The following is a 71,854-nucleotide window of genomic DNA, read 5'->3' as shown; positions in this document are numbered from 1 at the left end:
ATCCATTGAGGAGCTGCCTCGCACAGGGGGTGTGCTCTCCCCGAGTCCTAGGGACTGTGAGCAAACCGAGTCTTGAATCCAACCGGGTTGGATCTTCTGAGGTGCAGCCTCAGAGGGAAGGATTAGGAGCCGCTAGACTTTTTTTCCTTTTCTTTTTCTCCCCTCTCAGTGGCACGGAGTCCGAATTAATTGGATTTCATTCACTGGGGAGGAACAAAACTGGGTACCTTCATTCAGAGAGCTTCGCTGACTCCAAGAGTGATCCCTGCAGCCCGGTGCAGAGGGACCACCGGCTTGGCTTCCGTGCCGCCTTCCCTAACCGCTAGCCTCGGCTTGGGAAAGGCGAGGCAGAATCGAACCCCGCTCCGAGAGCGGCAGCTTCGTGCAGCGTGCTCGGCCTATGCCTGCCTCGAGGGGCGTCTGCTAGGCACCCCGCCTTCTCCTGCAGCTCGACCCCCATGATAGATACGCTCAGACCCGTGCCCTTCGCGTCGGAAATGGCGATCAGCAAGACGGTGGCGTGGCTCAACGAGCAGCTGGAGCTGGGCAACGAGCGGCTGCTGCTGATGGACTGCCGACCGCAGGAGCTGTACGAGTCGTCGCACATCGAGTCGGCCATCAACGTGGCCATCCCGGGCATCATGCTGCGGCGTCTGCAGAAGGGCAACCTGCCGGTGCGCGCGCTCTTCACGCGCTGCGAGGACCGGGACCGCTTCACCAGGCGCTGCGGCACCGACACCGTCGTGCTCTACGACGAGAACAGCAGCGACTGGAATGAGAACACCGGTGGGGAGTCGGTCCTCGGGCTGCTGCTCAAGAAACTCAAAGACGAGGGCTGCCGGGCGTTCTACCTGGAAGGTACGTTGTGCACCCCGGGTGCAGGGCTCGCGGGTGCAGGGCTGAGGGCTGGGGAAGCCGCCGGCGAGGTAGCGACCGCGGCGTGCGTTCTGCTTAGGGGAGCTAGGTCCGCGTGGTAGCTTTTCCTCCCTGGCCACCCCCCCACCTCCCCAAAGGGTTCTATCCAGGCAACCTCTACCTTCCTCTCGCTTTCTTTTGGTTTGATTTCAAATTAAGATTCGGAAGCCTGGAGAGGTGGGCAGTGGGTCAAAATATTAAGAGGAGTTGTCAATTTTTTTGCATTTCCGGATCCAGATGAATAAGAGTTCCCTAGGGGTTGGGGAGGGGGGAAGTAGCGGGTTGTGTTCCTAAAGGTGCATACTTAAGTGTGTTTCTCTTAGGACTGCAGGGGGTTCATTGGGTGCCTCGGTAATGTTTTCCTGCACCCAGCCGCGGGGGTTCTCACAAGCTGAAAATTACTACGGCGTCTCTGGTTACAAGATTGCTTTTCTTGTCCTGGCAGGTGGTTTCAGTAAGTTCCAGGCCGAGTTCTCCCTGCACTGCGAGACCAATCTAGACGGCTCGTGCAGCAGCAGCTCCCCGCCCTTGCCAGTGCTGGGGCTCGGGGGCCTGCGGATCAGCTCCGACTCCTCCTCGGACATTGAGTCTGACCTTGACCGAGACCCCAATAGTGCAACGGACTCGGATGGCAGCCCGCTCTCCAACAGCCAGCCTTCCTTCCCGGTGGAGATTCTGCCCTTCCTTTACCTGGGCTGTGCCAAGGACTCTACCAATTTGGACGTGTTGGAGGAGTTTGGCATCAAGTACATCTTGAATGTCACCCCCAATTTGCCCAACCTCTTTGAGAACGCAGGGGAGTTCAAATACAAGCAAATCCCTATTTCGGATCACTGGAGCCAAAACCTGTCCCAGTTTTTCCCCGAGGCCATTTCTTTCATAGGTGAGACTAATTTACAGTCATTCATAGAGTGGAAGATGTTAATCTGTTTTTCTGCAAGCTATTTTGCTGGCCTGCAGGTCTTTACTGTTCCTAGAGTGTTCTTAATTCTGGTTTACCTTCCTGTAAAGGATCACAGGGCCCTTTGACATAGCAGGTCATGGGGACTATTTGGAACATTTCCTTGAACCACTTAATTCTACTTTTAAAAGGCTGTTCCCAATCGGCGTGTTTTTGCGTGTGTCTCTAGTCAGAGTAGGAGAGTGAAGAGAGCTAAGTAGAGCCACTCACTTAATAGACCCGAATCCTAGAATTGCTTTATCATTTTAAAAAGACCCAGGAGTTATTTTAGGACACCCAAGTTAGTTGTTGGAAAGCAGTTCGAATACTAAATGTTACCCAGTTGAGTGATACTGCAGTGTGCTGGTAACAGTGAGACTCTGGGTAACCTGATCTCAGCAGGAAGAGCTGTGGGCTCGGAGCCTAAGAGAAGCGAATCTCCAGGCATTGTGGTGCATTTCCTATTACAAAGGAACTCATTTTCAGGCCTTGTAGACATCCTGTTCCTCCTAATGGCTGTCCCCTGTGACTTCCTTCTCTTTTAAAATGCCTGAATACCTCCATTGTTAGCTGCACAACAGTTGGAGAATAATTTAATAGACCCTTGCAGTCTGCTTGTCTGTATGAGAGACATTCAGGACCATATTGCAGGATTTCTGGTATTCACATGCTGAGGCAAAGAATGTACACATTAAGGAATTTTTTTATCGTTGGTAGAAACGTAATACAAAAGCTCTCTTTACAGGAACTATCTGAAATATGTCATTGTGTTTGGTGTACATGTTTATCTCAGTTATACATTTTTCTCCTGCCTTCAGGGCTCAACTGCCACACACGATAGTTTTGAATGTTCCTTCTTAATTCAGATTTTAGGCTGAACATTTGCAGAGAGGGTGGTTTTTCGGTCTAGTAAAATCTTGCCTTTCTTTTTGTGTTCACAGATGAAGCCCGAGGCAAAAACTGTGGTGTCTTGGTGCATTGCTTGGCAGGCATCAGCCGCTCCGTCACTGTGACTGTTGCGTACCTCATGCAGAAGCTCAACCTGTCCATGAACGATGCTTACGACATTGTCAAGATGAAGAAATCCAACATCTCCCCGAACTTCAACTTCATGGGCCAGCTGCTTGACTTTGAAAGGACACTGGGACTCAGCAGCCCTTGTGACAACCGTGTTCCAGCACAGCAACTCTACTTCACCACTCCCGCCAACCAGAATGTCTACCAGGTGGACTCCCTGCAGTCTACGTGAAAGGCACCCTACTTGGCCTAGCTGGGAGTGTCCCGTTCCTTCAGCAGTTTCTCTTGGGCAGCAGCAAGCAGGCTGCTTTCTTTGTGTGTGGCCTCAGGTGTCAAAAATGTCACCAGCTGTCTGTATTGGACAAGGTTGCCAAGTGCAAAATTGGTTATTACAGAGGGAGAGATTTGCTCCATTCATTCTTTCTGGAAGGACAGGACATGCTGTCTAGATCATGGCAATAGGTTTGCTCCCGTACCCCAGCCTACCCAAGCAGGGACTGGATGTCCCTCCAGATGAAGAGGGTAGGGCCAAGAAGTAGGGTAGGGGCATGTGTTCTCTAGGGCCTCCAATGGCTGTTTCCTGTTGCATCTGGAACTAACTGTATATTGTCTTCAGTGAAGACTGATTCAACTTTGCATATAGTGGAGCCAAAGAGATTTTAGCTCTGTATTTGTGGTATCGGTTTGGGAAGGCAAAAACAGAACTGATACTCTTTTAATTGATTATTGTAAATATTTGATCTTTAAATCACTTGACCAGTGTTTGTTTGGCTTGTATTTGTTTTTATCTTTGAAGGGTTTAAAAGAAGAAGTCCAAAGGGAGAGGAAGAGCAGTAAGCCACTTCTTAAAACAAAATAAGGAAAATTTTGCTCTTTTCTAATCCAAAAGGTATATTTGCAGCATGCTTGACCTAATTGTACCAACTCTGATGACATTTTCGCAGATATTATCATCACTAAGACTTTGTTAAGGTGCGATCTTAAGTATCTTTCATATATCTTCCTTCTGATTTTTCCCCCCCTTAATGTACTTTGACTCTGCCTTACCTTTGTAAATATTTGGCTTACATTATCTCAAAGGGGGGTATCTTGGGAAGACACCAAAATTGTGGGTTCACTTTTTTTTTTTAACTTCAGCTGTGCTCAACAGTATATTATTACCTCTGTACAAAATTCTTCAGGGAGTGTCACCTCAAATGCAATACTTAAGGTTGGTTTCTTTCCTTTAAAAAAAAATGATATGAAACTGGAAGTGTGTGTCTGTGTGTGTGTGAGCATGGGTACCCATTTGATAGGTGGGATGCATCAGGCTGTGGAGAAGGGAGGATTAACTTGCTCCATGATGTTCGTGGTGTAAAGTTTTGAGCTGGAATTTATTATAAGAATGTAAAACCTTAAATTATTAATAAATAACTATTTTGGCTATTGAATGTGTTTTTATTTTTAAATGTCTCCTTAGTGTGTGAAGTAACACATTTAAGTAGTGGGGACTGGTAAAGCTTGTAGTGATGGCCAAGGCAAGGTTATTACTGTTTTTCAGACAGAAATTAATTTTGCTTCTTATCAAGAAGACTTAATAGGGTATACATCATACATACAGATAATGTGTTATGAGTAGTTCAGGCTTAATATTTTCCTCCCCTGGAAAAATGAAGCCCACAGTATATCCCTTCTATGGTTTGGCTGTCTATAAATTGCCAAAAGAAGGCTGTGCCAGGATAATGACAGCCACATGGTAACCTCTGCCCTGCAGGATCCTCTACTCCATAATCCTTTGGCATGCTAGGAAGGAAGTAGAGATAATCATTTTTTCCAGGCTGTCTGGTTCTACTGGAAGTTATCTTAGCACAAGCTAGAATGCCCCCCCCCCCTTCTGTGCACACGACATTCTGATGGCATGTTGGCTTTCTTACGGACTTGCAAGTGGTCGCTTAGGATGAAATCTTGCTCTCCCGATTCAAGTCTGCTTGTGTGCTTAGCTGTTTCAGAATGTAGGCCAGAACCCCCACTGAACCTGTTATAGACTTGAAATTTCCTTCTGAGCCAAAGGCTGGGCATTCTGTCATTTTAAAATTTTATTTATTTATTTATTTGGAGACTTTTTTTTTTTGAGCACAGAAGTGCATAAACCAAAGGTAGAAAGAAGGCATGCCTGTTAGAGTCAAAAGTGCTAGATTTGGGGATCTCACACCTGAGGTCTACCATTTTGAGATGGGAAACTGAGCTGTGGACACCAGCAACACCACGGGAGACGATTGCCATGCTCTTCGGCATTCTAACATGTCATTGGCAAGTGGCTTTCATTCTGCGAGCAATTGTGCCCACCTGCCTGGGAGTGATTTTTTTTTTTTTTTTTAAGCGACTTAAGTCCAAAAACCAAACTGCAGAAAAAAAATAACCGAGTCAGGCTCCTATTTGGGTGTCCCCAAGTCAGCAGGAACCCAGAAAGCAGAAACGGAAGGCAGGCAGTGCAGCTTGGCTCCCGTTAATCCAGTTCTGAAGAGTTTCCGTTCCTGGCATTCCCTAAACTCCCCGTTCAAAGTAGGGATTTGCTAGCAGCGTTTCCGGTCCAGCTGCAGCTCAAGTAGCTGAGCGCTTTCATTCCTCCTTTCCTCTGATTTCTTTTCTCTCCTCTCTCTCTTGTTTCTTTCTTTTTCCGTGGAGGGGTGAAGGGGTGGGGTGGGGGCGGGGGTGGCGCTGTGGGTAATTTTAGCGCGTTTCCCCTTGGTGGACCGACATCTCCATCCCTCCCCCGAACTTGCACACCGAGTTCCTACGGCCGGGCTTCCAGCCGACAGCTGGCCTTCCCCAGTACTTCCTCTTATTTCACTGAGGGTTTGTTTGTCAGTCCACTTCTGAAATTAATAATGTTTTCTGGCCGAGTGCCACAAGCCATTACCACAAAGGGGAAGTAACACGTATGAATAGCAGGAAGCCATGCAGGGTCACAGTGTGAGCTGAACCTGTGCAAGGGAGCATAATTGAGCCTGGCCCATTCAGCAAGTGTCTGAGAGTGATTTCAGGAGAGGGAGCTTGCAGCGTTTAAGCAGCTCAAGCTGTGAAAAAAAAAAAAAAAAAGAAGTGTCCAATAAATTGGGAGCAAATGGTCTTTGTCACCAGGCTGAGCGAAGGAGACAGAGCACGAAGAGTTTAGGGTCCCCATAAAGTTGCAGCGTTTGGGGTTTCTCCCCTCCTCCTGGCGTATTGTTTCGTAAGGCTGGTGAACGCAGGAGTGCCTGCTTCCTCTATTCCCACAAAAGGGTTCACGTTAAAAGGGTGATTTTTACGGTTCACGTAGGGCAGGAGATCCAAGGAGCTGCATGCTTTTCTTCCCTTGCTCCTCTGAAAGGGGGGAGGTTGTAACTTGACAGCGTGGGCCCTCACCTCACTCCGCCGGTAGCCTCCCTTTCTTCCTGCTACCCTGTCGGCTTTCTTTGTGCTTGCAAGGAAGGAGCAAGAAGGCTATCATTTTCCTTCTCCGAGTTGGGCTGGTTTCCTGAATGGAGCCCTCCCCGTTACCAGGGGCAACCTTCGCCCGCAGCTGCGGCTCTGCGGGATCCTTCACTTTCTGTCCCCCATTTGTGCCATCCTCCGGTCTGGGAGAAAGTACTACCTTCCCGGCCTTGTGGCGGGAGGAGGGGGCTCTTGGAGGAGAGGAGGTTGTCTGCAGATTTTGTGGGTGCTGCAGAAAGCTCAGGGCAGCGTGCAGCAGTTAGTGGGGTGGACAGGCTTTAGGGTTAAAAGTGGAATGAAGAAGGATTGTCTGGGGATAAAAAAAAAATACCACCAGTCTTCAGAGGGATGAAAACGGAGATCTGCATGCACCTGAAATTGGAAGGCGAAAATTGTAACTCTTTTTTTTGTTTGTTTGTTTTTTTGTTTTTTTTTGGTTTTTTGAGACAGGGTTTCTCTGTGTAGCTTTGCACCTTTCCTGGAACTCGCTTTGTAGACCAGGCTGGCCTCGAACTCACAGAGATCCGCCTGCCTCTGTCTCCTAAATGCTGGGATTAAAGGCGTGCACCACCACTGTCCTGCAAGATGTAACTCCTGTTTTCTCACTAATGAAGGAAGTAATCCTGGGCAAGGCTTTCAGCCTCACTGAGTTTTTTGTTTGTCTGTTTGCTTGCTTGCTTGCTTGCTTGCTTGTTTGTTTTTTCTTGTCTGTTAAATGAGTGAATGCTTATCTATCATTCAAGGCTCTTCTCGTACTTCCAACCTTCTGATCACGGGTGGGTGAGACTTGCAAAAGGATAAAATGAGAAGAGGGGTTGAAACTGTCTATGATAGGTACCACATACTGTACATGGCGAGTAATACCACATTTACTCTTCAGAATGGTTCTGTGAGGTAGGCTTTATTATTGTTATCTTCCAAAGGGGAAACTGAGGAAGTGGGAGCTGGGGAACATTTAAATCCACCCATATGGGGCATCTAGTGCTGTGTTGGGGAATCTGTGTGTGTTTGTGTGTGTGTGTCTGTCTGTCTGTGTCTCTCTGTCTCTGTCTTTCTCTCTCTCCTGTGTGTGTCCACTGACTATTGTTACCTTTCAGAACTGACCTCTGAGGCTCTGTCTACTTTAAACTGCTTGTCCTCAGTATTTGCCCCTCTCTTTACAACATCCTGTGATGCTGGATAGGAAGTGGCGCCTCCATTTTTACAGCCGAGGAAGTGGAGGAGGAATCAGAGGTTACACGGCCTGGATGCCCACAGCCAAAGCATGAAAGGCCAAGCTGCCTGCCTGCCGTGTGCTGCCAGAGAAGTGTCAGTTCATCTGGAAGCTTCTTCCCTTCCTCTCCAGAGAGAAGTTGCCCAACCCCGGGGCCCGATTAGCACATAAATTACAAAACCCGTGTTCCTAAGGATCTCTTGCTAGCACTGCTGACCTGGCCCTGACCCTTGCTCACACGCCTCTGCCAGGGGAGGGAGATTTCTGGATTTCTGAATGCAGCTCCCCACCTGGCTCTGAGTCCTCTGGAAGAAATTTGTGAGAGGGAGTCAGGGTGAGCGCAGGGGCAAGAGAAAGAGTGGAGATCTGCAGAACAAGAGCCAGAGAATGAAGAACGGGAGAGAGAGTGGAGCGGAGTAGAAGGATACAGGAAGGTCCCATGGTGGCTGGCTGGAGGACAAAATCCTTGAAAAGCCCTTAGAAAACCAGTCCACAGACTGTAAACTGCTTCACAAGGATTACTTTGGTAGTAAATTTATATGCAGTTCCTCACAGGCAGTTTCTCAAATACCCTTCAAGACTTTCAAACATTCTTATCCAATCCCTGCGTCCTCGGCGCTCACTTGGCAACTGGCTCTGAGTGGGTCCAGTTTGGGGAGATGAATCTTTAAAATGTCCTTCCAAGTCCAAAGAGAATGGAAGGGCACAGAACAAAGTTCAAACCATTCACAAATATTTATTCAGCCCTTGATGTGAGTTGGTTTGATGAAACAAGGTGAAAATAAAGGGCACCCAAAGACTGTGACTGGAACCCTCCAAGGCCAAAGGCAAGGCCGTGCTCCCAGGTATCACCGTGTCGGTCTCCGACTGCCCCAAATCATAGGGCCCTCTGAAGACAAGCGGATTCCTTGTACGTCCTGCTTTGTTTCAACCATGCAAACAACATTTTATAGCCTGTATTTTAATGTTTACAAAGGAAAGGATGAATAGAATAGCCTACGCATCCGCAGTCTGACCCAGCAACTTACCCGGACAGAGTAGGGAAGGTCTATGACGGAGGAGCTTCGAATCACTGTGTTTTCAGAAGATGAACTCTCAAAGGCACAGGGAAAATGACGCACTATACCTTCGTTGATAATGACATCCTGAAAGACACCAAGAAAATTAACATCAGCAACACAAACTCTACTGTTCCTTTTCTGTTAGAATTGTCCCTTTCTGGCTTTTGGAGAAAATCTAATTTTTTATTATAGTTTTTAAAAATTAAGAGATATTCAGCTTTTTTTTTTGGAGGGGGAGAGGGGGTTCTGAGACAGGGTTTCTCTGTGTAGTCTTGGCTGTTCTGGAACTCGCTCTGTAGACCAGGCTGGCCTTGAACTCAGAGATCTACCTGCCTCTGCCTCCCGAGTGCTGGGATTAAAGGGGTGCACTGCCTGGCAAAAAAATACATTCTTAAAAAATTTTAGTTGTACTGGTAGTCTTTGGCATATTAGGCAAGCACTCTACTACCTAGGTAACATTCTGAATTCATATTGACTGCTTTGTGTGTGCGATATTTGTATGTACATGTAGTTGTTCACAGAGGACAGAAAACAACCTTGGGTGTTATTCCTCAGGTCCCATCCACCTTTCTCCTTTTTTCTTTCCTTTCTTCCTTCCTTACTGTCTGTCTTTCCTTCTTTCTTCCTTCCTTCCTTCCTTCCTTCCTTCCTTCCTTCCTTCCTTCCTTTCTTTCTTTCTTTCTTTCTTTCTTTCTTTCTTTCTTTCTTTCTTTCTTTCTTTTTTAGACAAGGTCTCTCAATGGCCTGGAGCTTGTGAATTTGGCTAGGGTGGCTGGCTAGCAATTTCTTGGAATCCTCCCATCTCTACCTCTCCAGCACTGGGATAATCACACCACCACACCTGGTTTGTGAGTTCTGGGGATCAAGGTCAGCTCCTCCTGCTTGTAAGACAAGAGCTTTACCGACAAAGCTATTTCACCAGCCCCACATTGATGACTTTTTAGTAGTTTCAGTTTAATTACTACTATATACACTAAAGGAAGAAAAAAAAGAAGGAAAGAAGAAGGTGTGGAAGGAGATCTTTGAAAATAGACAGCCCCCCCCCCCCGATAATTATAGCAAGAATGACCCTTATGTTTCTGTTAGTTATTGGTACATGACAAAACACCCCAATGATAATTTATTTTGTTTATAAGTCTGCACTTGGGTGGGGCTCGGGAAGGAAGGGTGGTCTTCGCTCTTGGCAGGTTGGTTCGCTGGACGTTCACTGAAATTCTCTGAAGCTCACCTTCCGTCCCAGAGAACCCAGTTCTAAGACATCTCACTCAGTTATCTGGCAGTTGATGCTGGAAGCTGCTCAGGGGCTGAAGCCTGCAACTTTGGTTCTTTTCCACATGACCTAGATTTCCTCACAGTAGGGTGGCTAGGTTCCATGGATAAAATCCCAGTGAGAGCACAAGGTGGAAGCCACGGGAATGTTTACCGCCTCAGGAGTCACGAAGGGGCCATTGGCACCTGCCTTTGGATGGAGGAGGACCAAGTTTGTGGGAGAACAGGTGCAATGGGGCTGGGTGGCTGTCATTCTTGGTAAACACAACCTGTTTCACGTCTTACATGAAACAGGTTTGAATGCAGGGCTGTGAGAAGTAATCGTGAGCTTCCACTGAGTGAAATCGAAATCGTTTAGCTGTATTTATCTCATTGTCCTGCGCGGATGACATAATTTTCAGCAGCTACTGCCATAGTTCTTATAGTTTTACTTCCCCCTGTTTTCTAGAGTTAACAGTGGAGTAGGAATGCCATTCAAATATCTTTGGGATTCCTTCCCAAAATTGAAGAAGTATTTCAGGTTTTTAGGTGCATAAATGTATATATATGTGTCTCACGTGTCATGGCTAGTGTGTATGTGAATGTGCACACATATGTGTGTGTGTGTGTGTGTGTGTGTGTGTATAGGTCAGAGGTCAACTGGCAGGAGTTGATTCTCTCTTACCATGTGGGTCCTGGGGGTTGAACTTAGGTCTTTAAGCTTGGAGGCTATTGTAGAATATTATTATTATTATTATTATTATTATTATTATTAAATTTTATTTTCTTGTTTTTTCGAGACAGGGTTTCTCTGTAGCTTTGTGCCTTTCCTGGAACTCACTCTGTAGTCCAGGCTGGCCTCGAACTCACAGAGATCCACCTTCCTCTGCTTCCTGAGTGTGCCACCAATGCCTGGCATAGAATATTATTTTAAGATGTGTTCCATTTGTTTGTGCTGTGGAACATTTGTTTACTGATGCAAAGATGTGTTGAATTCCTTTATGTTGCATTTGTTTAACTCCATGAAGCTGTGTTACTATGACTGTCTAAAATAACCAGTTGGTCTAATAAAAAGCGGAACAGCCAATAGCAAAGCAGGAGAAAGGATAGTTGGGGCTGGCAGGCAGAGAGAATAAATAGGAGGAGAAATGTGGGAGGAACAAAATCAAGGAGCAAGGAAAGAAGGGGCCAGCCACCCAGCTACACAGTCAGAAATGGAATAAGAAGGAAAGAAAAGATATACAGAAACAGAGAAAGGTAAAATCCCAGATGCAAAAGGTACATGGGACAAGTTATGAAAAGCTGGCTAGCCAGGCAGTGGTGACATACACCTTTAATCCCAGCACACGGGACGTAGAAGCAGGCAGATCTCTTTGAGTTCGAGGCCAGCCTGGTCTACAGAACAAGTTCCAGGATAGCCAGGGCTGTTATACTGAGAAACCCTGTCTCAAAAAACCAAAAAAAAAAAAAAAAAAAAAAAAAGCAGACTAGAAACAAGCCAAGCTAAGGCTAGACATTTATAAGAAAGAAGAATAAGCCTCCATGTGTTTTTATTTGGGAACTGGGTGGTGGGTCCCCCAAAGAGTAAAAAAGACAACTACAGGAGGCAAGTGTTTTTACCCACTAAGCTTTCCTGCCAGTCAAGTAAGACAATCTCTGAATGCTGGGGTTATAGGTGTATGCCATCAAAACAGCTTAAACACAGGTTTTTATTGTTGTTTGTTTGCTTTATATTAAGTAAAGGAATGTTAATTTTGATGGAGAAAGCATCATGACTGAGGGGGATTATCTAACTTATTCAATAACTTTTTTTTCCCCTGGGGTAAACCTCATTCCTACCTTAGGAAGGGTGCATGACCTAGTCTAGGCCTAAAAGAATCTCACTTTGGAGCTGGAGAGTTGGCTCAGTGGTTAAGAGCACTTGACTGCTCTTCCAGTAGGATTTGAGTTCAATTCCCAGCACCCACATGGCAGTTCATAACTCTGTAATTCCAGTTTCAGGGGACCCAACACCCATGGCAAAACACCAATGCACATAACATAAAAATTAATTAATTTTTAAAAAAAATCTCACTTCTGGTTTCAGTGGTAGATTTCAGAATGGGACATGAGTAAAGTTTACCTATTCATATCACAAGCTCAATTATTATTTGTGGAAGATTTTTTTCTCTTAGGGTTGCCAGGCCCCAGAACTATAGAGTCAAAATCAATGGAAACAAAATCCAGAGCCTGTTTCTTATAAAAGGTCCCTGGGTGTTTTTTGTTTTTTGTTTGTTTGATGTTTTGTTTTGTTTTGTTTTTTTTTTTTTGTTTTTTTTTGAGTGTCAAGTTTGGGAATTACCCTGATAAGCCATGTACCAGACAAGTGTGTTTAAAGAACCTTATGAAAGGGAACTTGCTAACTATGACATGAGCCTCCAGAAGCTAAGCACACATAGCTTAGCTATGATCTCACACAGTTATAGCATGCAGCTATGGACGGTTTCAGAGTTGGACTTTCTCATAATTCATTTCTTGCCCTTCAGAATGGGACATGAAAACGTGGATTGTTTTACAAGCACTTGGTTTTCATTTTACTAGGTCTGTCTTACTGATCTGGTGTCTCCGTTTGTGTGGCCTGTACTTGAAGACTTCATGACTCTGGCCTGCCAGTTCTCACATTTTTGTCTTTCTAGGCTCGCGTGTGTTGAAGCCTCCTTGCTTCCTTTTCAATCCCTAATCATTTTACGCGACCTTCTCTGGACAACCTCCAGTTTCATTATGACATTTGGTGGCTAGAACTCCATGTGGTATTTCTAGAGCGGATGAACGCTAGAGTCTGTGTGTGTGTGTGTGTGTGTGTGTGTGTGTGTGTGTGCACATGTGTGTATGAGTGCTCCAAGTCTATGCTTTTCTATTTTGTTTTCTACATCCTTCCTAATGATGCCTGCCTTTGTGATTGCCACAATACACTGGACGGACCTCTTCAGGGAACGGCCTGAATGATGCCATCTTCCTTTTCCTGAATCACGTCTCCACCCGGAAGCCCTGGTCTCTGGAGAATGAGGTGGGTCCCTTTCTACACAGACCGTTATTGTGCAGCTGACGCCACTGTGGGTGACTGTCAACACCCTTACACAGGCTCTGTGAGGCCTACTTCACCATTTATTCTCATCAGATTGGTGCTTCCATGGCCAGAAACTCTGGATGATTTGAAGTTCCACTTTATTGGCATTTCAGTCACTGTGGGAAAATGGTGAGCAAGACTGGTACATAAATACATTCACCCAGCTCACAAGTTTCATATATCCTCAGACAAGGCATGATTATTATCCTTTTCATTTTCCCTCACAAGGTCCACCGACAACCTGCAGTGGCCCCCCGGGACTTGATTTAAAAATTTGTGTACTTCCTATGAAAATACAGCTTTGTGATCACTTAAAAACTCACCTTTTTCTCCTAGGTCCAATGAGATTGTTACTTCTAAGCCCTTTCAGTAAGGAAACACCAGAATTGTCACTGGTCTCTATCCATTCTAGCAGTGAAATACAGTTGACTTGTTTGTTTTAGGTAGTATTTTGCTCTGTAGCCCAGGCTGGCCAGACTGATGGGGTCATGGCTGTGGAACAGATTTTTCACCTGTGTGCCATGTGACCTTGGACTCAGACTCCCTTCACTTTGGTTTTCTCACCTATACAGTGGGGATGAAAACAGTAAATGGAATCTTGAAGGTCAACGAGACGACTGATGTCAGTCACTTAGAACGGCGCAAAGAGATGATGATTGACGGGCCTCTGGGGAATGTGATTGCAGTATAGACTTCTTACTAACTCAGTGACAGGTAGACAACCCATTGTACTTAGGGAAAGTTCTGGAAAACACAGAAAGCTAGGTTTATATAAATATTGACCTTTAGCCTTGATAGAAAGATAGTAAATATAAATAACTGATAGATGATGGAAACCCAGTATCATGTACACCGACTATTAATCTCCAGTTCATTAAAACACTAACTGGTTTTACTATTCAGCAGTTGGATTTCTTGTTTCTTGTTAAGCCCTAGATAAGAGATGAAAAAATATCACCAACAGCCACCGGCAGATGATTTTCCAATAATAAACATAGAATCGCCATTGGTTGAATTCTTCCTTTGTGGCCAAGCCAGATGCTGTCAGCTGACCAGCTTGTCTAGGCCTTGGTGCTTCCTTCTCCTGCCTCTCAGATTCCTCTACTCTAGTGTTAAGTGCAAGGACTCCGGAGCTACACTACCAGGCTCAAATCCCAGCTCTATCACTGGTGGCCTGACTTCAAACAAGTTGGTTAACCTTTCCTGTGCCTGTTTCCTTATTACAATATATAAAGAGAGAGCTACGGAGATAGTAGAAGGACATGGAATTATATAGATTTCTATGCTCTGGGTACTTAAAGCATTAACTTGGTGAGTAATAGATTCGTGTTATTTCTACATCCAAGCAAAGCGTTATGCTCTTTTAGTTCCAGTTAGGGGGCGAGTTACAAATTCAACCGAGAAAAGACACATTATCAAAAGATTTTTTTTTTTCCTTTTAAAAGACAGGATCTCATTATGCAGCCCTGGCTGCCTTGGAAGTCACTATATAGACCAGGCTAGACCTGAACTCGCAGAGATCCTCCTGTCTCTGCCTCCTGAGTGCTGGGATTAAAGATAGATTTTCTTCACTTCTGTATGTTGTGTTCACCTACAAACGTGACTCCAGGGAAAGCATAGAATTTGGGAGCCGACAGCTAAGATGGGTGGGGTAGAGGAAAGCCAATTTGGGAAAAACAAATGACTTCTAGTAGCGATAAATCCGCCCTTAGGGAAGAGATGGGAGAAGTGATAGTCTGTGACAATGTCTGTTTCTCTTCCTTCTATTCTTGATGATCAGAAACTATTTTTCCTGCCGGCGACACTCCTGGCGAGGGCTGTGTGACACTTGAAGACTTCTGGGACGCTCTATACTCAAGTCCACCAGAGCATTCCAGAAACAAACAAAGAGAAACTGGTCCATCCCAGTGGAATATTCCAGATCACTTCCCATAGTGTCTCCATTTTACAAGTAGCACAGTGGAGGCTGAGAGAGATTAATTCACCAAAGTGGTCAAGGTTGGAGTTGAGGTTTAAGCCCAGATATGTCTAACCTCCCAGCTTGTTTAATCTTTCTACTTTAAGGAGAAATTCTAACCTGCCTCAAATTTCTGAGGAATATAAATAGTTTCTCCTTCCCTCCCCCTCTCCTTTTTTCTTCCTCCTTCTCCCTCCCCACTTCTCTTTTTTGTGACAGGCCGGTCTTCCTATGTAGCTGAAGATGACCTTGAACTTCTGATCCATCCACATTACAAAAGCTAAGATTGCAGATGTGGACGCCATGCTCACTTTATGCAGTGCTGAGTTCTACACCCAGGACTTTTGCTGGAGGCAAGCACTCTACCTAACTGGCCACACCCTCAGCCCTTGGGTGAATATAGATTCTTTGGCATGAATTTATAGCCAGTTTCACCTTCGTTATTTAGAAAATGATAATGTTGAACAATATGGCTTTCAGAGGTCTTCCTGTTAACATTGTATGTTTTGGTTGTTTAACTGAAGAAATTATAGTCATGTTTAAAGCATGGACTAGACAAGCCATTGTAGTCTCCCCGTGTGTGTGTGTGTGTGTGTGTGTGTGTGTGTGTGTGTGTGTGTGTGTTTTACCCATGGCCTTGTTCATCTGTGCATACCTTCGTAGGGTCTTGAGTTGCTCTAGAACATTGGTTCTCAGCCTGTGCCTTGCATATCAGATAGCCTGTATATCAGATATTTATAATTTGATTCATAACAGTAATAAAATTGTGGTTATTAAGTAGCAACGAAAATAGTTACATGGTTGGGGGTCACCACAACATGAGGAACTGTATTAAAGGGTCACAGCCTTAGGAAGGTTGAGAACCACTGCTCTAGAAGGAAGGGGATGATATACAGATGTAGATAATTGTTGTTTGTTTCTGAGCATGAGTTGCTGACCCAGGTTTCTGCACGTCCTCAGGGAGTGTCTCTTGCAGGCCTTTTTGAAGAGGTGACTGGCTAAGGGAAACAGTCCTTTTACAAGAGATAAGTGTCTTCTTAAAGTAAACCCAGAATCAATGGAGGACAAGTTCTGTTTACTAAACACTTCCTGCTTGACAGCCCTCAACGTGCAGGTCCACATGGCGTGCTCTCTGAGGCACAGAAGAAATGAAGCCCAGTTCTCTTTCCCCATCACGGGAAAGGCATCCAGGAACTACCCCACAGACAGAAGGTTGCGTCACTTCTGAGCAGATCACGCACCCATAGAAATAGGCGCTAACAGCCCCCCACCCACCCCCCGCCACCCCTCCACCCGCCCATGGGAGATGCCTTTAATTTGGAGACCGTTGATAGAATTAGAGGATTTTGAAAGCCTCACACAAAATTTGTTAAGTACCTTCCTTTTGGTTTATTAAATCTAGAGAATTCTTCCGTAGCCACGCTTTGCTTCCTTTCTGTTACCAATCCTTCAGGGCAAGGGCCTTCCCTACAGAGCCATCTCCTCGGCCTGAAAATTTGTGTTTTCACTGTTGGGAGTTTTTATTGCAGGTCGTTCCTCCCAGGGGCTTTATTCTTGGCTCTCCCAAGGGCCCATGGGGAAGGTGGGTGCTTGACCCAGCTGGCTCAGACATTCCTTTTTGTTTCTCTTTTTTCCTTTCTTAATCACCCCCCCCCCCCCCCGCGCGCCCCCCGAAACATTTCATCTGATGATGTTAGGGATGCTGACGATTTTGTATTGATTCTGACTTTTCAAGTAGCTTCCTTCAGTCTAAGGCCAGGCCAGGTGAAAAGGGGGTTATCTGGTGTGGCGAGACCTCTCTAATCAGGCCAGAAACAAAGCTCTTAATGGGACGCCAAGCTGTAGGATTCCTCATGATGTCTAAGTTAAAGAGAGAAAACAGCCTGGCTTTTTATCCCGCCGTCGCCGTGGATGAAAGGAAAACCCACAAATACATGAAAGTGAACGGAACAAAACCCAAGAAAAGCTGCCAATCAATCAGTCACCATCAAGAGACTGACTGGCAGGAAGGGAGGCATGCTTTCTACCAACAGGCTAGAGAAACACGTGGGTGGGTTGTTAAATGAGAAAGCCCTGGAGCAAAAGGACAACTAAATCCCACTGCTGTGGAGATTTGAGGCCTAGGGATGCCCTAACCAAAGTGGGTGGAACTGAGGTCATCCAAAGGTCAGAAGCCCTCGCTCAGGTTTTTCCAACTGTACCTAGGGTTAGGTTAGTAATTTGATGGAGTTTAGTAAACCCTGAGGGAGGGAGGAGATGGGAAGTAGTGAGACTTAGGGAGAAAGAGTTTTCTTTTTAAGTTTTTGGAGCCTACTCCCTGATTTAAAGAAATAATCAAGCGGTATACCCGTGCCCTTAGCACTCTGGAGGCTGAGGCAGGCAGAACTCTGTGAGTTCGAGGCCCGCCTGGTCTACAAAACGAGTTCCAGGCAAGCCAGGGTTACATAGTGAGATCTTGACTCAGAAAGAACAAACTCAGCCAACACAACAAACAAAAACAAACAAACAAACAAAAAAACCCTGATCTCTGGTATGGGTTGAAAATCTGTACTCAGCTGGTACTCTGACGCTAAACTTAATTTGTCTAAACCTCAGTATTTTCAAGGGTAAAATAGAATATGATAACAGATACATTATAAACACTGTAATTGACATTGCCTGGTGCACAGCCGTTGCTTAGTAGGTATTTGTAGAATGCAGAGGCAAATAAGGACATAGTGAGTATTAATGAATCGCGTATGTAAGGCAATGCTGTGTACCTGGCACACACCCTATTGTAAAGTGAAGTTTTGAAAAAGGACCTTGTTAGGAGCCTGCTTTCACTCTGGCATACGCACAGCTCCAGGTCTGGCATCTTACGTCATCAGCAGGCAACTACGTACCCGCCTTAAAAAAGCCGGACGCGCCTTAAAAAAAGCCATAGGATTGATCCATAAACATGTCTGTGGGGCATTTTCTTGACTGATGATTGATGTGGGAGAACCCAGGCCATGGTGGGTGGTTCCAGCCCTGGGCAGGTGGTCCTGGGGTATGTAAGAAAGCAGGCTGAGCAAGGCAATAGACATCATTCCTTCAAGGCTTCTGCTTTGATTCCTGTCCCAAGTTGCTGTCCTGACTTCCTTCAGTGATGGACTGTGTTGGGGATGTAGAAATGAAATAAACCCTTTTCTTCCCAAATCGCGCTTGGTCATGGCATTTTATTGCAGCAAAAGAAACCCAAACTAAAACAGAGACTCTTCTGGCACTACTTTAAAAAAAAAAACAACAAAAAACCAAAAAACTTTATTTTATGTGCATTAGTGTGAGGGTGTCAGATCCCTTCAAACTGGAGTTACAGTCGTGAGCTACCATGTGGGTGCTGGGAATTGAACTTGGGTCCTCTGGAAGAGCAGCCAGTGCTTTTAACCACTGAGCCATCTCTCCAGCCTTCTGCTGGCACTATTATTCAGCTTAGTTTATTTTCTAATTTTCTTCATATTTTTTTCTTGGTCCTATGCAATAGTTCCAATATTTGGAAGTAAGTCTTACACATTTTATTATTGATTTCCAATTTGCCTTTATAATGGTTCATGAATAAACTCTGTAATTTCATCCCTTTAAAATTGTAATTTCAACCCTTTAAAATAGAATTGTCTTATGGCTTAGCCATAATTTGAAGGCCAGATCTTGGGCTTTGGAAAAAAATAAATGTTTTGTAATAGATGGATACAATGGTCTACAAGTAAATATCAGTGAGTTCCTGGTGGTTGTTCAAATTTACATCATCTATTTATTGTTTGAGAATTTCATTCACAAATATGTGTTTGATCAAATCCGTTCCGTACTCCATTCCCTCCAATTCCTCCCATACTCCCTCTACCATTACTTTCCCCTCCTAACTTTATGTATGCTTTTAAACCCACCCAGTCCACTTAGTACCCTCAGTATGTACACTGGTATAAGACTATCCACTGGAAATTGGGTGACCTATCAAAGGGCTACCTCTGAAGAAAACTGAGTCTCTGTGGTGGTTTGAAAGAGAGTGGCCCACAAGGGGAGTGGCACCATTAGGAGGTGTGGCCTTGTTGGAGTGGGTGTGGTCTTGTTGGAAGAAATGTGTCACTGTGGAGTCAGGCTTTGAGGTCTCATATATGCTCAAGATACCGCCCATTGTCTCAGACCACTTCCTGTTGCCTACAAGTTAAGATGTAGGACCCTCAGCAACTTCTCCAGCACCACATCTGCCTGCACGCCACCCTGTTGCACCATGATGATAATGGACTAAACCTCTGAAAACGTAAGCCACCCCAGTTAAATGTTTTTCCTTCATAAGAGTTGCCATGGTCTTGGTGTCTCTTCACAGCAATAGAAACCTGAACTAAGACACCCTCCCCTGGCAGTCATCAATTGTCAGTGAATCCTCAGTTAGTGCTCTGTGAGCCTTCAACCATCCGTGCTGGATCTTTGGCTGACTTGCTTTGAGGAAGGTCTTAGGAATGCCACTGTGAGTTCATGTGATCAACAACTCTGCTTTGTCTGGAAAGTACTTTCACAGCAACTGGGTCCCTACCTTTGGTCTTTGCAGTTTTCAAACATCTCTTCTATGATGATCCTTGAGCCTTGGAAGGGACAGACTATATATATACACAAAACTACATTTTGCTAGTCTGTCTATTAACTGCTGGGAAAGGGATATTTAAATTTATGAGTTTCATATCAAATTGTCTATTTTTTAAATTCATTTATTTTTATTTCACGTACATTGGTGTTTTGTCATGGATGTTGAGTCTCCAGGAACTGGAGTTACAGACAGTTGTGAGCTGCCATGTGGGTGCTGGGAATTGAACCAGGGTCCTCTGGAAGAGCAGTCAGTGTTCTTGACCTCTGAGCCATCTCTCCAGCCCTAAAGTGTCTATTTTTTCCATTTAACTTTTATGGATTTTTTTTTTTCTGAGACAACTTTTCATTCTATAGCCTAGACTGGCTTAGAAATCAGTATGTTGTTCAGGGTGTTCTCAAATTTGTGGCAATCCCTCTGCCTCAGTTCTCCGAGTGTTAAGATGATAGTTGTGAGCAACTATACCCAGTTCTATCCTCACTTACAAAGCTAACAGCGGCACATTTATATGTTTACATAGATATGATTATATTCTCGAATTCCTCTGGTAATCCCCTTCTGGTTGACCTCCCACTGGGCCTTGTACTCCTTCTCAGTCAGGAGAAGGGCACACACTGAGGTTCTTTTCACTCACAAAAGATCATGCCATGCCAGATCAAACTTCCCGACAGTACTGATGATATATCAATAGACAAAGAAGCACCACACAATAGACATTCCACCTGCAACTCTCCCTTTTTACCCTCGTGATGTAGATGTCGAAGATAGAATACAGAAGAGGAAAATCAAAAATTGTATCATATATGTGTGAGAGATGTACATTTGACCTACAGTATTTTAACCTCAGATCTCTGTTTGCTTCAACCTTTTGCCACAAGAAAACAATACCTTACCCTGCTCACACCACTCTTGAGTATAGTGGCCCAAATTGAGGAGTAATTTTGCAGAAGATAAGATCCCAGTGTAGGATGCTATCGTGGTTTGAATAGGAATAGCCCCCATAGACTCATGCGTTGGAATAATTGGCCCATAGGGCATGGCGCTACTAGGGGTGTGGCCTTGTTGGAGTAGGTGGCTTTGTTGGAGTAGATGTGGCTTTGTTGGAGTAGGTGTGGCTTTGTTGGAGGATGTGTGTGTCACTGGGGTTGGGCTTTGAGGTCTCAGATGCTCAAGCCATGCCCAGTGTGGTAGTGTCTTCCTGCTGCCTGCCAATTTGGATGTAGAACTCCCAGCTACCTTTTCAGCACCATATCTGCCTGTGTGCCACCGTGCTTCCCACCATGATGACAATGGACTAAACCTCTAAACTACAAGCCAGCCCTAGTGAAATGTTTCACATTATGAGTTGCCGTGGTCATGGTGTCTCATCACAGCAATAGAAACCCCAACTAAGACAGATGCCCAGGCAGGGGGATGATAGGAGACAGGATAATTGTCTTTGGAGGGTCTGCCCTCTGCATTTTAGGGGCTTCACATGTTATCTCGTTTGTTCCCCACCCCATATCAGCCCTGAAAGTCAGGCAATGGTGTTGTCATTCCTCTGTTTTCACAGGGGTAAGCACAAGCTCTCGGAAGATAAGACACTCAGGTCCAAGAGCAAGTTTCCACTATGAAGCATGCTTTCCAGTCTCTAAGAACACGCCCTGGGCAGTGGGTACAGGGCAGGCAGGAGGAGGGTTAGAAGATGAGGCAATTCTCTAGCCTCCACAGGACAAATGCCTTTGTGAGCCTTGGGGAACCTGTTGCTGTGTTGGCCAATCAAGCCTCAAGACTGTCCTAAGCTGGCCTTGCTTTTGGCAACACTAGGGCCGACGTTTGTTTCCAGACATCACAGTAGTGATCACAAAGAGGCTGTGTTCACATGTAATTTGGTTTGACAGAAATTAATTTCTAATAAGAGACTCTATTCAGTCAAATAATTGCCCTTAGGGGCCTGTGTCAGGGTCAGTCATCCAGAGCTGGCCACTGGTACAACTTGTGCCCTTGGCTATAGCCTGGGGCATGTGTGTGTGTGTGTGTGTGTGTGTGTGTGTGTGTGTGTGTGTGTGATGTGTGTGTGTGTGTGCATGCTTGTGGAGGGTGTTGGGGGTGGGGAGTGTAGACTGATCATAGTCAGGTGACAAATTAAGACCAGGTATTAGTTTAATTAGAATTGAGAAAAGGCAGGGAGCCCATTTATTTCTTTGTCCCCATCCCCATCCCCCAAAAGGGCACTGAGTATTGTGGCCCTCTTTGGTGGCTTATGCTAATACCCTTCCCACACACTCCAGGTCTTATGGACCCCAGGACAAGCCTTCCACTATGGTGGTGTTAAGGGATGCCTACTTTATTTAATCCTAATGGCAGCCCTCAAGGTACAGCGTCATCAACTGCATTTCATACAGCCAGGAGGTAGGGGGTTCCCTCATCCCCATACCAAGTCATTTTGCCTTCTTAGTGGCCTGCCCATCCTCATGGTTCCAACCAAGAATCTCTCCCAATGGAGTTACTTGAAATAACAGTACTTCCTTATGCCATGAGCTATTTTTCTCCATGCTATTCACCTAATCTCTATGTCATGCTCATCTCTTGCTCGGTATCAATACTGGTGAGGGGGTGCTTACCCCATTTTCAGGGGATCCGAGGACTTCCGGGTTCTCTTTTTTGGGTAGTTGCTTCCATTTTCCTGGGCATTTTCTCTCAGGAAATGTACACTTTTTTCTTCCTTTCTTTTTGGTTCTGCTAAAAGACAGAACCTTGCACAGCTCTGCCTTCTCAGTGTGGGCGACACTGCCATTTTCAGTGCTGAAAACTTATCCTCCCGCCGCCCCCGAAGGCTTTATCAGGAGACATGGTGACTTCTCTCCTAAATTACTCAGATGGGTTTAAAAATAGAGTGCAGGGGTTCCCTCGTCAGGAGAGCTGTCAGCCCGCCCACTCTTGACAGCCTTTTCTACCTCCCTTCGTTGGTACACGTCAAAGCATTTTTTTTTTTTAAGTGTTCTGCTTAAGTTTTCTGGAGCCTTGAAATGACCAGAAACGTCTCAGGAGGCCTTTCAAAACACGATTCTGTTTCCTGACTTAAAATCACGAGCAATTTGATTTCCTGTGCCTTCTTACCGTCTTTGCAGGCGCATCGTTAGTATGAAAATGAATTGTAAAAATGTATTCTGGTGAAGGTGAGAACCCTGATATGCAGAGTTCTGCTGTGGGTCAGGGCAAGATACATTCCGGGGCATAAAGCAGATTGGGGTTGTGTAGAACTGTGCATAGTGAGAATGACGGAGGGTATAAAAGATTAAACAACTGAACAGAAGGCAAACCACATAAAAATACACTCTGCAAGGAAAATCAAATTAGCCCTAATATTAATAATAAGAACGCACCACATGTTTGTGTGGTGAGGACAGAGAATGGAATGGCCTGCCTTCTGGCCAGTGCGCTTTTGTGGATTCTTTCCCCGGATCACAGAGTTTGTGGCAGCATCTTGTCCTTGGTGTGTGGGGGAATGTAAAACCTTCCATCTCCCCCTGTAACCTTTTGCCTCTTCATTCCTTTCCTCTTATCTGTGCTTCCCATTCTTCCCTTATATGGCCATGGCTGCCCTCGGAAGTTGAGGAATTTCAATGTTATGTGAAAGGCTAAATGCTAATTGGGCTTCAGTGACATTCACGTCGCACGGGGAGATGTATGGGGGTCACCCTGCGAGAGATCAGCGGCCATCCTCCTCGGCTGTGGTGCCTTCCATGGCTGTCTCTGTAAACACCAGTCTTAGCTAATGGCCCCACAGCCCTGCCATCCCCCATCCCCCACCCCCCATCCCCGCCCCAGCCCGCTGTTTCCTTAATTAGCAGGGCAAAGATTTCTTTAATGTTTCAGCACTGCAAAAAGATGTTTACATTCATGATCTCATGTACTGCACACAGAAGGAGCCTGTGAGATAGAAGGGCAGGTATTATATTACATCATGCCCACTTTGCGACCCAACTGGAGGGAGGCCTTAGCTGCTCCTGGTTATTGCTCATGATGGTATGCTCATTAAAGGCAGAATCCCACTTCCCTTCTCCCTAGCCGCAGGATCCTTGGCGCCCTGTTTGGGTGGATTTCCTTAAACAAAATACTTCCTGACTTCAGAGATGAGGCACCATTTGTGGATCCCAGTGACAGATAATTTTGTCATATGAAAGCTCATTCAGATTTATGTCTCATATTAAAGCGGGCCTTCCTTATCTCCATCTAAACGACTTCATACTTTATAAAATATATTGGCTTCATTAGTGAACATCTGGACTGACCTAGTTTGAGTACAGAGAAGTGAGCAAAATAGAACAAAACTTTTATGGCACTCCCTTCCAGGGCAGGAGACCTAGAATAGGCAGGGAAGCTAAAATGTGCATGATGAGTTTGGAGGTGAAGGATGCTAAGGGAGGGACTACTGCAGACTAGGAGAGCAGAGGAGGTGATGCCCTTGGATGAGATGCCCAAGGATTCAAAGAAGCAGTGCTTAAGTTACTCGGGGTTGGGTGGGATGGGATTAAGATGGGTGGGAGGGTTGCTCAAAGCAGCTCTCAGGAATGGTGGCCCGATGGAGGACACCTGGCAGGTTAGACAAAATGCACTAGGGTTGCCTGAGCACAGCCAGAGAGGAGGGAAGGCAGGTGAGCTGGGGAGGTGTGAGAGACACGACTCCTAGTGAGACATTTGGCTTTAACTCAGGGCGAGATAAGATCCCCTTGGAGGGGTTAGAGTGTGGGACGGGCCGGTGTCAGAAAGAGCAGTTAGACAGATGTCTGCATCCTGCTGAGCTCCGGCCCAGTTCTGACCCCTTTCATTTCTCACCCGGGGTGGATACATAACTCGCATGGCCCACTTTGAAAATAGAATGCAGTGCTTCCTGCTTAAAAAGCAGGAAAAAAAAGAAGAAGAAGAAAAAAAAAGACATAGTTAAAAGCTACTGAAACATACAGCATTTCCTTTCTCCCTCAGTCTCACCTTCAACCTGGTATGATGGTTTAAATTTGTCATTTCACATAGATCTAAGTAAAGAAGGATTCACATTTAAAACTCTTAGCGTGAATTTTTCTGTTCATCTTTGCACTGCCCAATATCAGTTCTCAGTGCAAATATAAGTGAGAACATTTTAGTAGACACATTTCCTGTGTGTATTTTGTTTGTACCAAGACAGTGGAAATGCAATAAAAAAGGGCACAGTCCCTCCTCTGCCCGCCCCTGGAAATGCAACCTTCTACCAACTCTGGCCCTTTGATGTGACAATAAGTTAGGGGGACCTCAAAGTCACAGGAATTATTGGTTGTACTATCTTAATCTATTTTTTTTCCCAGGTCATTATTTTTGGGGTCAATTGTTGATTCTAACAAGGAAGCATTTGGAGTAACAAAGGATGTGATAGGAAAAACAGCCAGCATGCCATGGCCTTTGTTCTCTATCTGCTTCAGGTTTTTCTTTGGAGTGGAAGATGCAGTCCCTAGGTGCCGCCTGTGCTCCCTCTTAGTCCCAGATGTAAAGTGTCTGTCTTGTCGAAGACTGTCTCTGGACTCCAGACTGTATAGATGGCCAGGAATCCTGTGCTCCTAGGATATGGCAATGCCCATGGGAAGGCAGGGGCTACCCAAGGTGGGCATGCAGAGTGGGAGGACTTCCTTTGCCCCCGCCGATGACTCCTTGTCCCGGTGGACTTTCAAAACAAAAAGACCAAGTTACAAAGACTTTTCCGTGGATGACATCAGACCCGGGAGCCATGTTGGCCATGCCTTGTGGCCTGCCCGCCACAAGCTGCACACCCACACAGCTGACCCCGTTCAACCCTGTCCTTTAGAGAGCTAGTCTGGCCTTTGTGGCAGATGTTAAAAGGCTGAATGAATGAGATAAATAAACCCACTGCCCGAGGCACATCCTGCAACCTTGGTTACAATTTATACTGCCAGCAAACAAGGTTTGAAAATTCGGGCTGAGAAAATGGGGCTTGTTTTGAATGGGGATTTTTTTTTTTTTTTTTTTTTTAAATCAGAGATGCGTGAGGGTCACCGTGTGAGAGATCACAGACCTGCATCTACTGTGCTGTTTCAGGACCAAAATCTTAGAGGATGAAGAAGCAACAGCTTGTGTTAAAGAGAGAAAGCAAATGGGGAATGGATGAGGAAGAGAGCCTGCAAACAGCCTAGTGATAATGTTGAGAGGTATTTGGTGTCAGGGACTGAGGAATACTACTGGGATCCCGAAAAATGAGTGTCAAAATAATATCTTGGAAGATTTGACTGGTGCCCATGTCAATGTCAGCACTATTGGTAAGGATACCATTAAAGAAGAGGGCATATTAGTAACATTAGGTAATAATTATGGCCCAGTAATAGAGATATCATTAGGTATGAGCTTTAAAAATTTACTGACTTCTTATAGAAAGTGAGGGAAGAATGACGTCTTAAAGATGATATTCACATACGGTGTGTGTGTGTGTGTGTGTGTGTGTGTGTATCTGCTATGGGATAATCCTTCTGTACCCTGTGAATATGTATTACTGTCATTGGCTAATAATAAAGCTGATTTTCCTATAGCAAGGCAGGATAAAGTTAGGCGGGACAATCAAACTGAAGACTGGGATGAAGAAGGGTGGAGTTCGGGGAGATGCCAGGGAGCCATCCATCCAAGAAGCAAGATACTAGAAGATAGGTCAAGCCATGAGCCACGTGGCAATACATAGATTAATAGAAATGGGTTAATTCAAATGTAAGAGCTAGCTAGTAATAAGCCTGAGCTATTGGCCAAGCATTTTTCAATTAATATAAGCTTCTGTGTGTTTATTTGGGACAGGTGGTCGGGACAAAAACCCTACCTCTGTCTACATATATCCACACTTTTCCTTGGAGAAAGAAGAACGAGCAGGATTACTTTGGTGCAGGATAAAATGTCAAGAAAAGACATGCTTTCTGAATTTGGAGAAAATGAGAAAGTTGAGCTGCTTTTTCAGACCAAAGAATAATGTCAGGAATGAGACATTAGAAGGAAGCTGAGTGTCTGACATTTGTTTGTGATTTGTGGCTAAGGTTATGGGGAGTGGAGGTGTCACATAAAAGTAGCTCAAGTACAGAGAATTTCCAATGGAGGCTGCATGTCTTTGGGAGAAGGACCTCCTTGTCCCCTGGAGCAAAGCTGAAATGTTCAGAAGAGAAGGGCTATGTTTATTTAGTGGCCCGGAGACTAAGGAAAAATATATTCCTGCCTTTACTTGAGGGGGACTTGGGTAGGGGGCCTCTAAGGCCATCCGCTCCCCCCACCAGGAAGTCTATACTTTCTTTTGAGACCATGATCTATTCAGGGCCTAAGCTCACCAGGCCTGATTCCAGCCTCCAAACCCCTTCTTCCAAAAAGATTACAGTGCTAAATGGGTGAGATTGCTGAGGGCCAACTCTTAGAGCTGGACTGCCGGGATGATCAGACTGGAATAGTTCAAACCTTGAGGCTGCTTGTTGGGAGGGATGGGCCTAGGGGATACAGAGAGAAGGTGAGGGTTATCCCATGGCCTCATGATTCAGTGCAAAACTCAGAGTGGTCCAAGTTTGAACTCGGCTGGCCTTGTTACCAAGAAGGTATAGTTGTTAGAGCTGTTCACTTCTTATATAACTTCCACTTATTTATTCATTTGCTATGTGGGCCTACATTTATCCTCCTGCTCTGGACCTGCCCGCAGGGGAATTCCTTCTTGAGTCGAAAGGCTTAGGCAGAGGGTAAGGAGAGTCTCAGATAAAGCAACTTTTACTGCTTACATTATTACTGTTATTATCTTTAGTGGTTATGTAGGAGACCCTTAAAGACTAGGAGAATAACCTTTTTGCCTCAATGTGATCTCAAATACTTCTCGTTTTGCGAATGGGCGTAGTTGTTTTTAGCAGAAGAATAAAAATACCTTGATGTTTTGGACATTATTTGTCCCCTTGTACGTGAAGACGGAAAGACCAGAATTACTGGTTAAACTGAGTGTCTTGTTTCCTTCAGATGTCTGGAAGGCATGCTTTTCCTGCGGAGCTGGGACAAGGATTTTCCTTGAACTAGGAAGGAAGACAATATTGGTCTGAAAAAAACCTGTTTTTCCAACTCAGCTTTGAGCCTGGGCCCTGAACCTTTTTTATTTTCCTTTATGCTTGACATTAGGAATTTATTTATTTATTTATTTATTTATTTATTTTTTATTTTTTATTTTTTCGAGACAGGTTTCTGTGTATAGTTTTGGTGCCTGTCCTGGATCTCACTCTGTAGACCAGGCTGGCCTCGAACTCACAGAGATCCACTTGCCTCTGCCTCCTGAGTGCTGGGATTAAAGGCATGCACCACTGCTGTCCAGCAGGGACATTGGGAATCTTTTTTTTTTTTTTTTTTTTTTTAAAGATTTATTTATTTATTATATTATGTATACAGTGTTCTGCCTGCATGTATGTCTGCAGGCCAGAAGAGGGCACCAGATCTCATTACGGATGGTTGTGAGCCACCATGTGGATGCTGGGAATTGAACTCAGGACCTCTGGAAGATCAGTCAGTGCACTTAACCTCTGAGCCATCTCTCCAGCCCAACACTGGAAATCTTAAAAACAGGGAAGAGAAACAACTCAAGCAGGGCTAAGAGAGCTGAGGACCCAGAATGTTCAGTGGAGTTCAAGTTCTTTGTCCCATAAGTGTGCAAACTGAGTCAGGGTCCAAGTGATTACGAGGGAGGCGATTTCAGGATTCCTTTGTTACAACCAAGACTCAAGAGATGTGTGGACAGGATTAATAGACACAGCTTAAGTTCTAGTTAAACATATGGACACTTTTCTTGAAGAGCTCTTCAGACATGTGCTGTTCATTATCTTATCATCAGTAGATTTTCATGTAACTATCATTCTCATTTTATAGGCTTTGGGCACCTAAGACACCTACCCGAGATTGTGTGCATAGTCTGTCACTGAGACGGGCCTAAAATAGTCCCTTTTGATAAATCAGAGCTTATGCTTCTGATCACAGTGTTGGTATGACCGGCTTCCCAATAGTCCTGGGAACTGATGATATTGGGAAGCAAAGCTATTTACTTATTTGTTTGCTCATGTATTTTGGTACTGGGGTCTGAACATAGGCCCTTAAATTCTTTAGGTATGTACTCTACCACAAACTTGAGTAGGTATTTCCTATAGTTTCTAGAACACCAACATTTAGAGAGGTTATTTGGTCTGACCACTTCAGTTACTTAGTTATGTATGCAAATAACCAGAGGAGTCACATGATACATCTCACATCACACAGCTGGTTATTGGTAAAAGGAGACTCTAGGCATGGGGATGCTGCATGGGTATTTCCACTGCTCTCTCTGTTCGGAAGGACTAGTCCAGAAATGCAGTTCGAGTTATGCTTAGCGGAGAAGTAGAAAGGTTTTCTTTGAATCTTCAAACTTGGAATTGGGGGTGGCAGCCTCTCACGGCCCTGCAATCCATTCTGTGGATGCTGAATGAATACATAAGAAACACATTGCCTGTGGGCTGGCCTCGCCACGCCGTACTAAGAATGAAGGCACATGGTAGTTTGCTTTCAGTTTTACACCAAGTGTGTGTTTTGTCTTTGCGTGTGTTGTGTACACACGAGTGTGCCTGTGTGCAGGCGTGCAGAGGCCAAAGCAGGGCATTGAGTTGTCTTCCTTTATTGTTCTGCTCCTTAGTATCTTCAGACAGAGTCTCTTATGGAACTGGAAGCTTGCTCTTTTTGCTAGACTGGCTGGCCAGTGAGCTTGAGGGATCCACCTGTCTCTTTTCTACTCAATGCTGGAATTACTCACAGCGTACACTCACAGATAGGCTCCGTTTTTAAATTGAAGCTAGAGATTTGAACCTAGGCTCTTAGGTTTCCTCTTGCTGACTGAATCATCTTTCCAGCTCCTCTGTGCTTGTCTTTGTTATCAAAAAGCCACTTCCTTCTCTCTCTCTCTCTCTCTCTTTTTTTTTTTTTTTTTTTTTTTTTTTAGTTTTTCGAGACAGGGTTTCTCTGTGTAGCTTTGCGCCTTTCCTGGAATTCGCTTTGTAGCCCAGGCTGGCCTCGAACTCACAGAGATCTGCCTGGCTCTGCCTCCCGAGTGCCGAGATTAAAGGCGTGCGCTACCACCGTCTGGCTGCCACTTCCTTCTCTAAGGGTAGCTAGGGCAGGAGCAAATGCCCCTGTATTCAAGTTGCTGATCTATAATTGGTTTTCCTGTTGGAACTCTTGGTTCATTATTCTGCCTAAGTGAAGCTATAGGGAGTTGGGTGGAGTCATGGCTCGTGCGTGTAATCCCAACAGTGTGGAGGCTGAGGCCACAAGATGCTGACTTGAAGGCCAGTGTAGGTTTTACAGTGAGACCTCACTGCAAAAACAATACAAAACAAAAACCCAAACCAAAACAGAAAAACCCAACAAATCAGCAACAGTAAAGCACAAAACTAAATTTAGTTAATTTAGAAGAAAAGTCACAAGATCTAGACTTCCATGTTTTTTCAGAGAAGGCTTTAAAACAGGAAACTGAAAAAAAAAGAAGGGGACGGTTATTTATCTAGCTTGTGGGTTCAGAAGTTGTTTCAGTTAGTTTGGACAGACTGTCTCAGAACGTTGCTGCCTCAATGGCCATTGTCTATTTGTTCGTAATCACACGAGTCAGCGGTCCATTCCGGCTCAGCTGACTCTCATCATCTGTCACCTCAGGTCTCACAGTGGCCAGAGTGGTGACGTCGTAGACATTTTACAGATAGCTGTGACCGTTCCTTCCATCCTGTCCCCTCTTGCACTGCGATGTTGCCATTTCTGTGCAAAACAGAAGAGATCATTTCTCATTACTATTTGTTGTTGCTTGGGGTTTTTAGGTTTTGAGCCTGAGTTCTGCTATCTCGCCCAGGCTGGATTTGAACTCTCAATTCCTTTGTGTCTCTGTGTCAGCCTTCTGTGTAGCTATGACGAGATACGTAAGACCACGTTGGGCTTTTATCATTCCTGTGTGTTTGGATTTAACTCAGTGACATTTTCCCCTCAGTGGGACATTAACAAACAGGACACGGCAGCCATTTGTTAAGTTTTTGCGCAATGGAACTTATTTTCTTGCTTCTGTGAAGCCGGGGATCACCTGTGCAATATACTTCACTCTGTCTCCTAGAGCATGGGGACCCATGTGTTCTGTTCGGGCTGAGACTGGAGATGTGAATGAGGTCATCTTAGCTCTACAGCTGTGTCAACTTGATCCAGACCCAAAGAACTAAGCACCATTGGTGCCACAAGCCACTTCATATTCATGTTTGCTGGCTTGTTTAAACTATTACGTGTATGGTCTGTTCGTTAAGTCACATAGTACAACCATTTCAACAGTTATTTTTGTTTCTGTGTGCTTTAGGAATTTGGATGATCCAAATAGCTTTTGTTCTACAAAATGGTGTTTGCTTGTTTTTGTTTTTGTTTTTGTTTTTTGTGAAAGGGTTTCTCTGTGTGGCCCTGGCTGTTCTGGGTCATGCTCTGTAGACAAGGTTGGCTTCGAACTCACAAAGATTTGCCTGCCTCTGCCTCCTGAGTGCTGGGATTAAAGGCACAAAATGGTGTTCTCGATGTATGGTTCATAGTTTAGGAAACTGTTCTTGCTCATGAGCTCCACTGACCAGGAAGCTTATCAATGGAAGGAAGTCTGGAACATATGCTGGTGCCCCAGATTCTTAGAGGATTGCTCAGTGAGTGCTCTTGTCCCTCTAACAGCAAGGGGACCTTCAAAAGTCCAGTGGCAGCTGTGACATTCCCAAGAGGAGGAAAGCCAAGCTGGTAAGTAAAAGTGATGGGGCTCAGGAATGAGAGAAAGCCTTTTGTATGTCCCTCTTGAGACAGGTCTTTGTGAACTGAGACCAGAGAAATCATTTCACTTTTCCTGCCTGAGAAGATTAGTGGTTTACAACGTTAGGTTGTAATTAATTAATTAAGTCAGTGTCTTCAGAAAAAAAAAATAAAAAACAAAACCAAAAAACTCTATTGTACTTTCAACAGATGTGGGCCCATATAAACTACCATTCCATACAAATCCAAGACACACTGGCTTTCTACCATTGCCTGGGGATGGAGACCCCAGCCCAGTTTGGAAACACTCATTTTTCTCCTAGGTTCCTTGCTATGGACTCCATGCTCTTTGGATGGGTGGCCTCTGGGTGTGTGTTGTCAGAAGTGGGCCTGCCCGAGCTCTTCAGTGCTGATTTTTACAACCACAAAGTCCCCATGCGCCCCCATCATTGAGCACCGTTAACAAATGCTCGCCTTCTACTTCATCTACAATGCCATAACGCTGGTGGCATTTTAGACGTTTAGTGTACACAAAATATAAGCAGGCACAGTACACTTAGGAATTGGAGATTTAAAGGATTGGCCAATTTTCAGATAAAGCCACGAGCTGGTGAAATCACTTTCCTGCAGACATTTCAACTGGTGAGAGAGCAAGCTGTTGTTAGAGATGGGAGTGAGGGAGAGAAAACAGCAGAACACAGCTAATGTAAGGAAAGGATAAAAGTTCCCGGGGTCGGGGAAGAACTTCAAAACGGCATGCAGATTACAAAGAAAAGGGAGAGGTTGTCAAACACAAATCCTTTGCTTTCTTGTTTTCTCTCTTCCTTCCTTCTTTCCTTTTTTGTTTTTTGGTTTGGTTTTTCGAGACAGGGTTTCTCTGTGTAACAGAGTCCTGGCTGTCCTAGAACTTGCTTTGTAGACCAGGCTGGCCTCGAACTCACAGAGAATCACCTGCCTCTGCCTCCCAAGTACTGGGATTAAAGGCATGTGCCACCACCGCCCAGCTCCTTCCTTCTTTCTTTCCTTCTGTCCTTCTCTCTCTTTGTTTCTCTCTTTCTTTCTTCCTTTCTTTCTTCTCTCTCTGTTTCTCTCTTTCTTTCTTTCCCTCCCTCCCTTCCCGCCTCTCTCTCTCTCTCTCTCTCTCTCTCTCTCTCTCTCTCTCTCTCTCCCTCTCTTTCTTTCTTTCTTTCTTTCTTTCTTTCTTTCTTTCTTTCTTTCTTTCTTTCTTTCTTTCTTCTTTTTTGTGTAGTGCTGGGGATCGCACTAAGGGCCTGCCTATGCACAGTTGGCAGTATCCCAAGCCCTATGGGCTACTCTTGACTTCAGGAGTTGAAGACAATTGCCACTACGGTTATCATTGCCTTCCTCCTTCTCTTCCTTCTCCCTCTCCTTTCTACGGTCTCCTTCTCAAATTCCACCAAGCTGGAGTTCTGAGAACAGTTTAGGGGGATTCTGACATACCTACATACTTTCTAAAATATGTTCTAATATTTGTTTCTTAAAATGCTTAGTATGAAAGAGATAACTAATCAAATCAGTTTGAGAAATATTTATACATGAAATCTCACTTTTCATTACCGTGGACACTAGCATAGTATTTTGAAGACTTTAAAAACTATCACAGTGGAGAAATAATTCTCTCTTTTAAGAATATAATACTTGCCTATCCTATTTAGATATAGCAACCTTCATGAAATGATTTAACATCATGTATAAATGATGTCACTTTAGAAGTACTGAGTTGGCTGGCTGTAGCTGGAGTTTTCCTGCCTGGCCCACAGTCAGGGCAAATCTCTTTCACCTGCCAGTCCCACAGCCTCTCAGACCCGACCAAGTAAACACAGAGACTTATGTTGCTTTCAAACTGTATGGCCGTGGCAGGCTTCTTGCTAACTGTTCTTATAGCTTAAATTAATCCATTTCCTTTAATCTATACCTTGCCACATGGCTCGTGGCTTACCGGCATCTTCACAAGCTGTTTCTCATCGTGGCGGCTGGCAGTGTCTCTCTGACTCAGCCTTCCACTTCCCAGCTTTATTCTCTTGCCCCGCCTATACTTCCTGCCTAGCCAACGGCCAATCAGTGTTTTATTGATTAATTAGCAACACATTTGCCATACATCCCACAGCAGCTGGCTCAATTTAACCAATAACTATATATATATGTGTGTGTGTGTGTGTGTGTGTGTGTGTGTGTGTATGTGTGTGTATACTAGGCATCTTGGGTACATAGAGCCCACTAGATATGGTAGAATAGGACATATAAAACTTATACAGAATTGTATTATATAAAATAGGAAAAAGTAAAGAGCAAATCAATAAGGTGCTTTCATTGAAGGTTTAAAAAACCACTCAAAGCAGCTTAAGTGGTGAGAAGATGGCTAGCTTATGTAATTGGGAAGTTCAAGGTTAGGTAAGCCTTGCTGAGCTTGTTCTGTCTGGGCTCTGGTTCTACTTCCATATCAATCTTTTGGTTATGCTCTTCCCTGGATGTCAACGTCATCCCCAAGTTGGCTTCCTTCCCTAGAACAAAATACATACCTTGGCAACATGAGCCATGGAATGCTTAGTTTTCAAACGCTGAAGGAGAATGTGCTTCTGCACTGTCCTAGTTCTAAGATTTGGGATGATTAAAGCTTGCTTAAACCAGCCTATGGGGGCAAGAAGATTTCAAATGTCTGTTGGCTAGGCTCGGTTTACTTAGACTCAGTCAAAACGGATGAAATCATCCTTATGGTATAGATCCTGATCCAGGCTCAATATTGTTGGAATCTTTGGAATCTTTGGTTGCCAACATGTGTTGGAGAGGGTAAAACAATGTTGTAGGGAAATAACTGAAAAAGTCTGTTACAGAAGGCTCATAAAGAATGTGTTGAAGCTCAGTGAATCCAGTTAATAGGCTCTATTTGTTAAAAATTTGAGGGGGATAGCCTTCAAGCTGGTTGTAAAGAGCATGCATTGGCCTTGGATATGAGGGAGAGGAAGAGAAAAAGGCATTGGCAGGGGAGGAAACAGCCATGAGTCAAGAGGCAAAACATGAGCGAGAGTGAATGGAGAGCTCTTAAGCAAACAGACCCATTTGGACCGAGTAGTCATAACAAAGTTCTATGGTAAAATGCAATCCTCATTGCAAATCCTTCAAAAATGAGGTTTTGAAATATAACCCATTAGTAAACTGGGAACTCCCTGTTCTCTTGGAGATAGTGGGAAGCCCTATTACCATTAGTAATGTTTGTGTTCCAAGAGAAGTACAGTTGGTATGTCCATGAAAACTCGTCAGAGAAAAATGGCTGGCTTGACTGAAAAAAAAAAAAAAAAAAAACACAAAAAAAACCCCAAAAAACTAGCTTAGTGGGCTGACCAGTGACACGTTTTAGAGCAAAATATTTGTTGGCAGAAGTTGAAAAAAAAAAAAGATTTCTTTTCTCTGAGGACTTATTTTATTGCAGATTATATATTATTAATCTATAGAGCAATTTAGATTAGAGATAAAACACGATTTTACAGAGTTGAGTCTTCCTGTGTGGCTCATCACTTTATTGAGCAACTAAGAAAGATTATCAAGTTCTTTTTGTTTGTTTGTTTTGAGACAAGGTTTCTCTCTGTAGTCCTGGCTGTCCTGGAACTTACTCTGTAGACCAGGCTTGGCCTTGAACTTACGCCTGCCTCTGCCTCTGCCAAGTGCTGGGGATCAAAGGCGTGCGCCGCCACCTGACTTCATGTTCTTAATTTAATATAAACCTCCTGGATAAAGTTTCATCATTATAAATAACGTCCATCAATAGTGTGTATTAAAAAGGAAGAGGGAGGAATAGGAGGAGGAGGAAGTGGAGGAGGAGGAGGAGGAGGAAGAGGAGGAGGAGGAGGAGGAGGAGACATATATGGTAGAACCACATGGTGGCTACCAGTTGATAGCAGGAACCAGAACAATAAAGAGTAGCTCTCATGTATTTTGAGTCTTTAAAAAAAATGGCTCCCTTGCTGTCTGTGCTGGAGCACATCTTTAGTCCCAGCACTCGGGAGGCAGAGGCAGGTGGATTTCTGAGTTGGAAGCCAGCCTGGTCTACAGATCGAGTTCCAGGACAGCTAGAGAAATCTTGTTTTGAAAAAACCAAAAAACCAAAAACAACAACAACAAAATGAACCCCCAAAACGTCTCCCTCACATTGTGTTTCCATTTTTAATTTGCATCTCCTCCATCCCCAACTCTAGACCACTTTCCATTTAGACCCTGTATTGGTCCTTGTCGCTCCCTTGACAAACGTTTGTAGTTCTCTCTATAAAGCTCCAAGTTCCAAGCTTTGGTCTTGTTCGCTCTGCTTCTGCCACTGGCTGGTTCTGAATATGTAATTATTTCTAGGTGGAAAGAAGCGGATTAACAGAGCTTGCCCTAATTGCTTGTTTTTGTAGAGTTGTTAAGAAGGATTTGGGCTCCAGAAACACAGGGTGTAGCCAGACAGAAGGCAGCCCCAGGAGTTCAAAAGTCTTGTAATCTTTGGCTCCACAGGCCTATAAAATGGAAGTGTTGACTGAATGCAAACAGCCTGCAGCCTGAGAGGCCCAGGTCCCAGGAAGGATTGAGGCCCCTTGGTCATTTGAAAAGGCAGGGGTTTCATAATGACCCTGACTAACCTGTTAATGTTAACCCTTTTTCATGAATGCCGGATCCAAAGCTGCCTGCCACACAACAAAGCTTTTCTTAGCTCTCAGGTTCCTGGAATTCAAGACTAAATGAGGTTTCTTGCAAAGACCCTGCATGAAAGAAGCAAATTAAGAATTTGAAGGGATGATGATGCAATAATAACACACTCTTGTTTCCTGGTATCCCTCTGGAGGTAATGGTTAGAGGCTCATATTTATGAGCAAGATTGAGTTCAATGCTAAAACATTATTACAGGCAAGTAAGAGCAGAGGGCTCTTCTGGGAAAGTGCAGTGGTCGGTCACCTTCTCACCTGGAAGGCTCTAGGGTTACTGGAGGTTATAAGGTTTAATGAGTATGGGAAGTTCTGCTGGGTGAGAGGGCATTTTTAAAATGAAGCTGGAAATGCTTTTAAGTGACGGACTTCACAACAAATCGTGTTTCCCAGCACTCCACGGGGTCCTTATCCATTTCCTGGGTATCTTCAAAGAGAAGACGAGTTGAAAAGCATGAACTATATGCTCTACATGATTGATCAGTGAAATAAAATACAGAAATGTCAAGATGCAACAGAACAGCACATGAATGCTGTTTAGGAGAGGATGCGGTTGAGAAAACAATAGACAAAGACTTAAAAATGATTTTTAGCTGGACAGAAACAGGTAGGGATTAACGGAATTACCTCTATTTTCTTTTTTTTTTCCTTCTAAGATGCACTTGGATGTATGTGTGTATGTCAGCAAGTGAATTTTCAATTATTTTAGGAGATTTATCTCAACTATCTTTGAAGGAATTGTAGGTAGAACTACTTTTTCTTCTTTCTTTCTTTCTTTTTTTTTTTTTTTTTTTTTTTCCCGAGACAGGGTTTCTCTGTGTAGCTTTGGAGCCTGTCCTGGAGCTCACTTTGTAGATCAGGCTGCACTTGAACTCACAAAGATTCGCCTGGCTCTGCCTCCCAGTGCTGGGATTGAAGGCGTGTGCCACCACTGCCCGGCTTGTGATCTTTTAAAACTAAGTAACTAGGGCTGGGCATGGTGGCACACACCTTTAATCCTAGCACTTGTGAGACAGAAGCAGATAGATCTCTATGAATTCGAGGCCAGCCTGGTCTACAGAGTGAGGTCCAGGTCAGCCTGGTCTACACAGCAAGGTCCAGGCCAGTCAGGGCTGTCACTACGATCCTTTCAAAAACAAACAAACATACAAACAAAAAAATTAGGAAACTAAAATCGCTTTTAGGTCCATATGAATGAAAATGGATACTTGTGGTAGTCTAAATTACTTCTGTTTTTTTTTTTCCCTCAGGAACAAACATTTGTGAGTCCATTGTATTTTCCAGGTGATTCTCTATTCAATGATATGATTGACAGAAACATCCCTTTGATTTTCTCTCTCTCTTTAATCTCTGGGGTAGAAATTCAAGACCCATCAAACAACTTGGGTCTCAAAAGTAGTTACTACCTCATTTTATTTGACAGAGACTTCACGATTTAATTTTAACTAAAACAATTGACTACCCTGCAAAGAATTATGTAGGGCTTTGCATATTTTGAGCTCCAGGTTGGGAGCTGCTTTTTCTCCAACTCCAGAGCATCAGCCTTTCAGAGAGAGAGGCAGGGTAAGAGGTTGAGTAAACTTTGTGGCTCACGTCATAGGACGATGAGATGGACATCACATTTAGCCTATAGCCTGTCTCTTCTGGGGGCTTCTACATATTTGTTGGAAAATGTAAAATACAATTCTAGTATGTCTTAAAATCATTCCAACTTGACAGCCTTTTAGGTTATATTCAACTTCTCATGAATAGAGCTATCTAAAGACTTAGTTTCCATTGTCTCTCATCCAAGAGATAACGCCGAGTTAGGGAGCTTGGAGGTGAGTGTCGCTTACCCTTGTATATAGGCAGAGGGCACGGTTCGAGAGTCTTCAGATGTGGTATCTTCTGGGCTCCAAGGTTATGGCCATTAGGTCCCTCATCGCCGTCTTATCTCCTGGCTTTCGAAGTATATGAACCTACAGTTGTTCCTTGGTTCAGACAATGCTACCAGTGTGGTTGTTTTGATGTCTTTGGCACGTCCTCATCTGCCACTGAATTCTGGTGTTCCCCTCAGTGTCAGCTGTAGACTCCTCACGCTTTGTCCAGGTGGTTGGGCTGCCAGTGGGCATGCTACATTTTCCTCTGAATTCAGACAACAGAAAAACACAGGTGCCTTAGAAACCCTAAACCTCAAGACTTCTTGGCCAATCCCCATGGAACTAAGTCGCTCAGAATAGCTGAGTTTCAGCTCGTATTCTTTAACAGACACTCTAACCTGGGATATTTGATCTTGTGGAGATTTCATCTACGAACCCACTTCCTCATTTACATGGTGGAAACCAAGGTAGATGAATTTCGGAGGGAGATCTCTCCTGTCCCCTCCCCTCCCTCCCCTCCCCTCCCCTCCCCTCCCCTCCCCTCCCCTCCCCTCCCCTCCCCTCCCTCCCCCTCCTCTTCTCTCCCCTCTCCTCCCCTCTCCTCCTCTCCATTTTGTGTCCAGGAAAGAAAAAATACAGATTCCTGTTCACCTCCTTTATGGTGCATCTTTTGTCCACAAAAGAGGTACCGTAATGATGGAACAGGTTCCTGTCTCACATCACCACAGAACCATGTGACCTGAGTCTTTCAGACTCGACTCTCCATACATTAAAGGAAAGAAAAAAGTGGTCAGGAAGTATTTAGTGCTGTAGTGAAATGTGCAAAGCTCCTGTCTGGTACGTAATCTTACTTTCTTTTTCAGAAGCTAATTATTTCTTACAACACCTTAAATTTTCTCTGCAAAAAAACTCTCATGGGCAATGTCACTGTCAGCTGTGACATATCTCTGGGATTTGAGGGAGTCCCGGGCAGCCAAGTTGAAGCATTTTGATTTGTACTTTCTTTCTTTGACCTCTTTGCTGAAGATATATATTATCTATTTTTAATTTTAATTTTTAAATAACTCAAGCATTATAAAACACTGCAAGAGTAACAAAGAACTCAAAATACACACCACATCAGCATTTTTTCCCTTTGCTTCCCTGTTCTGTGTATATTTATATGTATTTTTTTTTGCTTCCTTTTATTGAAAATAGATTTTTGAGAATTTATTTTAACGTATCCTGATTGTGATTTTTCCTTCTCCTTACTCCTTCCACCTTCTCCCCATCTCCCCTCTCATCTGGATCCATTCCTTTTTCTGTCTCTCCTTAGAAAGCAAACAGGCTGCCAGGGGATTATAATATAATATAATATAATATGATATGATATGATATGATATGATATGATATAATATAATATAATATAATATAACAAAAACTAGCACAGTGGAATTGGACAAAACAAACAAACAAGGAAAAGAGCCCAAGAAAAGGCACAAGAAAACAGACACCCACTTGTCACACACTCAGGAGTCCTATAAAAACACCAAACTGGAAACCATAATATATACACAAAGGATCTGTAGGGAAAAAGAGAGAAGGAAAACAATATATAAACAAAATGAAAATTAAAAATAAATAATAAGATAAAAAAAAAGAAGGAAGAGCCCCAACGCGACATTAGGAGACAAGAACCCTCCAATGATGCTGACTTTGTTTTCTCTTGGCCGTCTAGTGCATGGAATGTAGACCATCTTTAAGACTAGTTTGCTTCCCCAGTGAGACTCCCTTGGAGGAAACTAAATTTTCATTGGCAAATGGTTATCAATTAGAGATTGCTTCTGGGTTAGGGATGGAGACATGTGTTCATTTCTTTTTTGGGAGGGGGGCGTGTTTCAAGACAGGGTTTCTCTGTGTAGTTTTGGAGCCTATCCTGGAACTTGCTCTGTAGACCAGGCTGGCCTTGAACTCACAGAGATTTGCCTGCCTCTGCCTCCTGAGTGCTGGGACTAAAGGCATGCGCCACCACCACCTGGCTTATGTGTCCATTTCTTTTAGCTCTAGGACCCCGTGCGGGCCCTGTGTGTATTCCTTTAGTCCCTGTGAGTTTGGATATTTGTCTGTCTTTTTGATTCAGAGGGTCTTGTTTCCTTGGTATTCCCAATCACCTCCTGCTCTTACACTCTTTCTACCCCCTCCTCTGTCAGGTTCTGTAAGCCCTGAGGGGATACATTTGATAGAGATGTCCCTTCTAAGGCTGAGTGTTGCAAGGTCTCTCACTCTCTGCATATTGTCTGGTTTAGGGTCTGTATTTGTCCCTATTGACTGCAGGAGGAAGCTTCTCTCATGATGGCTGAGCAAAGGCATTGATCTATGAACACAGCAGATTGTCTGTAGGAGTCATTTTATTGCTGTGTCTTTGTGTTTTTTGTTTTTCTTTTAGATCAGTAGTATTTGGTTCCATCTCGTGGAGTGGGCCTTCAGTCAAATCAGTTATTAGTTGCTTACTCCCATACATATTGTACCATTATTGCCCTAACGTATCTTGCAGGCAAAACACCATTGCATATCAAAGCATTTGTGGCTGGGTTGGCGATTACATTTTTCTTTTGGTAGCATGCAGAGTACCTTCCCATACCAAGGTGCTACCATGTAGGGTTGAAAGGTCTATGTAGGCACCAACTTGACTTCTCCATGTTCAATGAATTGGGTAAGGTGTTGTCTTCAGCAATGGGACCTTGCTGTCACTTTGTGGAGGGCAATCCATAGTCTTAGCAACAACCTGGATTGTTTAGGAGGTTCCCATGGGACCCCTTTGCCCCCAGACTCAATTAGATGTAACCCAATCCCTGTAGCTCTGTCTCTCCCATTATTTGGTAGTTTCATACATACATCACCTTCATCTATGCATATATTTTAGGAGTTTCTACTGTATTAGGTTTCCATACTACCCCTCAAATAGCCCTTAATTTTAGTTGTCTCATCCATACTCCCTCCCTCATCCTCTTCTTTCCTCTTCCTCTACACTTGAACCTCCCATTCCACTCTCCCTCCCATCCATAATTCGATTTCTGTTTCTCTTTCCTAAGGAGATCTATGTGTGTCCCCACCCCAAGTCCCATACTCTGTAGTTCCATAGATAGTAGATTGATTATCATTGACTTAGCATCTAATAGCTAATGTTAACAAATAAGCAAAAAATACCATACTTGTCTTTTTGAGTCTGGGTTATTCAGTATGATTTTTTCTAGTTCCATCCAATTACCTGAGAATTTCATGATTTCATTTTTTAAAAATGGCTGACTAATACTCTATTGTGTATACTACCACATTTTCTTTATCCAGTCTTCTGTTGAAGGACATGTAGTAGTTTCCAATTTCTGGCTATTATGAGTAGAGCAGCAATGAACATGATTGAGCAAGTGTCTCTGTGGCAAGATGAAATAACCTTTGGATATATGCCCAAGAGTGACACAGTTGGATCTTGAGGGAGATCGAATCCCATCTTCCTCAGGAAGCACTGACTTCCACAGTGGCTGTACAAGTACACTCTCATGAGCACTGGATGAGTGTTCCCCTTACTCTATATCCTCGCTAACGTGAGATGTCACAGTTCTGTTTATCTTAGCCATTCTTAGAGGTGTAAGATGAAATCTCAAAATGGTTTTGATTTGCATTTCCCTGACGACTAAGGATGTCGAACCTTTTGTTAGTTTCTTAGCCATTTGAGTTTTCTCTTTTGAAAATTCTCTCTTTATGTACCCCATTTTAAAATTGGGTTATTAGTTTTCTTGATATCTAGTGTTTTGTTTTTTTAGTTCTCTATGTATTTTGAATATTAACTCTTCATCAGATGTATAGATGGTGAAAAATCTTTCCCTATTTTGTAGGCCACTGTTTTGTTGAAATGATAATGTCCTTTGCTTTACTAAAGCTATTCAGTTTTATGAGGTCCCATTTATCAATTATTAATCTTAGTGCCTGTGCTAATGATGTTCTGTTCAGAAAGTCTTTTCCTGTGCCAATGAGTTCAAGACTATTCTCAACTTTCTCTTCTATCAGGCTTGGTGTATCTGGTTTTATGTTGAAGTCTTTGATCCATCTGGAGTTTTTTTTTTTTTTTTTTTTTGGTTTTTCGAGACAGGGTTTCTCTGTGTAGCTTTGCGCCTTTCCTGGAACTCACTTGGTAGTCCAGGCTGGCCTCGAACTCACAGAGATTCGCCTGGCTCTGCCTCCCGAGTGCTGGGATTAAAGGCGTGCGCCACCACCGCCCGGCCATCTGGAGTTTTATGCAGGGTGATAAATATGGACCTGTACTAGTTGATTTTATGTCAACTTGACACAAGCTAGTGTCATCAGAGGAGGGAGCCTCAATTGAGAAAATACCTACATAAGATCAGGCTGCAGGCAAGCCTGTGAAGCATTTACTTAATTAGTGATTGGTGGAGGAGGGCCCAGCCCATTATACATGGGGCCATCCCAGGCTCATGGTCCTGGGTTCTATAAGAAGACAAGCTGAGCAAGACATAAGGAGCAAGCCAGTAAACAGCATTCTTCTGTGGCCTCCTTATCAGCTCTTGTTTCGAGGTTTCTGCCCTGCTTGAGTTCCTGTCCTGACCTCCTTTGACGATGAACTGTGATCTGGAAGCATAAGCCAAACAAACCCTTTTCTCCCCATGTTTGGTCACAGTGTTTCATCACAGCAGTAGTAACACTCCTAAGACAGAATCTATTGTCTTCTTCTGCATGCAGCAGTCCAGTTTGACCATTTGTTGAAGGTGCTGTTTTTGATTTTTTTTCAGTGTGTAGTTTTGCCTTCTTCTTCTTCTTCTTCCTCTTCTTCTTCTTCTTCTTCTTCTTCTTCTTCTTCTTCTTCTTCTTCTTCTTCTTCTTCTTCTTCTTCTCCTTCTTCTCCTTCTTTTCTTCTTCTTCTCCTTCTTCTCCTTCTCCTTCTTCTTCTTCTCCTCCTCCTCCTCCTCCTCCTCCTCCTCCTTCTCCTCCTCCCTCCTTCTCCTCCTCCTCCTCCTCCTCCTCCTCCTCCTCCTCCTCCTCCTCCTTCTTCTTATTTTGGTTTTCTCTGTGTAGCTTTGTGCCTTTCCTGGAACTCACTCTGTAGCCCAGGTTGGCCTCGAACTCACAGAGATCTGTCTGGCTCTGCCTCCCGAGTGCTGGGATTAAAGGTATGTGCCACTACTGGCCTGTAGTTTTGCATTCTATACGTAAACAAACAAAACCAGATATCCATAGGTGTGTGTATTTATGTCTGAGTCTTCAGACATGTTGGTTTTGTGCCAACTCCATGCTGTTTTATTACTACAGCTCTGTGGTAGAACTTTAAAGGAGGGAGGATTTAAATATCTCTACCATTTCTTTTCTTATTCAGAAGTTTGTAGTTATTATGAGTTTGTTGTTTCTGTATGACGGTGAAGATTGTCCTTTCAATACTTGTGAAGAATTGTGTTGGAATTTGGTGAGGATTGCATTGAATCTATGGGTTGCTTTAGGTAGGGTGGCCATTTTTACTATATCAATCCTACTGAAGGGTGATCTTTCTATCTTCTGATATTTTCTTCAATTTCTGTCTTTAATGACTTGAAGTTTTTATCAAACAAGTCTTTCACTTGCTTAGTTAGAGTTACCCTAAGATATTTTATATTATTTGAGATTATTGTGAAAGGTATTGTTTCCCTGATTTCTTTCTCATTTGTGTATAGGAGGGCTACTGATTTTTGTAGCTAATTTTTATCCAGCTACTTTGCTGAAAATTTTTATGAGCTGTAGGAGGTTCCCTGTGGAATTTTTAGGCTTCCATATGTATGCTATCATGTCATCTGCAATTAAAGATACTTGGACTTCTTTCTTTTCAATTTGCGTTGTCTTGATCTCCTTCCTTTGTCTTATTGCTCTAGCTAAGACTTCAAGTACTATATTGAATAGGTATGGAGAGAGTGGACAACCTTGTTTTCTTCCTGTTTTTAGTAAAATTCCTTTGAGTTTCTCTCCATTTAAGTTGATGTTGGCTATGGGCTTGCTGTAAACTGCCTTTATTATGTTGAGGTATGTCCCTTGTATCCCTAATTTCTCCAGGACTTATAACGTGGGTGTTGGATTCTGTCAAAGGCCTTTTCTGCATCTAATGAGATGGCCTTTTTGTTTTTTGTTTTTTGTTTTTTTGTCTTTCTGTTTGTTTATATGGTGGATTACATTTGTTGATTTATGTATATTGAACCACCCCTGGTCTCTGGAATGAAGCCGACTTGATCATGGTGGATGATTTATTTGATACATTCTTGGATTTGGTTTGCAAATATTTCACTGAGAATTTTTGCATCTGTGTTCATAAGGGAAATTGCTCTGTAACTTTCTTTTTTGGGTCTTTATGTGGTTTGGGTGTCAGAGTACCTGTGGCCTGCTAAAAAAGAATTGGACAATGTTCTTTCTGTTTCTGTTTTGTGGAATAATTTGAGGAGTATTCCATTAATTCTTCTTTGAAAGTCTGGTGGAATTCTGCTCTAAAATCATCTGGCCCTGGCCTTTTTTTGTTGTTGTTGTTTAGGAGAGTTTTAATTACTGTTTCTACTTCTCTAGGGGTTATAGGTCTGCTTAAATTGCTTATCTGATCTTGATTTAACTTTGGTAAATGGTATGTACTGAGGAAAGTATCCATTTCTTTAAGATTTCTCCAATTGGTGGGGTACAGCCTTTTAAAGTATGTCCTTATGATCCTCTGGCTGTCCTTGGTGTCTTTTGTTATGTTTACCTTTCTCTTTTAGCTTTCTTAGTTTGGGTCTTCTCTCTCAGCCTTTTAGTTCATTTGGGTAAGGGGTTGTCAATCTTACTGATTTTTTTCAAAGAACTAACTCTTGGTTTCATTGATTCTTTGTATTTTTGTTTGCTTGTTTCAATTTGATTGATTGATTTAGGTTATTAGTATGAGATATCTCCATCTTTTTTAGTGCAGGCACTTAAGAGCTATGAACTTCCTTCTTAGACCCACCATCATCGCGTCCCATAAGTTTGGGTATGGTACGTCTTAATTTTCATTCAATTCTAGAAAGTTTTTAATTTCTTTCATAATTTCTGTCTTTCAGTAGTGACTTGTTAATTTCCATGAGTTTGTAAGCTTTCATTGTTTCTGCTGTTATTAACATTAATATCTAGTTTTAATCCATTGTGGACAGATAGGATGCAGGATGTTATTGCAGTTCTCTTTTATCTGTTGAGACTTAGAAGAAGGTATATTCTTTTGTGTCTGGGTGATATGTTTTGTAAATATCCGTTAGGTCCATTTGGCTTATAATGTCGGTTGCCCTAGAATTTCCCTGTTTAATTTTTGTCTGGATCACCTGTCTATTGGCCGAGTGGGGTACTGAACTCTCCCACTATTAGTGTGTGAGGGTCAATATGTGATTTAAGCTGGAGTAGTGTTTCTTTTATGAACATGGGTGTCCTTTTGTTTGATGCGTCAACGTTAAGAATTGCAATGTCCTCTTGGAGGATTTTTCCTTTGATGAGTATGTAGTGTCCTTTCCCTATTTTTTTGAATTGTTTTAGCTTGAAGTCTATTTTGTCAGAAACGAAATGGCTACACTAGCTTGCTTCTTGGGTCTATTTGCTTGGAATATTGTTTCCATCCTTTCCCCCCCCCCCCCCCCCCGAGGTGATGTTTATCCTCGATGTTAGGGTGTATTTATTGGGTGTAGCAGAAGGATGGTTTCTGTTTTAGCATCTGTTCTGTTAGTCTGTGTCTTTTTATTAGGGAATTGAGACCGCTGATGTTGAGAGATATAAATGAGCAGCTATTTTATCAATAATTCCTGCCATTTTGTTATTGTTGTTGTTGTTATGGTGGTGGTGGTGGTGGTGTGTATGTGTGTGTGTTTCCCCTCTTTTGATTTGCTGGCCCGGGATTAATTTTTCATACTTTGTTAATTAAAATGGAAATTAAATGCCACTTTATAGTGCTTCTGTGTTTCCTGTCTCCGATGAAAAGAGGGCTGACACAATATGCTTACTATCTATTTTGCCTCTCATTTCATCAATTAATTTGCTCCTATTACCTTATCCTTGTCTATCTTCATGATGCTTAGTATCATCAAAAGTATGATTTTTCATTTGCTTGCTTGTTTGCATTCTGCTTCTGTCCATAAAATGTGAGTATAAAGACAGGAAAGCTTCATCTGTTTTATCCATCATAATATTCCAATGTCAAGAACAGGATTCATCTGAAACAGGGATTTAATCTGTTGGCTAAATGAACTCATAAATGAAAGAATGCATCCATACCCACAGCCTACAGTTAATTGGTTCTTTCCTGTTTAGTCTCAGTACAGTTTAGCTCTTCCTGTTACTTCCAAGTTTTTGCAGAATTAGATTTTGCAAGTAGACTTACCAACAACAATGTTACTGTAGATGCCTAAGCAATGTGTGTGTGTGTGTGTGTGTGCATATGAGCTAGTGTGGGGGGCATGCACATGGAGGTGAGAGGACCATCTCAGGTGTTGTTTCTCATCTTCTCCCTTGTTTGAGACAGGGTGTCTTGGTCACTACTCTGTATGCCATGCTAGCTAGCCCATGGATTTCCAGTGATTCTTCGGACCCTGCCTCCTATCCCACCAGAGCAGTAGTGGGGTTACAGATGTGCACTGCATCTAACTTGATGTGGGTTGGAGACCTGAATGTAGATCTTCATGCTTGCACCATACGTGGTTTATCTACTGAGCCATTATCTCCACAGTTCCTACATGTTTAGTAATACCCTATTCCTTTGTTCCTCATCATAGCTCAGTGCTAAGTACTTGGCATATAACGAACAACACTAGTGTTTTTGGAATTAGCTTAACATAAGCTAAGTTTGAAACTTAGTTTTGCTGGTAGACTTTATATAAATGATTCCGAAGCCACTAATTTCCATATAAAACCACACAGTTCAATATTGTTTATTTTAAAGTAGCAAACGAGTGTCAACCAGGCGGTGGTGGCACATGCCTTTAATCCCAGCACTCAGGAGGCAGAGCCAGGTGGATCTCTGTGAGTTCGAGGCCAGCCTGGTCTACAGAGCGAGGTCCAGGATAGGCTCCAAAGTTACACAGAGAAACCCTGTCTCAAAAAAAAAAAGAGTGTCAACCCAAGTCTGACTTGTCCTCTCTTAATTTATGTCTTGTTTTTGTAGCCAGTCTGGAAAAGGCGTCGCTGGAATCAGTGTTTACAGGCTCTTGGGAATCTTTGCCAGTAACTAAGGAAATAAAAACATAAAGTTCCTTATCGCTGATGTTCCAGTTTGTGATATTAAGACTGTGCTTCTCCAGGCCCCAGCACCCCGTCTAAAGCAGCAGGGCAGAACCGTGCACAATTGCATCATGGAGTTCTTGTTTTGTCACGGTGGATAAGGACTTACACAACCGTTGTTGACTGTGTAGGTTGGCAAGTTCTATGCTCAGAGAGACTGACCACAAGAATTGTTGAGACATCCATGAATACATTGTTTCAGGTCCCTGTCTGCAGCGAGTGCAAGATCCTTCCGCCTCCCCACAGTTATGGCTGTGAGTCATCTCAGCTTTGTGCCTAAACCATTTGGATCTCCTGAAACAGCCTCACCTGGGTTTGGGAGCTAAGCTCAGGGAATTGAGTTCTGGGCACATCGCTATGGCATTTTCAAGCAGCTCTCCCGCTGTCTGAGGAAGCGATTGAACTGAGTTATTCTTTTGCATTCATGGTGCCAGCCGTGAAGTTTGGGAACATTTCAGGGCCACAGATTTAGATGCAGAGTTAGGCTACATATTACTGTTGTCTACTGATATTCACCTCATACAAAATTTATACAAAATTTCCATTGAAACTGTGTATTCTTTATTGATAGTAGGCCACTTACAGCAAGAAAAGCTGATGGAGAACTCATTGCATTTAATTAAAAAAATGCATATTAAATAACTATGAGGTGTTACGTTATACATGCTAGGCAGGTTCTGAGATGTATGAAAGAAAGGAAGTAATTATTATTATCTTCCAAGAACTTAACATTAATGTTAGTTATAAACTTATACTTTGTTATAAGCAATGTGCAAAAAGTATTTTTTTTCTCCAGAGTTTGCTATGTAACTACCCTGGGATGGCCTCAAATATATAATCCTCTGACTCAATTTGTGAGTGCTAGGATTATAGGCATGTGTTACCATGTCTAATTTAAATCGTGTATATTTTGACACAAGACATTTCTTTTTTTCTTCGTCTTCCCACATATAGCATGTGGGTAGAGAGAGATACCACGCCCCAGACTGCAACAACAAGAAACTTATGCGATGATGAACTTTCATCTTTTGGACGTTATAGCATGTCTTGTATTTACTTTCATGTTCATGAATCATTTAAAAAATGTGTTGAAGATGGCATAGTAGAAATGAGTGAGTTTTAGAGAAACTTAACAAGAAACTAAAGAAAGAAAATAAATAACCCGAGCAATCAGAAATGGGAGCAATCAAATCAGAAGTGTGTATACTTTTAAGTGTTCTTACTTTTTATACTTATATTTATTTTCTTGGCATCTTTTCTTCCCTTTGAGGTTGAAAGAAAAGAAAATCCTTGGATGTGGGATCGTCTTCATCCTTCCCTGAAGCCTGAGTGGTTTTTCAGAGTTGTCTTGTTACCAATTTCATAAGCACGGCATTTTATATTTGTGACTCTTGGTGATTACTTTTCTCTCTCAGGAAAATCCTCCCCCCTCACTCCCCTTCTGCTGTGTTCCTCAGCAGAGAGAACAGAGCCTTGTAAGTCTCTCTTCCTCCTACGGCATGCTTCATGATGGCAATGTTCCTCGCTTCAGCTCAGCTCCCAGATTTAATTCATTTGTTAGGCCTATTTTTACCCCGAGACATGAAATCTGAATGTGTTGCTAAACTATCAGAGAGAGTACTTTCCTTTGTGCCTTCCATCTAAGGCAATGTGTGCTCCCCTAATGGTATTATTTATAGCTGTGGGCTGTGAAAATGGAGCGCAGGCAGGCTGCCTACATCCCATGTCACGCTTTTTCCTTCTTTCTCTCTGTAATTTTTTTTTTCCTTCTTCATTTGGCTGGAGTAGTTAGTCATTAGTACCAACTTGTTTGGTCACGAGCAAGGAGGGAGGGAACGCGTACAATTCAGTCTGTGCAGTCTCCACAGCCCTGGTGGGAAATCTGTGGAGGAAGAAGGTCTTGAGTGATGAACGGTTGCAGGTGGACGAGATAGCCTCTGAAGCTCTGGCATCCGCCTTCCGACTCTTGAAGTCTCTGTGTGCGAACATGTCAGTTAGAACCAGAGAGGTTCATCTGTGCCGCAGCCAAGAAAGGTCCCCAAATGATGTATCTTCCATATGATGTCCTTCCCAGCTTGGCTTTCTCTCTGCTCTCTGCTGTCTCCTAGAGCAGCTCTGTCTGGAACACAGTCATTGTAGTAGAAGGAAAAGAGACATGGTAAACTGCTTGCTGGCTCTAAAGGCTCCTTTGTAGAAGGGATACAAAATTTCTGTCCACCTTTCAATGGTTAAGTCATTTGGACACGCAACAGGGCAGTGGTACATCATATAATCTTCCCTTGGAGATAATTTAAGGGAAGCCTCAGAGGGCTTGGTAAATAGGCCACTGCAATGTGGGTTCATTGACTTCCTTTGGGGATACACAGAAAGTGAGATATTCCCAGAGAAGAACTGCATCTCATGACTGAGCATGGCAAAGAGTCAGTGTCTCCCTTCTCCAGGAGCTTGGGGAGAAGACACCAGAAGCTTACTGTTTAGAACACTCTTGAAGGTGTGTGTACTCTAAGATGTGTGCATTCCCATTTTGTGTGGTATCTGTATTTATTGCTTGATCGATTTTCAGGCATTTTGATCTCTTGCCTATGTAGACAGGCTCATCTCTTCCCCCACTCCTCCCCTAGATTCTAATCTCTGGCTGCAATGAATGAATTACTCTAGACATTCCCTTTAATGCTCAGTCAATGTCACCTTTCCTAGTCCTGGTCAGTTGCCTCTATGTCCGGTAGCGCTTTCCATTCTCTTGATCAGAGCGTTTATCCAGAGGAATATTTGTTTATAGGTCTCTTACTCCATCTAATTCATCATTGCTCAAAGGGCCATGACTCCAGCTTCATTTCTCATCAATCTGCTCTTTTGTCCAGGATGTTACCATCACACTCGACCTCCAGCTGTTTGGTGATTAAGCCCAGTTGTATAACACCCTAGGGCCTCTTCCCTCTCCATTCCTGCTGCCTGGAATGCTCTTCTCTCATCTTCCAAGTGGGGCCCTTTTTATGTCACTCATGTCCAGGTTTAAATATCACTTCCAGCTGGGCCTAGTGGGTGCAGACTATCATCCTTGTAGCTACTCTGGAGGTAGAGGCAGGAGTTCAAGTTCAAGGCTTGCTTGCACTGCAAGGTAAGTTCAAGGCTAGCCTGCGGAACTTAATTGGACCCTTGCTTAACATAAAGATTCATAAGAGGTCTGGGGATATAGGGTAGCCTAGCCCTAAGTTCAATGCCCATTACTTTTAAAAACAAAACAAAACAAAACAAAAAAACGAAACCCCAAAACCACTTTCTCAGAGATTCCTTCTGACTACAGACCTCATTATCTCTACAAACCCTTATCATTGCCTAATTTTTTTCCTTTCTTATTATCTCCCCTCTTCACAAGAATGTAACTTCCTAAACAGAGCCGTTGGAGTCTGTTTATCTCATTTATCAACACCAAGGATAAGTTTGGTTTTTATTAGTGCTAGTTACTCCATATAAATAGCTTTTATATCTTGAATAAATTTGCAAAACTATAGTAATTCTTCAGAATTCAAGTTAAAGCCCTTATTGTTGGTAGACACTCAAGAAATATTTGCTAATATTAATTAATGAAATTCTAGAAGTTCTTTCCAATCCAGGTAAAGCTTTCATCTTCCATACAAATCTTCCATAGCGATTCTTATTATTTTGTAACCTCCTTACAATGTCTATTTTTTAATTTCTCTTCTGATACGTAGCAGTATCCTGACAACTGTGTTTTGGGAGTAGACCTCTTTCTGTCGGTGGTGCTATAGTCTGGACCTTAAGTGTTCCCTAAACACCCAGGTATAAAAGACTTGGTCCCTAGCCCAAGGCACTAGGAGAAGATGGTGTAACATGAAGAGGTGGGCCTAGAGGGAGGAAGTTAGGTCATTGGGAGTGCTTCCTGAAGGGAATATTGGGATTCTAGAGTCTTCCTTTTTTTTTTTTTCTCTTTTGTCTCTAGACACAAGGTCAACATCGTCCACCACTGAACTTCTGCAATGATGTATGTCTTTATCATGGACCCAGAAGCAACAAGGCCCAAGCTGTGATGTCAAATAAGCCTTCCCTATTTTTCAGCTGCCCTCAACTATTTGGGTGTACTCATAGAGCGTGACTAGCCCAAACAGGACTGATAAACAGGCTTCATTGGGCAAATACTGTGACCATCGATAATTCAGATCTAAGCGAATTCTACCAGGACCCAAAGATTTTGCAGACATTCCAATCACTTAGTGAAAATTTCATGACCTTCCCTAACTTACCTCATTCCATGCTGTGGAAATTTCTTGGGATGAACTTTTAAGAAGATTCAGTATGGTTTGGATCTTTTCTGTAACTTTATTGAAGTATAACTTTTTTTCCCCTTGCAAATAGAATGTGCAAATCAGATTATGATTCTAATATCTTACATTCTTTATAAGGTATATGACCTTGGACAGTTTATTTCAGTTCTTAATCTCTAGCTGCCAGATAATACTATTGACTTCCAAGGGTTGCTAAGAAGGTCACTGACTAAAAATTAATTGAAGAATAAGATCTTCACAATGTTTAGATTATAAAAAGTCTTATCCAGAGACACATAACTTTGTGGAAACAATGGACACAAAAGAAAACTCACAAAGACTAAAAGGAATTAATGAAAGTTAATACAACACAATCTTATCGATGAAAGAAATTTTAGTATTGCTTTGTGATTTTTAGTGTTATAATTAAAATTTTATAGTTTAAGGGCAAAATAGCTATTATTGCAAAATAATGTCAATGGAAGAAGAAAGCTGAAAAAAGAAAGAGTTTATTTATAAATATCGTTAGGGTCACAACTTCCTCAGGAACAAAAATAGCAGCGTCAAAGCGTAGGTTTGAAATGTCCCGAAGTGTTTACTTTGCAAGTTGATTTTTTTTTGTTGTTGTTGTTAAAAATTTATCTTGCCGGGCGGTGGTGGTGCACGCCTTTAATCCCAGGACTCGGGAGGCAGAGTCAGGCAGATCTCTGAGTTCGAGGCCAGCCTGGGCTACCAAGTGAGTTCCAGGAAAGGTGCAAAGCTACACAGAGAAACCCTGTCTCGAAAAACAAAAACAAACAAACAAAAAAATTATCTTAAGCAACTTCCTGTATCACCCAATAGTCACCTATACTATTTCCAGTGCTTTTTGAAGTTCTACTGTGTGAAAATACAATCCTATTTCCAAACAGCCCTATTTTAGTATTCAGTTAGATTATAGTAAGATAATTTGTTATTACAACTCAACGAAGAGCACCTTTGTAGGAAGGTGATGAAATTTTTATAAGAGGTACATTTTTTTCTTTTTGTTGTTTGAGACAGGGCTTGTCTGTGTAGCCCTGGCTGTCCTGGAACTCACTCTATAGACCAGGCTGGCCTCAAACTCACAGAGATCCGCCTGGCTCTGCCTCCCAAGTGCTGGGATCAAAGGCGTGCGCCACCACCGCCCGGCTATACTCAAGTTTTGTATGGATTTCAGGAAAAAGTATCATCATCTGAAAAACTACTGTGAAAAGAGAGACTATGCTTTTCCTATGTCATCCAAGTTCTGGTTCTCTGGTACTGAACTACTTAATAAGGAAAAGCCTTGTGAAATAAAGCTTCTCTTTACCTTCCAACAGCATCTGGTATTGTCACACAATAAGAGACAGTGTCTGAGATGGGCTTTTAAAATAAGCGAACTCCAACCACCTCAACTCAAATAGTTCAGAAAGAGCACAGAACGATTGAAATGTCGTGGAGAAGCTCCCCAGATTTGATCAGTGGGAATTTATTTGACCTGAGCTTATTCCTGTGCTATTTATAGTCAAAGGCAAATACAATTTTAGGTCTCCTTTTGAAACTACAAGCAAAACCGAATTTTGTGTCTGTACGAGGCTGGAAGAAATGGATTGGGAACAAACTAATTTCACACTCACTGCTCAGCACAACAGTGCTGAGTGAACACATTTCGTGAAGAGTTGCTCAATGAGTAAATCCATTTATTAATGAAAATGGAATATTAATTTCCTACCTGTGGTGAGCAAGCTACTATGTCTATCACGTAGCACCAAGTATGAGTATTCAACATGAAGTTTTGTATAAAATGATACACCTTCTACCACCTTGAACACCACTGAGCATGGAAGCCTACCTGAGATCAAGGTCATGTTTTAGTACTGTTTTTGCTGAGTACCCAGTGACCAGGTAGGAAGTTACGGTGACTGACTTGTGTGTGGCTGACCATGGATGAGTGCTCCCAGGGAATCTGTTTACCTTTCCAAAGCACCCACACTGTATAGACTACCTACTACTGCCAAGTACTTTCTCATTTCATAGATGGGGGAAAAAGAGAGAGAGAGAGACTAAAAACTTGAAAAGAAAAGACAGAATTTCAAGGTTACAAAGACAGCAGATTTAGCTGGTACAGCATGCCACTTCTGCATCACTCTGCAGCCCAGAACCACCACAGTACTAACTTCCTCTCTTGTGAGTTTAGACTCCAATAATATCTATTAAAATACCTAGTGATCCTACCATGGAAATAGTTGCTGCTATTTTCTAAATGTTAGAAGTCATACCTTAAAGAATATATTCCAGATAATATGTTTTGTTTTGTATTATAGCTTTCTTCTTTTTCCTCTTAGCAATATACTTGAATTTTCTTCACCTTGTTATTATTTTTCACCATATACCAGAGTAGTGATCCCTCCCATCCCTGTGCCCTAAGTAAATTATGAAGTCTTTCAGGGAAGAAACCTTAAAAACATATGTTTATAGTAACATTTTACTATAAATATACATTATATATATAAACATTTACAATGTTTATAGTAACATTGTATATAAAAATATAATTGTATTTATTATTATTGCTATAGCTTAATTATATAGTATTTATCAGGCATTGCATTGATCACATTAAGAAGAATTCATTTAGTTTTTAGTCAAGTGCTATGAAGCAATTCTGCTATTACCCCCTTTGTGCTTAAGGGGAGTGCCTCGGTCACTTGTGGTTAGTAAGTGGTGGAGGCGGGTTCAAGCCTAGGTGGCCTGGCTCTGAAACACCTGCTCCTATCTACTCCACTCAGGACCTGACACAGACAAGTGGATGCTTGTCACCTCTGGAGCATGTGTGGTAAAGGTAAGTAAATGATGAGCACATTTCACCGAGTGCTTCCCTAGGAATAATAACGTGTTTTTGTTTTCCGTGTTAGTCAATGGATACAGAAGAGGCCACATCCATGCCATTCAGAGGATGCAGTCAGAGTCTGTTTGAAACAGTGCGGCTCAAATCAGCCTCATGATGGGTCCCAGTTGCAGACAGCAAGAAATCCCCAGTCACGCATGACTTGACAAACCACTAGAAACTCAGCAAATTGGCTTACTTCCTTCTTTCCTAGACTCTAGCACAGCCTGCCTCTCTTTGTATCCCTGAACACAGCAAGGCTGTCCCTTCGAAGTCTGTGTTTTGCCTATGTCCATTGGTCCCTTTGGATGGAACGCCTGGCCTTCAGCAGTTCATTGACTACTTCATTTCACCATTTGGTGTTGAGGAATCATCTCATAGTTTCAGTTAAACTGTCTCACCTCTATTGAATTCGGTCCAATGGTGTCAAATCAGCTTGTTTGAGTTTCTTCATAGTGTGACTCATTATCCTTTACTTTAATCTCTTTGCTTGCTTATACCCTCATCCATTTAGGAAATGGGGTTCCATCTATTTCCCAGAGTCTACGGAGTGTTTATCATATAGAAGTTCCCTAAAATAATGCCCCATGAACTGTATACGTTGTGTGGCAAAATTGATTGGCTATTTTAATAGAGAATTTTAAAAACTTGATCAGCATTTTCTTTTTTTAAAAGACAGGATCTAATGTACCTCAGGCTAGTCTCAAACTGGCTATGTGGCCAAGGATGACTTTGAATATATGCTTCTCTTGCATTCACTTTTTGAGTGCTAAAGATTATAGTTATACACTACCATACCTGGTTTAGATGGTACTTGAATAGAACCAGGACTTTGTGAATGCCAGGCAAGAGCTCCGGACAATTGAGCTACGTCCCAGCCTAGCAGATTTTATATGAGAGAAATTTTGTCAGAGTGAGATTCTTTGTGGAAAGGTAATTCTGTCCTAACAGTCCCACTTACAATGAAGATCAGGCCTCAGTTTGAATCAGTAACCACATCTAACTTGTCTATAGACATTGGTAAATACATAGGTGGAGAATGAGATCATTCATAGTCTCTGAATAATAATAATAATGTTGGAGTGATTCTTATACAAAAATATCTGAACAGTATTTGGTCTTTATTAAACTCCTGGTGAGCATTTTTTGTTGTTGTTAATTTTAAATGGCGACCTTTTCTACTTAAATATTCGAAAACGTGTCCCTTACACTTTCAGCTCTCACGTCTCACACGTGTGCAAGCACCGTTTCTCAAGACTGGGATGATACTTAGAGGAGAAAAACACTGTTAGTAAGACTGTAATGAAATTTCCAGTTACCATGGCTACCTTTAATTAAAGTCTATATGTATGGGAGCTATTAAATCTAGCTAAAAATGTGTAACGATGCTTTGGTGGCAGAGTATTTGGATTGCTAATTAAATACAGTTGTGACTTCAATAAGAATTTACTGGTATCTGTCAAGTGAAGGTGTAGTTTTTAATGCATGATTATGCAACAAGGTTCCGATTTTTTGGTGTACATAACCACATAATCTCCAACTTTTGCCTAGGGTAGGTAGGCTGCAATTATGATGCATTTCACTCCTTTGATTAGATTCTGTTATATAATAAAGGTAAAGAAATTTTGGAAATGGACTACACAACCTGTACTAGTTAACTTTGTGATAGTAAAAGAGGATGATTACTCAGCCTCCACACTCACGTTTAGTGTGGCACAAGTCACGGTAGCCAAGTCTTGGAATCAGTGAAGGTGTCCATTAATGGAGGAAAGGATAAAGAAAACTTGACATGTATACACCGTGGGGTATTATTTCATACCCGCAAAGAATGAAATCATTTTGTTTTCAGGAAAGGGAGAGTACCATGTTAAGTGAAATAAGTCAGGCTTGGGAAGACATCCAGCACACGCCTTCTCTCACACATTGAATCAGGGGTGGGAGAAGGTCAAAAAAGTAGAAGGGGGCAACTGAGGTGGGGGGAGGATCCAGGAGAGAAGAAGGGGTGAAGGTGACGGTGATGAGGATGAGGATGAGGATGACCAAAGTATGTACAATGTGTGTTTGAAAATCACATAATGAGTCCTATTATTTTGTATAATTAATATGCTCTAATAAAACATAATCAGGCAGGCAGTTCCTCATGCAGAAGCTCATGCATGGCTGATTCCACAGCAAACATTTCGGGGATGATGATTACAAGACATATTAATCATCTTAATTTTGCTAGAGGCATGTAATATTAGTGAAGGAAATTCTTGGGAATTCTTCATCATTCAATAGTTTTCTCTAAGTTTGATTTTAAAAATTTATTTATAATTTTGAATATATTATTTGAAAACAGTTCACTTGAGTAATTTTTTTTCTACCAACTGACGGTGTCCTTTATATCTAGCATGGTCTTAATAAACCTTAATAAACAGTATGACATGGTTTACCCAGGACCAGCAAAATGGCAGACTGGAGCAAAATCAATTATGCCAAAGATAATAATGAATACTTATGGAGTGGTAAATGCTTTGAAGGTAAGATATGTGAAACTATCAAGCTAATACAGTCAAGGTATTTGTATGCTAGGTAGCAGGAGGTATATATAGTGCCAGCTATTAGGAAACTGTTTAAAGAAACATTAATTATATTGCTTATGGTTTCTTTCTTTGAGACAGGGTTTTTCTGTATAGCCCTGACTGTCTTAGAACTCACTCTGTAGACCAGGTTGGCTTCAAACTCAGAGCTCCACCTGTCTCTGCCTCCTGAGTGCTGGGATTAAAGGCGTGGGACACCACTGCCTGGCTGTTGCTGATTTTAAAAGCAGACTTTATCCATGTTGCACGGTGAGAGCCTATCCAATTCTCCACCACACTCATATTCAGCAAGGGCTCTGGGAGCCTTCCGTTCACTCCTATCTCCAGCCAGCAGTTAGCTCCAGATGTTGGTGTCGTCCAGAGCCGCTTCCTAAGTTGTTCACGTCTTTTAAGAAGGGACTCATCTCCTTCCCTTCATTTTGTGTGGTTTCTTGGTTGCTTCCTAATTATTTTATTGCATTAGTCTAGGCTGTTGGCAAAGTAGCTCCAAGAAGAGACTTAATGAGAATGACAGATTTTGACTTTCGTATAAAATTATAAGCCTGTGGCCATGGAAACAGAAGGAAAAGCAAACTCTGAATTTCTCTTCCTTTTATCTTGCTGTTTGACATGATAGAAAATAACCATGTCTGTAATAACACAATTACAGGCTGCAGCACATCCAATATTCCAGGTGTCAGAAAGGCACAGCCCTACGACCTATGAATGTTTCTCTAATATTTCGGATTATAGGAGACACGTCTCAGTCATTGTAAATCTCAGTATGAGATTCTAATCTGTTATAACTTGAAAGCATTAGGGTGTTAGGTTTTAATAAATATTTGCTTGAAGGGAATCACTATGACAGCTCTGAAACAATGAAAATGCCCTTATTTGTGAGTGCTTTTATACGGGAACCTGCTGTGTTAATATAGTGCTACAGCCTGGATGGGGTTTACAAGCAGGAACTTGTTTTCTCACTATTCCGGATACTGCAAGTTCAAGATCTCTACTTAAAACTACCAGTTCATTGCCAATGTAGAATCTTTTAAAATCTGTTTTAGAACCATTTATTTATTTGCTTATTTATTTATTGTGTGTATGCGTGTGTGAGTGCGTGTGTATACAAGATGCTTCTGTGTGAATGTGTGTGTGTGTGTGTGTGTGTGTGTGTGTGTGTGTGTGTATGTACACAATGCCTGTGTATGTGAAGGCAGATGTCAACTTCAAATGTTTTTCATTGGGAACAATCTACTTTGTTTTTGGAAACAGGGTCTCTCATTGACTTGGAAGTAGCTGATTAGTCTAGCCTAGCTGGCTAGTGAGTCCCAGGGGATTTATAAGGGTCTATACCCACACTTGGCTTTTCAACAATGAGTTCAGGTACTCATATGTGCACTAAGCGGTTTACAGATTAAGCCATCACTCCCAGCCCTCACATGCAATCTTTGCTTTTTAGCATCAAACACTGCTAGAAATTTGCGTTGTGAAATATTGATATTATAGAAGAATTTTTATTATATTCCATGCTAGTGTGATTATTCTGATGATAACTTAAATTGTAAGAAGTACAATTCGCGGGAATTTAGGAGTAATTCCAAAGAGAAGCAAAGTTTATTCAAGTGCTGACATGATTTTATAAAATCATGCAATTTACATTTGGTTGATTTGTGTGTCAACTTGAATGGACTAACGGAGACCTAAGCAATTGGTAAAGCATTATTATGGGGTATTTCTCTAAGGGTGTTTCTGGGAGAAACTATAATTTGAATCATTGGGCTGAATAAAACAAACCGTCTTCATTAATGCAGGTAGGCACTGTCCAATCTGCTGGGGGCTTAAATAGAACAAAAAGGTGGCAGAGGGGCAAATTTACTGCTTCCAACCTGGATAGTCCATTTTCCTCTGCTTTGACCCATTGTAGAATCTAGATTTAGACTGTTGGATTCTGGATTTACACCAGCATCTTCTGCTCCTCCCCCAACCCCTTTGTGGCTGTCCTGATTCTTTACTCTTCAGATGGTAGTTTATGGGCCTTTGGGGCCTCCACAGTCTCGTGAGTATATCAACATGTACTGATTTTAAATTCTGTGAGTTGTGGAGTTTGAACACATTGAGATAACCAGTCTCTAGTTTAAGAATATACTCCATAGCCTGGTGGTGGTGGTGCATGGCTTTAGTCCCAGCTCTCGGGAGGCAGAGGCAGGCGTATCTCTGAGTTTGAGGCCAGCCTGGTGTACAGAATGAGTTCCAAGACAAAGAGAAACCCTGTCTCAAAGACCAGGCTCCATTATCAAGAATACACTCCATTATCAGCAGCCTAGAAACTTCCTTTATGGTTTTGATTTAGTTATTAACTTCTGCCAGTTGCTATGGACTGCTCTTTTCTTTCTTCTTCTTTTTTTTTTTTAAAGCACATACTCAGTGTTTGAAGCATCTCTCTTTTTAGCCCACTGTTTTGTTCAATATTTGCTTCTTTTGTTCAATATTACAGCTGTGAGAGTCATTCACATTCTGTGCAGCCATAATTTCCTTTATTTCAAATTTTCAATGGCATTCCATTACATGAGTACTTTGTCCATTCTACTCTTGGTAGACGTTTGGATTGTTTCCAAGTTTTGTCTATTATGAATTATGTCATTATGAACACTCTCCTATTTGTCTTCTGTTGAATGTATATCTAAATGCAGAATTCGGGGTCATGGAGTGTGCCTCTGTTCAGCATTACGGTTTCAGTGAGACACATTTCCACAGTAGTTGTACTGACTTGCACACAACCAGATGTGTATGGATTCCTCAGTTGCAACACACATTTGTGAATGGGTGATGTATTTTTCACCCTTCTTGTTATCCACATTACTCATAAGGCACAGTGTTCCGAGGTCAAAGGGAAGTATGCAGAGGGAAAAGAGCTGGATGTAGGGGCATGCCCTCAAGCTCAGCACTCTGGATGGTGAAGAAGGAAGACCCTGAGTTGGGATACAGGCTGGCTTAGGAGTGGAGCAAAGGAAAGATCAAAAACTGTTGGAGCTGTGAGAAGGATCTAAAATGCATTTTGGTCACCTATGAAGACGGAAATTGTACTCCTTCGGAAGACAACGTCTAATGCTTTGATGCTCTGATTCATTGGATTGGAAGTATACATTGATTGGGTAAAGGTAAATAAAATGAAAGCATTATGTAAAATATAGGGAAAAAATGTCGGAAGAGTCTAAGAACAGGTACCAAGCCTATGTTAAGCATCTTGTGGCCTGTGCTCCTAATTATCTTCACTGCCTACATGGTCTGCTTCCTCTATAGAACATAGCTACCAACATTTCCATGAAAAAGTTTTAAAAAAAGATTTAGATACTGTTTCATTTATGTATATGTGTTTGCCTGCATATCTGTATGTACACTATGTGTGAGCAGGTGCCTGAAGAGGCCAGAGGAGAATGTTAGAGTCCTTAGAACTGGAGTTACAGATAGTTGTGAGCCTGCTCAATGTGTATGCTGGGAACTGAGTCCATGTTCTCTGCAAAAGAAGCACTGAGCCATCTTTCCAGGACCTGAAAAACTTAAAAACTTACATATATATATATGATATATATATATATCATATATATATATGTCTTTGAAGTTAAAATATGATTACAATATATTTTAATTATCCCTCCATTCATTCTCATGTACCCTGCCCCCACTCTTTCTCAAATTTATGACCTGCATTTTTTATTGTTGTTACACACACACACACACACACACACACACACACACACACACACACTATATATATATATATATATATATATATATATATATATATATATATAAACATATAAGTACAACCTGCTCAGTCTGTATAACGTTGCTTGTGTGTATGTGATTTTAGTGCTGACTACTGGTATTGGACAACCAATCTTGAGTGATCATCCCTGAGGAAGACCCTTTCTCCCAGTGTCAGTATTTCTTAGTTACCTGTAGTTCTTCATTTAGGGTTGAGGCCTCACTAGATTTCCTCATTTTATGTTAGCATGTGTATTGGAATGGTCTTGGTTCAAGACTTGTTTAGGAGCCATGTTGATGAGACTTGGTGGGTTTTGCGTCTGTGATGTTTCTAGAAGAATTCTCACAGCAAACTTCCTGTTCCGGCTCTTACAAACTACTTTTGTACAGGGTGGTGGTGGCACATGCCTTTAATCCCAGCACTCAGGAGGGGGAGAGGCAGGCAGATCTCTGAGTTCGAGACCAGCCTGGTCTACAGAGTGAGTTCCAGGACAGCCAGGGCTACACGGAGAAACTCTGTCTCAAAAAACCAAAAATCAAAACAAAACAAAAACCAAACTACTCTTGACCCTAGGGCTCCAGAATCATAACAGAAAAGCAGGCAGAAATATTGAAAAAGATTTTCGATCTTAAAATGTTTGGAGATTTGAGGAGGGAAAAGTCACCGTCTTAGCCCCCATGCTCTTTCTTTCTCTCTTTTCTTTTATACCTTTTGGATCTGATTTAGCAAACCCTGTCCCCAGAGACGTTGAGGGAGAAGGACAAGTGATTTGCCATCTGTGAAAGCCCAAAGACTTGAGCTAATGCTTTCCTAAGAACTGACATAAATGTTTTAGTGGATTGTAGCCTCAGAGATCCGACTGAGAGCCTTCCGGTTGGTATGCAGGTGCTCTACCCGGGAGCCACATCGCATCCCTGTCTCAGAGGAGACGGATACTAAAATGGTACAGAGAGGAGGGGATACTAGATATTTCTGGGTAATACCGTCTTACTTTCTTTTCTTTTGTGTGCATACCTAATGTTTTTGTTTTTAAGGGGAAGAAAGTCTAGTTTAGGAACTTGAAACCAAGGATTTAAAGGCTTCTGCACACTTAAAACAGTGCTTACCTGTGCCATTCTCCTCGGTAACACCAGCTTCAGTAAAAGCTGGCAGCGAGGTAGACAGCGTTGGACGCAGAGAACTGTGTCTCTCTGGGTTTGCTCGCTAATTCTGTCCCCCACTCCCACTACATAAGCCATCTGGAAGGACGGAGCAGGGCTTCGAGTTAAATTTGGAGATCTATGAGGCATGAGATGCGTAGTTGCTCTCTTCATTTGAATTGAAAATTTGATCCAATTCTGGATGGAGACTTCTCGGTTAGCATCGGCCTTCTGGATCGAGCTGTAAATCTGGAACCGACTCTGTAACATTAGTTGCTTTGACTTTAACAGGGCAAAGCGCTGTCTCACACCTAGCCGGGAGGCAATAGAGCAGCCACATTTACGTTGCCATACCTGTCTGTCATCTTTCCTTTAAGCGAAGCGTCCTGAAGAACTTTAAAAGATGCTTCTCTGCCTGAGTTACCGTAAGTAGAGCAGTCCAGTATCCTGGAATCTTACTAATCAATCAGCCAACTTCCTAGGTGCTATTCTCTTATGTTTTTGCTTGTGAGCCTAGCCTTTAATGGCTGAGCTGACTCTCCAGCCCCCAGGTGCTGTTCTCATTGCGTCCGAAAGACACTGCTCCTGTTACAGCTTTAGAGCAGCTAAGGCCATAGTTTGTAGAATGAAAAATAGGAGGAAAAAGAAACAGCTGCCATGAAGCATTTGATGCACCGTTGCAGAAAGTGCCAAAACACACAACTTCCGCTGCTACCCTGACTGACGTCATCACCTGTTAAGTGCCGTTCATACCTGCATGGTAGTTAAAGCGAGAACACATTAATGAGGGCGTCAGTGAGAGCTGAATTACATTTGCTTCCCAGAAGTTATAATGTTCTGTGCTAAAGGCATTTCTACTCCCTTTTGTTTTCCGTGGAGAATTCTGTGGGGGTTGTGGTCTTATTTAGCAGTAACTTCCTAGGTAAAACGTACCCAGGTAATTAGGAAAATGCATGTAACTTATAAAAAACGGACTCAAGAGCAATTTCATGCTTCTCCTAACCTTCTCCTCCTCCTTCCCCTCCCTCCCCCTCCTCCTGGTGGTATTAGGGATTGAATCTAGGGCACTGAGCGAGAAAGTCATGGGGCATTGTGCATGCAAGTCAAGTGTTCTGTACTGAGCTACAGATAGCCCCAGCTCTCTTTCCAGCACAGACAACGTGGAATACATGATAAACATAAACTCTACAAAAGAGTAATCATTACCAACCAATCAGAATTTGACAGTAGAGAGGCAAAGTGGGAATTTGCTTACCATAACCTTTTCTTTGTGTAGACAGCGCATGTTTATAGGAATTAATTGACATTGAAGCACACGACTGCTGTAGCTTTTTTCCATAACGAAATTGTATAAGTTTATGTGTAACATGAATCTTAAGCCGGGCGTGGTGGCGCACGCCTTTAATCCCAGCACTCGGGAGGCAGAGGCAGGCCGATTTCTGTGAGTTCGAGGCCAGCTTGGTCTCCAAAGCGAGTTCCAGGAAAGGCGCAAAGCTACACAGAGAAACCCTGTCTCAATAAAACAAAAAACAAAAAAATGAATCTTAAAAGGTCTTATTAATAAAAAAACCCGGAGCCAGATATTGGAGTGAAAGCTGAAAGATCAGAGAAACAGAACAAGCCATAGCCAACCTCACCTCATCAACTCCTCAGCTGATCCAGTTTCCATGAATCCTCAGACTGAAAGCCTCTGAGTCCTCAGGGTCTCAGTTGAATTGCTTAAAAGCCTCTAGTTCCTGGTCCTCATGCCTTATATACTTTTCTGCTTCCTGCCGTTACTTCCTGGGATTAAAGGCCTGTGTCCTTCCCAAGCAAAGACATGAGATCTCAAGTGCTGGGATTAAAGGTGTGTGTCACCATGCCTGACTCTGTTCCCAGTGTGGCCTTGAACTCACAGAGATCCAGAGGATTAAGAGTATGTTCCACCAGTGTCTGGCCTCTGTGTCTAATCTAGTGGCTGGTTCTGTCTGTCCTCTGATCCCTAGATAAGTTTTTTTTTTTAATTTTTATTTTGCAATACAATTCAGTTCTACATATCAGCCACAGATTCCCTTGTTCTCCCCCCTCCCGCCCCCCTCCCCTAGATAAGTTTTATTTATTAAAGCACAAATAAAATATCACCACATTTATGGGATAAATTTAATGATACAACAAGCAAATATTGAGAAATGTAAGAGGAAGCTGTATGTTGAGAGAGTGGCTGCATAAATTTTTTTATTTCTTTATTTTTTACTATATACAATGTAGGCTACTTTCTGAGGTCAAAGAACTTTGGCTATGTTAGTGAGAACCACACTTTTTAACATAAGATGTAACATAATCACAAAATTGCAGCATGTGTAGCTGGCCATCTACTTATTTATGGATTTAATAAAAACGTACCATGAAATAGACAATATGCTGAATAATGGCCTGTGGGCATGGTTTTGTCCTCATGTATGACACTGTTTTCCTACTGAAGAGCACAGACTCATTATATAATGTTCCACCAATTCTAAGATCTACAGTTCTCTTTCTAGCTTGATATGGTTTATACCAAGAGACATAAGAGACATGCTAAAATTGAAAGAATGTCACAGCTTGACATTTTCTTTTTTAAATTGAATTTTTTTTTTAGAATTTCATCCACGAATACTGAATTTGCATCACCAACACCCCGCCCTCTCTACTCCAACTCTTGCCATATCTCCACGACTCCCTCTCAAATATTTAACCTCTTCTTTAATTATTATTGCACACATATATAAATATGTAACCTGATGGCATTTAGTGTTTGGGATTTTGGGATTGTTTGGGATTGTTTACTGTGATTGGGTAACCTATTAGGGAGCTTGTCCCTAGAGAAGACTGATTGTCCCTTTCTCAGCATCTACAAATTGCTTGGAGTCTTTCTCCTAGGGGTGGGACATTGTGACATTCCCATCCATGTTGGCAGGTCAACAGATGTCATTGTGTGCAGGTGTTCTTTAAGTGACCATATTGTTGAGATGTCGTGGTCATGTACAGAAGACACTATCTCACAGCAGATGTTCAGGTTCTCTGGCTCTGACAAGCTTTCTCCTGCAGTTTTCTTGCTGTTCCTTGAGCCGTAGGAGTAGGGCTTGTGTCGTAGATGTATCCGCTTGTTGGATACTTCATGGCCAGCTGTTCTCTACGGTTTGACCAACTGTGGATTTCTGGAAGGGTCTCTGTCTGCTGCAAAAAGAAGCTTATTTGATGGCGTGTGAGAGCTGCATTTACATGTGGGTATAAGGATAAGTATTTAGAATGCACTTAGATATGATACCGGTTTAGGAAAGTGGCTGGTAGTGTAACACAAATTGCTAAACGGTCTTATTAATAAAACAAAAACAAAACAAAACAAAACAAACAAACAAACAAAACCCAGAGCCAGATGTTGGAGTGAAAGCTGAAAGATCAAAGAAACAGAACAAGCCACAGCCAACCTCATCTCGCCAACTCCTTGGCCTATCCTGTTTCCACGAATCCTTAGACTGAAAGCCTCTGAGTCCTCACCCTGAGGGTCTCAGTTGAACCGCTGCTTAGTTCCTGTCTCCTTACACCTTATATACCATTCTCCACCCAGCCACGTCACTTCCTGGGATTAAAGGCGTGTGTGTTTCCAAGCAAAGACATGAGATCTCAAGTGCTGGGATTAAAGGCGAGTGCCACCACTGCCTGACTGTTCCCAATGTGGTCTTGAACTCACAGAGATCCAGATGGATCTCTGCCTCCAGAGTGATAGGATTAAGGGTGTGTGCCCCCACTGTCTGGCTTCTATGTCTAATCTAGTGGCTGGCTCTGTCCTCTGATCCCCAGATAAGTTTATTAGGGTACACAGTATATTGGGGTTCACAATATATATCCACACTGCAATAAGTTTTCCTTTCTTGCTCACGGCGTCACCAGCCATGGGCAGTTGGCTAGGTTTACGCTACCAGGCATGAATTCCCTTCTAGTGATAATGCCATAAGTCCAAATAGACAGCTACTGGTTAAGTTTTGAATTGACTTGATTTTATTAGAATAGTTTTATATTTTCTTTTGTTGTGAGCCTAGCCTTTAATGGCTGAGCCATCTCTCCAGCCTTAGAATAGTTTTAAATCTAAGTGCTCAGGAGTGGTTGTATTTTGGATAAGCTATTTGGCTTTTTTTTTTTTTTTGAGACAGGGTCTTTCTGTGTGGCTCACTCACTTTGTAGACCAGGCTGGCCTCAAACTCACAGAGATCTGCCTGTGTCTGCCTCTTCAGAGCTGGGACTAAAGGTGCGTACACCATGCCCTACCTTCTTTTTTTTCTTTTTTCTTTTGAATTGTATAAAAAGGTAATGTTGCCTCCTATTTGAGCCTTTCTTGGTATCTTGCAACTTAAACCAAGAACAATAGGCCACTTTAAAACTCTTTAGGGTGAAGAATTTTTGGGGATTTTGTGATTCTAATGGGAACATAATTTTGTAGGAAAGTTCATTCCTGGGGAAGCATTGGTAAGCCACATGTTGATTGTGTTCCAGCAGCTTCCTTATGACAGCAATGCTTTTTACAAAGGTAAAAAAAAAACAAACAAACCAATAAGCCAGACAAAGTGGTGCATGCTTGTAACTCCACACTTGGGCAGAAGGACTTCCAAAAAGTTCAAGGCCAGCTTGGGCTATGCAGTGATGTGTTTCACAAAACCAATCCATCTAAACAAAGAAACAAACAAAAACTGTAATCAAAACACACAAATGAAGTTACATATACATAAACATAAACACACACACACACACACACACACACACACACACACACACACGTCTCAAAGTCTAACACAGACAGTCTGTGTGTGTGTGTGCATGTGTACACATATATGTGAATATTGAAACCAGAGTTTGATACTCTTCACCTTAGTTTTCTTTTTTGGTTTTTCGAGACAGGATTTCTCTGTGTGTAGTTCTGGCTGTCCTGGAACTCCCTTTATAGACCAGGCTGGCCTTGAACTCATAAAGATCCACTTGCCTTTGCCTCCCAAGTGCTGGGATTAAAGGCATGCGCCATGACTGCCCAGCTTCACCTTAGGTTTTGAAACAGGGGCTCTCCCTGAACATGGCCAGCTAGCAAGAGCTCATGTAACTATGGTGGTATTTTACTTGTACTGAAATGTGATTTTAATTGTATGTTAATAAATAAAGTTGCCCGGGGGTCAGAGCTATTAGAGCCATAGCAAGAGTGTGGTGGTGGTGGCGCACGCCTTTAATCCCAGCACTTGATAGACAGAGCTAGGTAGATCTCTGTGTGTTCAAGGATACAGCCAACATTGGAGACACACGCCTTTAATCTCAGTACCATAGAGGACCTGGAGGGCTGTACATACAGGCAGTGACAAGGCAGTCACGTGTTTGGGTTTACAAACCAATGAGAAGGCAGAACAGCTAGACTACATAAAGACATACACACAGGAAGTAGGTCCCTTTTTCGGAGAACTCTCTTGGCTGAAGCAGGAAGGGTAAGGCTCTTAGTTCTGACCTCTTGGCTTTCTTCTCTGAATCGGCTCTGTGTTTCTAATTTAATAAGACGGTTGGTTACATCTACATGTAACCCTCCTGTTTCCAGCTCTCCAGCGATGGGTTTATAGCACAGACTGCGTGTCTGGCTTTTTTTGTGGGTGCTGGGTCCTCATGCTTGTATGGCAAGTACTTTAGTGACTGAGCTGTCCCCCCAACACCCATAGTTTATATTTTTAATGCAGGGAACAGTGTTCCCTGTAATCTGATTTATACTTTGTCATGTTTGCCACGTATTAGTACTTTCAGAATGACCACATACAATTGAAAAAGGAATCTATATTAATAGAGATTTATCATTTTTTATTCTTCTGAAACATACATTATATATATTTTTCCTCTACATGTAAATCAACAGCTAGCTTATCTCAGGCACATTTAAATGGACACACACACACACACACACACACACACAACACCATAAAAAGACAAAATCAGAAATCATACAAGCAAAAGACCAGTAAGAAAAAATAAGCTCAAATAAAGCAATATAAGACAAAAAATATCTCCCCAAATACCATTAAGTTTGTTTTGTGTGGGCCTTCTACTGCTGGCACGTGGTCTGCCCTTGGGTATGGTTTATATATATTCAGTGAGATTCCATCAGAGAAAACTAATTTTTCTTTTGCAAGTGGTTGTCAGTTGGAGTTAGTGTCTTCTTGGATAGAGCTAGGAGCTTGTGGTATCCACCTCTTCCTCTCGATAGGGCCTTACCCTCTGTTTGTGGAAAGCAACCAATAGCCTTGGTGTCATCTGGCTTCCTGTTCCCACGACCTTAAGTTCTGGTTCCAGAGAGGGAGTGCCCCTGCCAAGAGATATAACAAACATCCCAGTGAACTGGAAGGAAGCTCAGACTTCCCCCTGGCCGCTTTGGGTTTCTGATGCCCTTAAGCCAACAAGCTAAGAGAGGGATGACAGGGTTAGGAGGGGACAGACTTGTGATTGAATTCTTGCTTGTCAACACGACTGCATCTGGAATGAACTAAAATCCAAGTGGCAAAAAAAAAAAAAAAAAAAAAAAAGAAAAAAAAATCCAAGTGGCTGGGTACACCTGTGAGGGATTTTTCTTAATGCAATCATTTGAAATAGGATGTCCCACCTTTACTCTGGATCTTTTGAGATAAACAGAGCCACCTAAATCTGGACCACACCTTCCCATGGCAGCCTGTATAAAGGATGTGGCAGAAGGAAACACTTGCTCCTTGCTTGCTTTAGTTCTCACCGGCGAGTCCGTTCCTTCAATGGGATTAGAACCTACTTCTGGATTCTGGCACATATTGAAGATCAACCGAGACATCCAGCCTCACGGACCGAACAACCCCTGGATTCTTGTGCTTTCTATTAGTAGACAGCCATTATTGCACGAGCTAGACCATACCCACTTTAATAAATCCCTTACACACACACACACACACATTCTATCACTTCTGTTCTTCTACAGAACCCTGACTAATACACTTGGCAACAGCCTGAGTTATTTGGGGGTTTCCATGGGTGGTTGGGGCTTTATCTCCTCTGTTATTTGGTGATTCCATTTAGATTTCTTTCATATATGTATAGATTTTAAGAAGCTGCTTCTGTGGTAGGTTTCCATATGACCCTTCAAATGGCCTTCAGTGTTAGCTGTCCCTCCCCATCTGCCCTCCCTTAAAGCCCTCTTTCATTTCTATATTGAATTTTCTTGTCCAGTGACCCTGTCCCTGTCTCTCCATAGTTATCCGAATCCCTTAATCTATACCTAATCTTTGTGGTTATATGGATTGTAGCATGACTATTAAGGGCTTAAAAGCTAACATTCACATATAACAGAATACATATCATATTTGCCTCTTGGGGGTTTGTGTTATATCACTCAGGATGAATTTTTTCTAGTGCCATCATCTATTTGCCTGTGATTTTCCTCATAGTTCATTGAATGTAACACATTTTCCTTATCTATTCATCTGTTGACAGACATCTAGATTGTTTCCAATGATCAACTACTTTGAATATGGGAACAATCAACATGGATGAGCAAGTGTCTCTGTTGTGGGATGTAGAGTCCTCTGGGTATATGCCCAAGAGTGGTGTAGCTGGATCTTGAGGTAGATTATTTTCAGCTTCCTGAGAAACTGGCACACCGATTTCCATAGTGGCTGCACTAGTTTGCACTCCCACCAGGAGTGAGCGAGTGTTCTCCTTACCCCACACTCTCAACGCCATGAGCTGTCATTTGTTTTATTGATCTTGGCCGTTCTGACTGGTGTAAAATGAAATCTTAAGTAGTTTTGATTTGCATTTCCCTGATGACTAAGGATGTTGAACATTTCTTTGTTTCTCAGTCATTTGAGTTTCTTCTTTTGACAAGTCTCTGTTTAGCTCTGGATCCCAGTTTTTTAATTGGGTTATTTGTTTTCTTGATGTCCAGGTTTTCTTTTTTTCTTCTTCTTTTTTTTAGTTCTTTATATGTTTTAAATATTAGCCCTTTATCAGATGTGCGATTGGTAAAAAGTTTTTCCCATTCTGTAGCCTGCCTTTTTGTCCATATTATGGTGTCCTTTGAAATGCGGGAACTTTTCAGTTTCATGAGGTCCCGTTTATTAATTGTTGATCTTAGTGCCTATGCTAATTGCGTTCTGTTCAGAGAGTCTTCTCCCATGCCAAATGAGTTAAAAAACTATTCTCCACTTTCTCTTCTATCAGATTCAGGGTCTCTGGCCTTATGTTGAGGTCCCTGATCCATCTGGAGTTGTGCTTTGTATAGAATGATAAATATGGATCTATTTGCATTCATCTACACGCAGGCATCCAGTTTGACCAGCATCATTTGTTGAAGATGCTGTCTTTTTTTCTCCCTCAGTGTGTGTTTCTGGCTTCTTCGTCAAAACTCAGGTGTTGAGGAACATTTTCTAAGAAGGACCACAAAGTATTGCATTATCTTATTATATTTAAAAATTGCTTTGTAGTTAAAAATCACTATTAACAACAATATAAATTATCATTACAATAGGTACATAGTATCTTTTCATCCTTTGACTCTCCTCACGATCATCTCCTAGGCATCTGTTTTGTGTTTCAGTGTTATTTTGTTCGAGACGATTTTACATGGGCTTTGCTGGATGTTGCGTTCGTTTTACAATCCAGGTGCACATTTGCATGAAAGCGTTTGCTGAAGACGGAGACAATCCTAGGATGAGCAGGAGCGACTGGGATCTGTAATGAAAACAGTGTGGTTTCCCCAAAAGAGTGATCCGCTGCCAAATGAGATAGAGGTGGGGTGCTGCCTATCTCGAGGTGTTCTGTGCTGGCTGAGGCTGCTGAAAAGAAATGGTACCCACCAAACTCCAACAATGTTCAGAAGCTAGATGGAAGCCCCCACGGTTTCCCAGGAAGTGCGGTTGTTTAGATGAAAATGCCTCTATACTGCTGGGATTTAATTGACCACACATGGTGGAGAATGTGCGCGGAAAAGCTCAGAGGATTACATTCAGTTCCTGCAAGGGAAAAGTCATCCAACTTAAACAGGAAGGAACAGCATTTGAATGCTAGAGATGGAACAAAATTGCTCTCATTTCTCAGGTGGAAATACTCAGGCGGCTTGATATTGTCTTTGTGTTTTACTGTAGACACGGTGGGGGGTGGGTAGGAAAGCGCAACTAAAAAGACCGTGTTTAAAGTAAAGTAGGAAAAACTTTCAAAACAGAACTATCCAATCTGAAAGGGAGAAAAGATTACTGCACATTTATGCTTCATAATTCATGCTGAATTCAATTAGCAGTGATGGATATGTTTTGCCTAGTGTTCATTAACTGTCAGAACCACCCATGCAGCCATCGTGTTAATCAATTATGACTGTACTCTGAGGTTTAGAATCAATTTGTTTATCTAATTAATATGAGTACTTTTCATTGGATGCCATTAGGGTTTCAAAGAGTGTTAATAGAGCTGAAGAAAGAAACAAAAATATTGTTTTAAAAGCTCCCAACAGGAGAGCAAAAACAAAGCATTAACAAAACCTCCCACATAGAATTAATATACTGTCTGGAGGTTGTACGGATAGAGGTAAGGGAACATATTCATACACATAGGCAGCATTATTTCCCTTGCTACGTAGAAGATAAGGTAGACTATCAACACAGGAGTGTTGTAATTAATTAATTTCTAGTTTTCTATTTGCTGTGACTGTGGGCAAAACACCTTAACATTTTTCTGAACATCGTTTTTCTGTTTGCTTATTATTATTATTTTTTATAAAAGAAGAATTTATCAAATTCTTCCTGACGACCTCCTATGGGAGTAAGATAAGATGCTGTATCAAAGCTCCTAGTAAGAAGTTAACTAATAGGCTAGAGAGATATCTCAGTGGTTTATTCCACTTGCTCCTCTTGTAGAGGGCCTGGGTTTGGTTCCTCGCACCCCAGGCCGGCTCACACACACATCTGTAACTCTGACCAGCTGTGCATGTGATGCCCATATACACGTGCCGGAAAAATATTCCTATACATACAATAAAATAAATACTAAAACCAAGATAAATGATTCTTTTAAAAAGAAGTTAAATAATCCTATCAATTAAGA

At 42.4% G+C, this 71,854-nt stretch overlaps 1 protein-coding gene and 1 long non-coding RNA gene across 2 annotated transcripts in view; one reads left to right on the top strand and one right to left on the bottom strand.

The window, feature by feature from the left end:
• Dusp6 (dual specificity phosphatase 6) overlaps window positions 1–4,302 on the top strand; it is a 4,313-nt gene extending 11 nt beyond the window's left edge. The window contains exons 1-3 of the mRNA XM_059245182.1: window positions 1–858; window positions 1,361–1,798; window positions 2,797–4,302. The exon at window positions 1–858 is cut by the window's left edge and continues 11 nt beyond it. Of these exons, the coding sequence (XP_059101165.1) occupies window positions 459–858; window positions 1,361–1,798; window positions 2,797–3,104 (1,146 nt within the window). The 5' untranslated portion in view covers window positions 1–458 and the 3' untranslated portion in view covers window positions 3,105–4,302. The remainder of the gene's footprint in view (window positions 859–1,360; window positions 1,799–2,796) is intronic.
• A 25,855-nt stretch (window positions 4,303–30,157) lies between these two features.
• Window positions 30,158–39,417, bottom strand: LOC131895302 (uncharacterized). The gene is made up of 3 exons (XR_009375142.1): window positions 39,351–39,417; window positions 37,830–38,118; window positions 30,158–30,295 (listed from the first exon to the last, which is right to left on the bottom strand). It is a non-coding gene; the product is annotated as an uncharacterized LOC131895302 (long non-coding RNA).
• Window positions 39,418–71,854: the final 32,437 nt, after the last annotated feature.

This window comes from Peromyscus eremicus, chromosome 18 (genome assembly GCF_949786415.1).
Source record: "Peromyscus eremicus chromosome 18, PerEre_H2_v1, whole genome shotgun sequence".
In the NCBI taxonomy this organism is placed as follows: domain Eukaryota; kingdom Metazoa; phylum Chordata; class Mammalia; order Rodentia; family Cricetidae; genus Peromyscus; species Peromyscus eremicus.
Note: the sequence above shows the minus strand (reverse complement) of the source record. Positions and strands in the feature narration are given on the sequence as shown.